General features: G+C 36.8%; 2 protein-coding genes, 1 long non-coding RNA gene, 1 other non-coding gene and 1 pseudogene across 18 annotated transcripts; all 5 read right to left on the reverse strand.

Annotated features, from left to right (window-relative positions):
• Nucleotides 1-113: 113 nt before the first annotated feature.
• Nucleotides 114-8,540, reverse strand: LOC147870730 (fatty acid synthase-like). Of its 5 annotated transcripts, XM_087342076.1 has the most exons (6): nt 8,367-8,530; nt 6,766-7,463; nt 5,632-5,834; nt 2,871-3,050; nt 1,318-1,516; nt 114-512 (listed from the first exon to the last, which is right to left on the reverse strand). In XM_087342076.1, exons 4-5 carry the CDS (start codon nt 3,030-3,032, stop codon nt 1,334-1,336), a joined length of 345 nt encoding a protein of 114 aa, XP_087198202.1. In that variant the 5' UTR covers nt 3,033-3,050; nt 5,632-5,834; nt 6,766-7,463; nt 8,367-8,530; the 3' UTR covers nt 114-512; nt 1,318-1,333. The 5 variants fall into 5 exon arrangements, with proteins under 5 accessions (XP_087198202.1, XP_087198201.1, XP_087198206.1 ...); XM_087342075.1 differs by having other exon boundaries at nt 114-1,516; nt 8,367-8,529; XM_087342080.1 differs by lacking the exon at nt 8,367-8,530 and adding an exon at nt 8,169-8,331 and having other exon boundaries at nt 114-1,516; nt 6,766-7,467.
• A 942-nt stretch (nt 8,541-9,482) lies between these two features.
• LOC147870731 (structural maintenance of chromosomes protein 6-like) lies at nt 9,483-35,287 on the reverse strand. 11 transcript variants are annotated; one of them, XR_015533210.1, is made up of 11 exons: nt 34,894-34,942; nt 31,999-32,104; nt 22,443-22,602; nt 21,816-22,011; nt 21,100-21,258; nt 20,281-20,441; nt 18,115-18,204; nt 17,631-17,813; nt 16,684-16,806; nt 15,946-16,098; nt 9,483-10,421 (listed from the first exon to the last, which is right to left on the reverse strand). XR_015533210.1 is itself a non-coding variant. In XM_087342067.1 (11 exons), the coding sequence occupies exons 1-10, from the start codon at nt 34,925-34,927 to the stop codon at nt 16,090-16,092; spliced, it is 1,221 nt and encodes a 406-aa protein (XP_087198193.1). In that variant the 5' UTR covers nt 34,928-34,942; the 3' UTR covers nt 9,483-10,421; nt 16,079-16,089. The 11 variants fall into 11 exon arrangements, 9 of the variants coding, with proteins under 9 accessions (XP_087198193.1, XP_087198196.1, XP_087198197.1 ...); XR_015533209.1 differs by having other exon boundaries at nt 12,303-16,098; XM_087342067.1 differs by having other exon boundaries at nt 16,079-16,098.
• On the reverse strand, nt 32,295-32,407 carry LOC147870732 (U5 spliceosomal RNA; annotated as a pseudogene).
• Nucleotides 35,288-58,918: 23,631 nt separating the features above from the next.
• On the reverse strand, nt 58,919-59,032 carry LOC147870733 (U5 spliceosomal RNA). The gene has a single exon (XR_015533211.1). It is a non-coding gene; the product is annotated as a U5 spliceosomal RNA (small nuclear RNA).
• Nucleotides 59,033-59,460: 428 nt separating this feature from the next.
• LOC147870734 (uncharacterized) lies at nt 59,461-63,117 on the reverse strand. The gene is made up of 2 exons (XR_015533208.1): nt 60,605-63,117; nt 59,461-59,567 (listed from the first exon to the last, which is right to left on the reverse strand). It is a non-coding gene; the product is annotated as an uncharacterized LOC147870734 (long non-coding RNA).
• Nucleotides 63,118-63,123: the final 6 nt, after the last annotated feature.

Genomic DNA, 63,123 nt, shown 5'->3' on the forward strand with positions numbered 1-63,123 from the left:
AGGGATTGTTGATGATGGTGAGAGGTTGTCGGTGAGCACGAGTTTCCGACTCCCTGGGAATATACGGGAATTAGAAGGTGGAGCAGGTTTCTACACAAATGGACAACAAAGTCTTTCTGTGTTGCACTGATCGACGACACTTTATTTTTCCTTAATACGCGCAGGAACATATATATCTTTTAAGCACTATTCACGGAGGCAGCTGGATGGCTCGGCTGTTCCTTTGTTCTGTCGTACGTTTGTTAAGAAAAACACCCCCGCTCAACCGAAGGACCAAAACTTTAGAGAGCGCCCCGCAACCACGATCGCGCTTAAATACCCCTGCATTACGTAATTTGTCATTGAATTTGGCTTAAAAGCTGCGACCTGATTCGTTCCCCCACAACGGCGGGAACGCGCCTTAAGCTGAGCTCAAAGTCAATTGGTCCATCGCAATGATGCGATGGTCGTAATGCAGTCATCACCCCGCATCTGGAAGGGATGCACACTATTGGTTGGTTGGTGATCATTTCCTGTTAAGAGATTTTGGGCTCTATGAGATAATATTATAGCCATGGATATGTTGTTAAGGGCGTCCTACTATGTGCATGTACACAGTGTAGCACAGTTGTTACAACTTAGATATAAAATCATGTTTAAGACTGTACTACATTAAATCATACTACAATCTTAGTTAAGCAAAGATACATAGTGATTTTTTTGTTAAAAAAACATCAAATTTAAATTTTCATACAGTGATTTGTAAAAGAATAAAGAGAATGTGTTTTTAAGTATGACTTTAAATTTTTTTGCCATTCTTGATGGGAAATTTCCTAGTATTTGTAATCAACTATAATTCATCTTCAGAATTAACAAATTTAAACCTACACGCCCTTTTTTTTTGCTATCCAACTGGATCAGAATACGTGAAAGTGGGTGGTTCTTATGAACACAATAACCAACCTTAAGGTTCCTTATATACAGGGTAAATTCTTGGCCACATTAGCAGTTTTCAAATTCTTAAGATAGCTTATACGCTATGAAGTTAGTTAATTCGACAACCTAACTTTCATTTACTCTCTGATATACTTCTTGTTCATGAAGTTGAACAATCACCAAAGCAAAGATAACAATAGGTGCATACTGCTCCAAACAAAGTACACCAGTGTGTGAAGGGCACGGCACTGTGTAACGAATAGAGAACAACTATTTTAAGCATTTTTATATCAGTAGCTTCAAGTACAGTAAAGAGTAAATCATTATCAATTGTTTTAGAGTACTTAACAAATGCATAAGCTATAATGAATCCATGTGAAATCAGTAAAATTTTTACAATACCAATAGTGTTGTTCTTCTAAAGATTAAATGTTCCAATCTCAAGGAACCGTCCTCGATGGGCAAGACAGCGTACAGAGGCCAGCAGCATTTCCTCAGTGAGGGAGTTGAAAACAAGGTCCACACCTCTACCATTTGTCTCTGACATGATGAGTTGCTCAAAAGAGGTTTCTCGAGAGCTGCCAATATTGCGGTCCGTCAACTGGGAAAGAAGATTATATGCACACATGTTTGACAATTTGTATGCATTAAAAGCAAGAGAACTACCTTCAAATTACAAAACATTCTCAAAACGGAGCATAAGATGACTTTACACATCCATTGTGAAAACACTCTAGGAATCTTACCTTCAAGGCCAAGTCCTTTCAATACCTGTTATGGTTGCATGTCTTAAAAGCATATTATTTTACTTTTCATTTTCTGTCACTGTAGTCTAACCAGTGTTATAAATAGGGAAACCTGGAGGAAGAAAAATTTCCATTTCTGAATTTACATTCTGGACAGTAACGAATATTATGTATTCTATAAGGAACATACATCCATTTATAACTTGCAGGTCTAGAGAAAAAGTTCTGCACTTTCTTTAACAGTGATGTAACAGATTCTCCTTGCTGAACAGTCTCAACATCATACCAATGCAAATCCCTATAACATATGTGGTAAGTTAAAAACATTCCAGAATATTTCAAACAGTGTACTGTGCCTGGGTCAAAGGCATGGATCCTGTACTATCTCAATGCATGAATGAGAATATTAATTATGGTAAAAACAGAATTTATGATTCTAGCCACAGAACCAGTACTCAGTTCCTTGGTCCTAGACATTCTTGATCATCTCTCATATGTACAAAGAAAAACAGTATTTTGCCCAACACAGAGAAAACCAAAATGTCCCACAATCTTCTCATGTTGAGGCCCAAATTTCCCCCCATACTAAACACCAAAAATTCAGATTAGATATTTGGAACTTATGACAGCTGCTGCCACGTCATGCATCACTGAGAACCCCCAGAGTCCATCCAGGCCAAAAACAAAAATTTACAACCAAGAAACCAGACAAAAATTATGAATGTTCCTGGTGGAGGTATGGGAACATAATCTAACAGGACAAGCTGACAGCTGCCCCACAATCAGAAAGAATAAAACAAAGAATATAAATAGGAAAATAGCACACACGTTCAGTCCTCCAGCAGATGGCTGAGACAGTAACGCTGTCATGTGAGAAATTCCATAACAGAGCACATACTTCATTATTTGAAAGGGAACTCATTTGTTGCATTGTGACTAGAAATGTTTTGGCACTGACAGGCTTTCGTAGAAGGTGATTATGTGTATGCCCAACTGTTTGGTCATGATGTTGCCACAAGCAGGCAATGCAGAAAGCTGAGCGGGGATGGGGAGCAGTATTTGAGTTCTGTGACAGTATGTTTCACATCGAAACTTCGATTTTTAATGAAATTCACACATAACACTCAGAATCTGTAAAATAATTCAATTTATCATGGCGGAAAATCTCCCCTATGTGTGCATGAGATAGGAAATAGGCTGTTGAAATACCTGTGGAAACTGTTTCTTCATGAATGCCCGTTTCTCCTGCGTGCCAACAGTAGTGAACACTGTACAACCTGCGTGCAGACAGATGTTGATGGCTGCCTGGCCTACACCCCCGCTCTCTAAGTGGACCAGCACAGACTCACCCTTTCTCATGTGACCGATCATCTCAAGTGCATAGTAAGCCTGTTCACAATAAAGCAAAGCAATAAGTTTTTCTTTTTATGTTAAATTCTCTTTAGGTATAAAGGTGGCTCTGTTCTGGGTTGTTGCACTGTGTAGTTTGGTAGAGGTCTGCTGGTGTTTCGGAGGTGCATGTTTCCTGATGGTGGTGGCACCAGCCACCTCTGAAAGATCACAACTTTTATGAGCCTATACAGTAAAAGAACTCAGAAGATGAAGATTGCTGTCTTTTGGGTTGTTGCTCCCTGTAGTCTGATAGATTTCCACCAACATTTCAGAGGTCATACTGCCTGTCATCAGGGCAATGAATGTTAATCGCCCTTTTGACGGAGACAGTATGACTTCTGAACCGTTGGTGGAAATCTACCAGAGTACATAGCGTAACAACCCAGAAGATAGCCACTGCCATTTATACCTGAAATCTCATTTTCTTTAGGGGACTGGCCCTTGCCCAAGTACCATGTCATAAAGATAAATACAAGGTGTGAATGTTAAGATTCACAGTTTCTTGATCTCAAGATCACTAGTAGACCTGGGGGCATGATGAATCTCTTTTAAACTTACATGGGCTGGAAAACTTTACAAAAAAAAAACATCTGTTTTTTCAAACTTGTTAAATAGTTATACATACATCATACAGCTTTAATATGTTCCATTGATCCATAAGTTAGTGAGATGACAGTAGACATAATAAACCATGGATATTAAAAAAACACAATTCACAATTTATACATTGTTAAATAATTATCAATTATTTGCACTGACTGGAAATTCTTTTTAGATAACAAAATACATAATAATTCTGTTAATAACAATTGGAAAGTGTGTGTTGATTCACACATTAAACTGAATTTTGAGTGGATTCCATCTGACTTCACCATATCCAGTTATACATATTAATATATGAAAGTATTCAATATTATGTATTCGAAACCAAAGAACTTCAATTTATGTCAATAACTTGATCTATTATTTAGTTTAGATTTATTTCGGTGCAAATAAACCCTTCGTATCTTATTTTGTCGTCTGTTACAAGAAAGACATTCAAAAGTAAGCATGTTGCTTTGACAACAAAATAGTAATACAGAAGCTAGTAGAAGCAATTTCCACCAAAAATACAGCAGTTACATATGGCACGGGAGAAACAAATTTCTGCGAATAAAGAAATGAAACAATAACTGTTCTACCTATCATTATTCAAACAACTTTTTTAATTTGTTATAAATGAAACCACAGAAAGATAATGTGGATAGTTTTCTTTTGTCTAGATCTCGAATATATTATTTAAGCTACCTGAACATATTCACGCTGTAAGACACGAGGCCACGTGTTAGGAATAAGGTAACAAAGATGGAATTGACAAAATATGTAGTATATGCAGGAACTAATAAAAAATACATACAGACGTTTAGTTGGAAATAATAGTCACAACAGATATGCAGGCACAGAACTGACTATAACATTACAACAGAAATCAGAGACATAAATTTCAAATGGAGAGCCCAGAGGTGTCCTGTAACTCGTTGCCCATTCTGGTTATGTCCAGAGAACTCTAGCCCTTCAACACAAAAATTCTTTAGTAACAAATTCCAAGTTTTCCTGAAATACAAAAAAATTTGATGTAATATATAAAACAAACTATTACATTATGTGACATGGAGACATATATACGTGTGTGTGTGTGTGTGTCTGTGTGTCCCTCAGAATTTCATGTTGATTGTGCAATTTCTCACGAGGGCACAGGACGTTCTTTAATAGTGAATGGAGAAACCAGCATATAGACACAGAGGACAGCGTAGATTTTGAAAGCTGACAAGAGAATTGATGAGCAGTAGACTATTATTTAACTACATAATAATTACTATTGGTTGGTTGGTGATCATTTCCTGTTAAGAGATTTTGGGCTCTATGAGATAATATTATAGCCATGGATATGTTGTTAAGGTCGTCCTACTATGTGCATGTACACAGTGAGGCACAGTTGTTACAACTTAGATATAAAATCATGTTTAAGACTGTACTACATTAAATCATACTACAATCTTAGTTACGCAAAGATACATAGTGATTTTTTTTTGTTAAAAAACATTAAATTTAAATTTTCATACATTGATTTGTAAAAGAATAAAGAAAATGTGTTTTTAAGTATGACTTTAGATTTTTTCGCCATTCTTGATGGGAAATTTCCTAGTATTTGTAATCAACTATAATTCATCTTCAGAATTAACAAATTTAAACCTACATGCCCTTTTTTTTTTTTTTTTTGCTATCCAACTGGATCAGAATACGTGAAAGTGGGTGGTTCTTATGAACACAATAACCAACCTTAAGGTTCCTTATATACAGGGTAAATTCTTGGCCACATTAGCAGTTTTCAAATTCTTAAGATAGCTTATACGCTATGAAGTTAGTTAATTCGACAACCTAACTTTCATTTACTCTCTGATATACTTCTTGTTCATGAAGTTGAACAATCAAGCAAGCTCACTTGGCATTAAATTTTAAGTACATTTATTCTGGTCCCTCATCACTATAATGGAACTTTAAAGTAATCACATTACTGTGTACAAGAGTTGATCAACACCTGTCAGGGTCCAGATTTCCCTCCAGCCACCTGAAGCTGGAGAAATCTCCTCGGGTCATTATGCTGACATAGGCATGTGGCACAGTAACAGTGGCACAGCTGTCTAGTGGCAGGTGTCGGTATGACCCCCACTTTCCATCACTGTGTACATTCATAACAAGATCTTTAATGGGCGTGCTGATGTATCCAGAATAAAATAACACCTGAAAATATATACAAAATGTTTCAGAGATCTCATACTGAAATATACCTTCTGCTTGTTCACTTATATATTTAAGTTTCCTTGGCTTACGAGTTCACAATACCTCAGATTGGAAGAAACACATCGAGTATATTATTATTCCCAAATTAAGCTCTGCGTGCCTTGCCATGAGAACAGTCATACCACCCATGACAATAGATACTTTAAAGCTAGTTTACTTTGCTTATTTCCACTCTGTGGTGTCTTATGGATTAATCTTTTGGGGGAATTCAACAGACAGTAATAAAGTTTTTTACATGCAAAAGAAAATAATTAGAATAATGGCCGGTGTCAAAAGCAGGATATCCTGTAGAAAATTATTTCGTAAATTTAATATACTTCCACTTGCAAGTGAATTCATACTCTGCTTGCTATAATTTGTGGTGGAAAAATTGGATAATCTTAAAAGAAATACAGATGTACATAATTTAAATACAAGACGTAAACATGACCTATGTGTGCCAAATGCTAACTTTACTAAATATCAGAAAGGGGTGTACTATACAGGTATCAAGTTGTTTAATAATCTTCCACCAACAATTAAAAGTCTAAATTATGATATAAAGGTATTCAAGCCTGCATTGAAAGGTTACCTCTTCACTCACTCTTACTATTCTGTAGACGCTTTCATCTCTGCTGAAAATCCGTAAGCTTTATGTATATCTATAATCTATATGTAAAGTCACTTTTGTATTTCTATTTAAAATTCTCAGTATATGTACATTGATATGTGAAACACGTACTTGTTATTGTGTCGAAAATACAGAAGTTTATGTATATTGAATGAAGTCCTGAGGTTTATGTATATTGCAGAAAATGACTTGTTCTCCATCCTTTGATTGAGTCCTAAGAAGGATCTATGGAATGTAAATAAACTCTACGCTCTAACATACCTGAATACTGCACTTTCCTATCCAAGTCACAAACACTCCAGGTGCCTCATTCTGTCTGGTTCTTCACATCTCCAACTCCAAATAAGCTGCTTCCCCATCACGCACACAACTGATCTTCTGAAACACTGACATTCAGATAACTTTGTCTGCCATCTCTTGGTAATATTACTCCACACACTACAGATACAGTTCACGAGAAAGTTGCCACTAAGCACATCCCCTGATCTCAAACTCCTCTTTCAGACAGACAAGGCACTCACACTGAATCTATAACCGTACACCTCCTCCGAAAGCAAGGAGATCACACGAGGGCCTGAGGTCTTCCTTGTGGCATTGTGAGGCATGCTACTAACTCGTGATACTTGGTCACTAGGAATCTAAAGTGTGCGACCGTGGTGTGGTGGCCACATAACCAACATTACAACCTGTAACCCTAGCTGATTACTTCTACCTTGTCCACTGCGATAGGCTCTTACACAAACTTAAATAAACAGCTACTGAATTTCCACAAGCAAGTCACTAAAACTGAGGCTGCCAACACGTGTCTGTGGATCATCCCAACCGCATCGCCTGATGAATTGTGTCCATCATGCACAATGATCATGTCAGCTCCCGGTGCAAAGTCTTGCTACCTCTGTAGTAATGATGGACTCGTAAATGCGTAACGTCTATAGTATCCCATATGCTTGCAGGCACGCCTACCTGAAACAAAACCATGTACCGAAATAAACATCCGCATTGAGAGACCAGTATTAATTCTTACTACGAAGGCACTCTACACCACATTAATGATCAACTGGCCAACTAAACCGACCTTCCATGCAACCAAAATATTTCTCACTTTACGTCCTTCACACAAAGATGACACACATCAATTCTAATAAAATCAAATTAACTTCCACGCCATGGCAATATATATATATATATATATATATATATATATAAATATATGACAGTGAATCTGCACTAGACTCGTATTGCAGCCCACGATCACGCCGACCTCAGAATTCGCCATTCTCCTCATACGCAGGGACGGCAACGTCGAAAAAAACAGCGAACACATCCCGCCACCGCTGAACTAGCGATATTCGATGATCGTTATATGCCCACCCTGACGAACTCCTCTGCCATCTAACGACAAAAGGGCTGAAGTAGATGTCCTACCTAGCACACTCCACTGCACTGCCGAACGAAATGCTGCCTGAAATACCACTCCACAAATTGTAAAATCATAAGCAGAAACGGGGTTGCTGGAAAGTACTTCCGTAACCGCCATTAGTTACATCTTAGCCCTTAAAAATGACAGGAACTACAAACAAATGAAGGCGAAACACGCCTACCGTCACCTATAAGAAACCAACTACCAAACATAATCATAACCTAAAATCATTTATGAAACCAACCACACGGAACAACACCTAGGATCGTAAAATACAGCTCAATCAACTTAGCACGAAGCACTATGAAACAAATAACACACATTTCGTAACTAGATCGCCTACATTCTGGCACACATTGCCTCTCGGTCACCCGAATTGTTACTGAACCCAGCGACGTTTCACACCCTGCTTAGATCAAAACCAGACACAAATCTTTAATACCTACACGACTATCTATAACACAAGACACCGAGTGAAAGCGTCCACTGCTAACCGTAGTCTCGGACACGAACTTCCACTCGTCAGACTTCATGTTGGCATGTAGACACTCAACACCTCACGCGGATTCAGCAGCGACATCTTCCCTGTTTATTCAATTCTTGGAACTAAATTTGCAGAAACTAATAAGATGAAACGCGGGCTGCGTCAATTAATCAGGCCAACCAACATCACATATAGAAAACCAACTACCAAACATTTCCATAACCTAAAAATCTTCCATCATTTATGAAAACAGGTAGGATTTCGTAAAATACTGCACAATGAACTTAGCGCGAAGCATTCTTAAACGATTATTCCATATGTCGCCACGGGATTGTACTGCACGACTCTCTTTAGCACACCGACTGACTAAGCCCACTGGTAACCGTACTTACGAACACGAACTTCCCTTCGTCAGACTTCATTATGGCACTTGCAGCACTCAACACCTAATACGGACATTCCCTGCTCGATAATTTCTCACAACTAAATTTGCAGGAGGGCGTAGACCTTCTGCTTGTTCACTTATATATTTAAATTATATCCTTTTATTGAGACATGAATAATGCAGTCATTCGAACTGATGAATCTAATATGAATTATTCTAAGGCTCCTTATTATCATCATAATGTTACTAAATAAGTTTAATAAACATTAAAGTTCATTGTCTTCACACAAAAGGAACATGTATTTAATTCAACCTTTTGAAACTCCATGAAACAGAGTCTTTCTTCCAAGCTGATGGTCACTCAGCTAGTAAAGTAAGTCCCGCCTTTCAAGGAACACAAAGGTTTGTTGCCAACTGGTCCTTATTGTGAGCCACAAGAATACAGTTCACAGCTTCCTATCCTATTCCAATAAGATGAACTTTAATATTATCATTTCAACTAAGCCTCCATCTCCCATGTGGTCTGACTGATTAAATTTTTTTATCTGGATAAGTTTAAATGAATAACAATGAAGTGCCTGTTTCCATTTGTGATCCTTACAATTACTGATTCAGGATGCTAATCTACAGGTCATCCTCTCAACCACAATGCTGTAAAAGCTGGACCACATAGTATGTAACCACTAAACTCACTTCCAAACAAACATTTATTTTGACCTATCTAAAGAATTAAACAAAATTAAACTAACCAATTATAACTTTAAATTCATTACATAATTTCAGTGCCAATTCACAAAGTCTCTTGTTTTAATTTCATGCCAGAAAATCAGCTATCACTCCCAGAAAAGCAAGTAAGCTCTTATGCAACTGGGGAATGACAAAAATCAGCACATATTAAAAATTCTCTCTTTTTGATTCAGACAAAACTAAGTTACATTCATCTACAGAAAACTTATGAATGAAAAATCCACACTTTAGGTGCTACAGCAAGAACAGGATATACAATAACAGAGTCATAGCTCTATACCCTTAACATGACAAACAATCAAACATGCAATATTTGAAAATGAATAAGAAAAGAGTGAACCAACTCAAATCAGCTAATCTTCAAGACAAAAATGTACATTATAACATTTTATCTAAACATGAACAATTATGCAAATTTAAGACAGGTTTTATTTCAACAAAAATTCTGATTGTGGACTTTATTGTAATAGTGAAACTGGCATATGTTCCAAGAATTTATAAATAAGAACAATACATTAAATAAATCACCATTTCAGATGGAAATTTTATTTTAAAACATAAAATAATATTTATAAGTCAAAGAGATTAAATATTGCACAAATGTTCAAATCTTAGAAATCAGGTGAAAACTTGTTAACATGTGGTACTTTGTTCACTGGCAGTAAAAAGGTTCAAGTAGGAGTCTCTAACCTTACAAAGTTGGTCTCTGGCTCCTTGCAGATACAGTTCATGAGACCCAAAATGCCATTGAGTGGTGTATCCTGAGCTACAAGGATAATGCGATGCTTAGTGTTGCTTTGGATGACAGTCTGCATTTGTGGCAGCCAATCATAGTTCTGGACTGCAATGTAGATCACAACTGGATTTTCCACCATCAATCCCTGAAACAGATTCCACATACGCTTTCTACCAAAATATATATTCTAACAAAAAATCATTTAGTTTACCCAAAGTTTCTTGATGAGCTGATGATCATACTGCCACCTCTGGCTTAACTGGGATTACTTTTTATTAATCATTTTATGGAACAAATCAATGTATTACTTATACAGCATTAAATAACATAATAATTACACTGGATGAAGTGAAAAGTATAAAGAAGGATGATTCAGTATAACCTGTACATTGATTATGTTGTTGTGGGTTGTGATGCCTTGTAGATTTATAGGTAGAATCCAAGATTTCAGAGAAAACTACTGTTTCTACCTTCAGCCTTACACGGTGTCATAACCCAGATGACTATCATCATATTGTCATCTTTACCATAGTGAAAATGTCAGATCTCACAAAGCTGCACAGTGTTCAATACGTAGAAGGGTAAGCATGCTGCTCAGGCGCATGACTCAAACAAGTTAATTGCAGTTTCAGAGCATAATCATACTCTAAAACGGGTCTCTGATGCTCTTGTCAACCCAAGGTGGTAGATTTCCTCTTATATTATGAAATGGAATTACATAACTTGTAAAATTTACTGTAAAGACATTATCCTTATTTATACAAACTGAAAATCTCAGAATGCCTTTTCAGTAATTTCACTCACATCCATACTTATATCTTTTAATGGAGTTTTACTTTTAATCAGTTAAACACATACATATATAAAAGAGGCTAAAAAGCAGCATTACAGTAGACTTATAGCAAAATCAGACAATAAAATAAAAACAACATGGAACATAATAAAAAGGGAGACAGGGAAAATATATTTATCAGAACAAATGCCACCTCTTCTAATAAACAATGAAAAAGTAAATGATCCTGGAACAGTGGCTAATGCCTTCAATAAGTTTTTTCTAACAATTACTGAAAGCTTAAATTTAAATCAAACAGGGACAGAAGATGCTGTTTCCACTTTAAAAGCTGCATTTCCTGTAAACTTTTCTGGTTCTAATATCATTCCAACCACCGAAACTGAGGTGAAAAGTGTAATAAATTCCCTCAAATCAAAAAACTCATCAGGTTATGATGAAATAAGTAAAATTTTGAAGGCTTGTTCAGCTCTAATTAGTCGTCCATTAACCCACATTTGTAATCACTCATTATACACAGGCATTTTCCAGGACCACCTTAAAATATCAGTAGTACGACCACTGTACAAGAAAGGGGACAAAACCAATATGACAAATTACAGACCAATTTCACTTTTAACTACCTTTTCTAAAGTGCTTGAGAAGATTATGTACAATAGATTAAGTCATCATATGCATGCTAACAACATATTAGTCCAGGAACAACTTGGCTTCAGGAAATGTGTATCCGCTGAAGATGCTGCTTTCAAACTAACAGACAATGTTCTAAAATCTGTTAACCAAAAAATGCATGTTGGAGGAATTTTCTGTGATTTAGCAAAAGCTTTTGACTGTGTAAATCATGAAATTTTGTTGGATAAATTGCATTTTTATGGCATTCAAGGAATAGCAGCGCAATGGTTCAGATCCTATTTAACAGATCAAAGTAAAAGCACCTAAAAACAAACGAAATTTTTTCTCAAACTGGGGAACAATAAAACATGGAGTCCCCCAAGGGTCAATTTTAGGTCCCTTGCTTTTTATAATATACATAAATGACCTTCCTCCAATAATAAAAACAATAAATACTTCAACAGAACCCATAATATTTGCTGATGACACAAGCGTTATAATTTAAAATAAAAATTTTGATGATTTCTGTTCAACATCAAACATAGTTCTGTCTCATATGAGTAAATGGTTTACTGCTAACAAGCTGACCCTAAATCTAGATAAAATTTATAACAAATAACTCACCACAATGTGCTTCAAGTATTGGTTATGATGCGAAGTATATACAAGAGTCGATAAACACAAAATTATTGGGTTTGAAAATTGATAATCACCTAAATTGGACTAATCATATTGATGAACTGATACCTAAGTTAAGTGGCGCATGTTACGCAGTTAGATCTCTGTTCCACGTCAGCAACACTGACACACTCAGATCAGTATATTTTGCATATTTTCACTATTTAATGAAATTTGGAATAATTTTTGGGGGGAAATTCATCAAACATCAAAAAGATATTCACTTTACAAAAGAAAATTGTTAGGTTATTGGCTGGTGTAAAACCTAGGAATTCATGTAGAAGTCTATTTAAGAGATTAGAGATCTTAGCTCTCGTTAATGAACTTTATTGTAAATAACCAAGAACTCTTTCAAACTAATTCTGCTGTACACAGCGTCAACACAAGGAATAAAAATCAGCTTCATAGACCAATTGCCAGTTTTCAGAAGAGTGCATATTATGCAGGGATCAAAATTTTCAACAGTCTACCATCAAATCTCACAAGTCTTGTAAATAAAAAGGCACAATTTAAATCAGCATTGAAGAGATACTTAATTACACACTCCTTTTACTCTGTCGATGAATTCCTAATGTCTACAAGTAAGTCGTAATTTATCCTTTGTATTTTTGTGACATTTATATGACTTGTATTTGTATAACATGTATTGTATTATTATGACTTATTCTACATTCTATTGTCATCTGACTAACTTATGGATCCATGGAATGTAATAAAGATGCATGTATGTATGTATGTCCAATCAGGATAATACTTGGAGGGTGGTTTGGCATTAGATGTGTGTGTGTTTGTGTATGAGTAAGTGGCAGTACAGAACAGATTTATTTATTTTCATATCTTGGACCCCCATTAAATTACTTTAATAACCAAATTACAGTCTACTAGTGAAGGGAAAAGGTTGTGTTGTGTTTTGGAAAAAAAACACTTATATAAGAGCATGTGCGAATTCAATAGAACAATTTGCGCGGTCTTAGATTTATTTGCTGTGCTCCCATCTGAAACATGAATTCCTGCATTTACCCCAGTCAGGCAGAGAGGCCATTGGCAAATATATCTGGGGACAATGCCACAGAACGTCTGCATATATAATAAGATTCTCCGCATCATTTCCTATAATTGTGATCTGAACATGGCACGATATAGCATATACTTGAAGACGGCCGTCTTCCGGGTTGTTGCGCCGTGCAGTCTGGTAGAAGTTTACTGACGTTTCAGAGGTCCTTGCTGCCTCCATTATCAGGGCGATAGGTTACTCATAAAAAACAACCCAGTCTCACTGCCATAAAAACCTCAAATCCTACATAGCATATGGTTAGGTTAGTATGAAATGTGTATTTGTCTATATAATGATGCATTATCAAATCCACTATATTTACTGCATTTACTTAAAAGATATCAATACAATAAAATGAGGTGATACATGATTATCTCTGCACCTTTTATGTTCCCCATCTTCACAAAAAGGTTCACATTTCAGAAGGAAAAAAATTGAACGGGGAGGGGGGGGGGGAATGTACTAAAAAAGATGCTCTCCATATACATATAATTTTATGGAAGCTCTAATTTTATGTTTTCAAGCTAATTTATTCTTTTAAAATATCCATCGAAGCACAATATTATATCTGGATGAATTACTTTGTATTAGCAGATCGTTGAAATGTATGACTAAGTGATAGATCTCTTACATGTATAGAATTATAGTATCCTTTAAAGCAGAACACATTTTGTCACCCGAATATTAGTAATTTTAATTTCTGTTATCGTAACATGCTTGTATTTAATTCTTTGGATAAGTCGACATGACTATAAGAGAATGATAGATAAAAACACTTAACTTAAATCTTGAAGAATTCCGTATCTTTATATATTGTATGAGATTTTGATGATGATATTGGTTAATTATTAAATATCTAAGATTGTAGCACCTTATTGGATTGGGAGAAGATTTGGAAGCAGATTTCTGTACTGAAAAAGACAGTCCGAGAATTGGGCCACATGCAGTTCCAGATATTTACAGAAGTAAGGTTTAATAGAAATAAACAGAAATCAGGATTTAATAAAAAAATATGCCTGTAGTCTGTATATAATTTCATTACATCGTCACACTCATAGCTGTAAATATGTTTGTATATCCTCCGATTTGTGAAGTAGATTCTACTTCACTTGTATTTTAGATTTAATTTGTAGTTTAAACAAGACTACTGTGTTTTTACAAAACCTGATGATACATATATATTTATATATTTTAAATCTTGTCCGTCTAATCACAATAAACTCTTATTAAATATTAAAATATTACAATAATTAACATTTAAAATATATCAAATGATGTTCTTTATCGAAATATTCGATTTACATTAGACCATCATTTTTTCACGACATGTTTCAGTTCCTAAAAGAACTATCTTCAGGTGAATATAATTATATGAAGATTCAAATCAATAATAACTTAAATACAATTTCTATATATTATTTTAGCGCACATTTTTATCAGATATCAAACGATGTTCTTTTCCAGATTTTATTCCATTTTAATAGCATACTCGATGTTGTTCTGTATATGTACATCATGCTCGATATGACTTTGGTGTTAATTATTGTAATATTTTAATATTTAATAAGAATTTATTGTGATTAGACGGACAAGATTTAAAATATATATTTATTATATCACAATATGACGCAACTTTACCATCTCCTGATGATATATGTTTCTAGATTTTCCAAAGTACTCAATAAAATTATTCTTTTTTCCATTTCTGTTTGTTTGTTTGTTTATTTCAAAACCCAGTGTCGTCATTAGTTTTCACATGACAAAACTTCCTCACAATAAGAGTGTTAACCACTTTCTTGTCGAATGTAATGTTCGTCTTCTGGACTGAGGCTTGTAAGTAGATTGTAACATTTTGGATTGACGTACGTCCTCCATCTTCCAGGGTGAAGTGATGATAGATGCAGTATCTTTTACCAGTGTGTTCACGTCCACCTACTTACAAGTTTAATCGACATTCAAACTCAGAAGACAAACACTGACATCTTGTCATGAGAACCTCAGGTCTCATTTGAAATTTGTCATAATTATAATAATTTTTCTGAAAGGCGAAGCTGATTTACACGAGTATAACATACCTTTGAAGCAGAAGAAAAGAAAAGTCAATAATGAAGCAATCATGCAGTTTCAGCTTCTTCTGAAGAATGAAACAAGGGAATCCGTTTATGAAGAAAAGTAGAGAAAGTAGAGAGAGAAAGGTGAGTTTGGTTGTATCGATCAGGGCCCTGAAAACCAACCAGACCACTAACACGGCCCTTTTCAGGGCCCTGATCCATACAATCAAACTCACCTTTCTCTCTCTATTTTCTCTCCCTCTCCCACTCTCGCCCACGTGCTACCATTGGTCCAATCCCATAAATGCTCCCATTGGCTCGGGGCAGGCTACACCTTTCACTTCCCGGCCTATAAACCCAGCACCTCACACCCTATTGGCATATTCATCGCCCTGATGACGGAGGCAGTATGACCTCTGAAGCGTTGGGTTAACATCGACCAGACTACACAGCGCAACAACCCAGAAGACAGAAATCTTCATACTCATCGCCCTGATGACGGAGACAGTATGACCTCTGAAACGTCGGTAAACATCGACCAGACTACACAGCACAATAACCCAGAAGACGGATATCTTCAAGATACAAGCTCCTTCTTCTTCACTGTGTATTATTACCCCTGCATAGATCATCCATCCTGTAAGTAAAAATAATATATTATGATATTAAAAGGAAACACTGTCATATAGTTAAGCAGTGTTATTCTACTGACGAAATAAGCAACAGAAACATGTGAACTATCTATTTGTTAGCTAAACAACCAAATCATGCACACAGCAAGCTAATAAATGCAAGTGCTGGCACACAATATAAAAAAAACAGACTAGAATTGTATTCTCGTGAGCCTACTGACAAGGCAACACTTTTAATGCTGCAGAAGTTAACTATTAATCTGTATTTCATGATAACAGGTACACAAACTTAGTCGGTAAACAACGAACTTTTAAAACTCTTAAAATGGCATTGCAGGGGCTGGAAAAGATTTACCACTCACAGAATAGCAAGTATAATTTATGCAATATAAAGCATTAATGTGCACACATGCAGGCACACGTATGCGCACACACAACATCCTATCCAACTTCAAACTTTTCACCAAATGTAACAGCAAAAAAGATTAAATATTCCAAGAACCCTCCAACCCAACCAGACACTGAAGATGAACGTGGTTGATACAGAGAAGAGGCTTAGTATTCTATCTTGCTCTTAGTTTATTTAGTACCTGTGTATTGTAACATCCCCATGGGACTGAATGGCGGATACGCGTTGTGCGGTGAGGAAGATAAACTGGAAGTCTGTCTTCTGTCGGGGATGGTTCGATGATCCTTTGATGATTCATCATATCCTGAAATATAAAATATTTAACTAAAGAAGCAACAAAAACCTTAAAACAAGGACTTACAAAATCACCTATGAAATGCCAATGTAAGGATAACATTTATACAAAGCCTACTCTGCTTCCTATAAATCATGTGGCCTATTTATTCGTTCTACGTGTCGTCTGGTGACGGCGTAGCTTACAGTTCTCATACAATTTACTCTGAATACCATGCATGGCACAGGTCACATTTGAGGATTATGTCTACGATACCTCAGTCTTTGTGGAAATCACTATATTAAAATTAAAATTAAAATATGGTGTATACAGTCACACGCTAAAGTTAGAAATGTATTCCAACTATGAATTTGTGACTCATGAATTCAGAGTGAAAAGCAAACTAGAAGGGATTTATGTACAATGATTCTGTCAAAATAAATACATTAACATCATCACACAATTCTGTTGACCATACACATTTGAAAATATGCAAAATACTGGGCAAATAAATTGTAAAATATGGTACAAAAATCGATAAGGTGTAACATATACAGAAGAAGAATGCAGACCAGATACAGCGCAGAATTGAAACAAACAAGGCAGAGTTACAAGGGAACCAGGGAGATGCTGGCAAGGTGATGAGGCTGATAAAGGCATTAAGATACTTAATCCATGAAGACGAGAAGGTATAAATGAATGAGAAAATGAAAGCCACAAACAATCATTCAAGGCAGAATTGGCACAATGCCTGTACCAAGTACCACAAACTAATTTCTAGGTAACAGGAAACAAGAACAAAAGGATTTGCGAAGTCCTATTTCTCACTGTATTGTACTCTTTGCTGCTCTTACCGCAGAGAAATAAAATCCATCCAAGATATAGAAAGGTGGCTTAATAGCTTCCCAAAGGGCCATGATTAAACAAACAATGGCGTATGAACAATCTCCTGTAGGCATGATGTCTTCTACATGAGGGTCATTCATAGACGACACTTTCACTTCCGTCTGTTTTTGGTGATCAATCTTAATTTCACCCTGCAATCAACATTTGCCAAAATCAAAGTCTCTGAGGAGACACAAACACATTACAAATTAAAAACATAGTTAACAGAACACATAAGAGGCCACAAACATCAAACATCTGATTCAGCTTTCACTATCAAACCCCAAACACTTTTGCCTACATACGATTTAATTTACTTCTATTAATTTTTCACTTAAAATTAAATATCATCCCACCACACGTCTGACAATACGTTGGATTTGAGAGAGACTACTTGTCCATAAAACAGAAAAGTTGAGAAGTACTGTTTTAGAGAAATGTTCTGATTCTTACTTTGCGTCCGCACCCTTGGAGCAAACTCTCGAAAAGGGACTTCACTTGCAAATCAATCATATCACGTGGTTCGATCATGTTTTCTAGAACCTGAAACATACAAAACAGAAACTAAATAACCACAGAAGAAACAGTTCAAATTCCTATAAAATTAGACAACAGCTACTACAGTCTTCAAAAATGCAACTCAAAATACCTGGTAGGGCAGGAGTACCTGAACAGCTGCATTTTCACCTTATCCAGCGAAAAATTATTAGCCACAGCTACTAGGATTCATACTACCCACGTAACAAATATCAACAATTCAGAGGAACATACTGCCTCGATATTTTCAGCCCTAAAGATGGAAGCAGGACGTTCCTCAGGAATGTTGGTATTTACATACAAATCCACATGGATTTACAACCCACAAGACCAATATTTGCGGATTAACAACAACGGCTTCATGAATTCATATTTAACAACTTAACAAATGTTTAACAAGCTAAGAAATGTATGCACAGCGTAACAGTGATGGTCCAATGTCTGTGATGTCAGTTGTCTGGAATCAGCAACAATTGATCCATAACCACTGTGCCCCTGCCAGCAGCTTCCAAAGTCTGATTTCTCACTCAAATGAAAGTAGCATTTTTTAAAAAATGTGCATTTCTCATTTAATAGTACCACACCAAAGGAGTTGCACAGAAGTGGCACTTAATCATTGATTGCAAATGACACCGAGTTTATTACTTTCACTTACATCAAAACTTGATGTTGCAACTTCCAGTGCAAAATTTACAAGTGTAACTCATACTATTACAAAGATTTAACAAAATGTAAGCAAGCACGATAAATATGAAGTTGATGCAATGTTGCAATGTGTAGTCTGGTTGAAACTCGCCTACATCGCAGAGGCGCTTAATGCCTCCGAAACGTTGGTAAATTTCTACCATAACCTAGAAGACAAGTCACCTGATTTCTTGCTGCTTGCACATTACAATCTGCACAAATAGAAAACATTCAAATACAATCTTATTCTTCTTCAGTTGGTGGACCCTGGCTTCCTTACATACAATACAAAATTTCCCTGCCTTATTTTACTTCCCCTGAGTATTACAATTTTTAATAGTAAATGAGTAGTAATTTCTCTGGAATAAACACAGCATAAAACAAACAACCATTGCAGCAGTGTAGTTACCATGTGCTTTATACACAGGAGGTCCCTGGTTCAAATTTCAGCCTGGAGACCTATTATCCTGAGACTTCCCTCAGTCCTTCCAGGCACATCCTGGGTCAGTACCTTAAATTAGGTGAGGACAAGATAGCACTCCCTCCACACCCTTTCCCATCCATTATATATCATCTAATGCCATAAAGTCTTAACTAGTAGCTAATGACAGTGGCGAAAAATAAACCACAAACAAATAAAAATATAATTTTTAAAGCAAGTGACATCCACAAAATCCGTCACCAACGGCGTATTTCCTGAAAGGATAAACAGAAAGTGGGGATGAAATTCGAGTTTCTCACAGAGAACAGGTGAGTATCAAAGTCATGGAAGAACATATTTCCTCCAGTATGTTCCTCCAAGACAAAAGGTACCCACCTACAAACCCACATGGCAACAGACAGAAAATGGGATCTCAAGCCAAGTTAATTGTAAATTTGTCTGAATAAAATAAAACTGGTACTGCTGTTCAGTCTGATATGCATTCACTACAGCGCAGATGCAAATAAGTGCATTACACAATTTAATCATTTAAAGAGGAAATGACAGCCATCTGAATTGTAAAAAAGTTGTAACAAAACTCATTCTATTGTAAACATTAATCAACATTTGAACAGAATAACAACCTCTTTCTTAGATATTAAGGGACGGTAGACGGTAGACTACTGTCCCTTAATATCGGACACACAACACATCACTTACAACCCAATATAAAACATCCAAGCACAACCTCCAAATTTAAAGGAGAGACAAAACTTAAAACCAAACAAATCAATATACGCAACGCAAGATGTACAACAGTTTTTAAAATTGATAGACCTGATGATGATGTAATACACATTGAAACATGTCGTCAATACAAAAAATGTAACAAGATACTCTTTCTTAGAGTTTAAAATGGTAGTGACCTTTCGTTTATTTGACATCGACTCTGCACATGACCATTTTATTTGTCCTACCTTCCTTGCCTTCATAAAGAATTTGTACTTCTGAGAACTGCTACTGTTTAGGAATTCCAGGACATCTTCCCGATTCAGAATTGTTACAGGATTGTCAATTTGTATGTTGAATGCTGAAACAATTTTGTCCAGTTCTTCTTTTTTCCTGGAAATTACTTCACCTGCAACAGGAAACAAGTGAGAAATGATATACACAGTAATGTAACCCACTGACCCAAATGTGATCAACTGCTACTCCAAACAAACTATTTCATTGAGACGGTCGGGACCTGGTGCCAATTTAACGAAGATGAAAGGATAGGCAATGTGCCACTTACAGAAATCTTCAATATTTAAAAGCTGTAAATTTTGTAATATAGTAGAGTCAATCGAGACTATTAGTTTGAATGGAGTACAGTACATAAATCTTGTAAATCAACCTTCACCCAAGTTATTAATTCAATACATCAAGTAACGCGAGTTGAAATAAACTGAAACTTCCTATATAATGCTGTATATGGAGGAAGACCAACAGGACTCTCAGAAAAGAAGAAGCCTAATATGACACTTTTACGCAATTTCAGTAAAATGGGCCTGAAATCTGCGTATCTTTTTAAACAGCCAAAAATAGAACATATTTGAAACAAATATGACAAAACAGACATTTACACATAATCAGTGTGCATGGTAAAATGCCCTCTTAAAACACATATACAATCAGGAAGGGGACAAGTCATATTTTATTTATAAAAAACTAATTGTTTAAAGATAACAAATTTCTTGTTGAGAGCATCCAATATATGAGATGAAGGAAAAGCAGAGGGAAAGAAAGCCCAGTACCTTCTTCTGACTTTATTTCGTATGTGCCGCGACCAGTTGCATCGAAGCGTCTCCTTACAATTATATGGTCACCATATTGTTCTCTCTCGTAATTAAGGTGACCAGTATTCTTCAATGTCACTTCGATGGTAGCAGTGACTTTACCCTTCTTTATAAATTCTGGAAGAAACAGGAACAATTCTAAAATTCTGATACACACACTTAATCTTCCTTCCAATATCATATGAAATAAAATTAAAGTTTTGGACCAAATCCACTGTTCATTCAGTATTAGGTTAACTGAGGGGATCCTTCGCAATTCTCATGTTCTCTAATTCAGTCATTTGGGCTTGATGATATTAAACATCACGATCTTACAAAATTTACTTAATGGGTTGGCAATAAATACCATGGTATAATTTTTTTTATCAGTGCAGGAATGGTAAGTCATGGTAGGAGAATATCCAGCGCACAATATGCTGGATCTTCTCTGCCCCCTGAGTTACCAAGCTCACACATGTACACACTATGAATTATTTTATATAATCAGATTAAAGAAATTTAAAAACATAAATAATATGTACTGGGAAATTAGTTTTAAGGGAAGATAAGAGATGACAAATTTCAGTTCATTACCTGTGTAGACTGTACACTCAGACTTTTCAGACTGGACTAAATTCAAGCTAGATAAGCAAAGACTAAACCTATGACCTTAGCAACTTGTTACAATATGTTACCTTTCAAAGAGGTTCCTCTCTTAATAGCTCTTGGGTTACCTCCCAAACCAAGTACAAGAGCATAAACTATCGCAGTTTTGCCACTGCCATTCTTCCCAAAAACAAAATTACCTCTTCCGTTCAGACGAACCTCCAAGGATGAGTGGCACATGAAATTTGTTATGTATATTTTTTCAATGATCCCAGATTTTGGTTCCTGTAATGTCAATATTCTTTTAAAATAAAATTGCAGTAAACTCTACAAATGAGGCAAACTTGTCCCTGAGCACTAGAACCATGCTAGTTCAGTTGCAACACATCAATCACATTTATAATAATCAATCTTCAGGGGCTCCTATAATGTATAAAGTTCCACACTTTTCTGTCAATTCATGACACACAGATTGAAACTTCAATCTGCAGTACAACAAAAGTGGAACTCCAAGATCCAAATTCTTAAAATGTTCACACATGAATACACGACTTAGAAGAAACCCAGGCACCAAAACAAATATTTAGTAACATGGCAACCTGGTACATATTATAATTTATGCTCTGCGTGTGTAATCATGTGCCTATAAATAAGGACTCATATACAGTATATATTCACGCATGTACGCGCACACACACCAGTTACATAGAACTCACATTTGAGGGGTGTCCACTAGAACTGGATTCGTCTCCGTCATTATCTCTTCGGAATTTAGAGGTGCTCGGTGCATCGTCTGATTCTCGAACTCGCTCATCTCGACTGCCAGAGTTCTTTTGTTCAAGTGAAGCTCCTTTCACATTCATTTTTAAAGATGACCTACAGAATCAGAAACATGTGAGAACTACAACTTTACTTCTTAGATAATTTCATAAAAATGTAACAAACTTAATTTGACAGACTTCAACACAACTTACATGCGTAATACCTGTCTCATATAAACCGTACTTCTTGAATGAATTATCCTAGAAATAAGATAGAACTTTCTTTCTGCTGTTACGTCCTCCCTTACATCCAAACTAAGTAACCACATCTAAACAATTACTCATAAAACACACAAAATATGTAGCTTAAACTCAAATTTTAAATATTTCACGATACTGTATCACATCACTACTCGCTTACACAGGCCCACCTGACTCAATTCTCATTCAGCTAGACACTAGATGTACGTAATTTTTAATAGGTCTTATTTCATAAGGAATTCAAGAATAAACAAATATGCAATTTCCACATTTACTTCTAGTCAATCAACATAATCTGGACATGTGAAGGCCAGAGTGAGCGAGCAATTTCGCATGAGATACGGGTCAAATGCCATTTTTAGATCAATGAAATCTAAAATCCTACAATGAGCTGGGTTTATGGCTTGAAATAGAAATCTAAGGAATTCACACTGAATTTCTTGGTAAACATCAATTTGGAAGGCACGTACTTGGAGGAGCTGGTAATTATATAATTCCCCGTGTTACATGATGGTGTTCGCTCGACTCGCCACCAAAGTCAATTTCCATTTATGCCTGTGTCCTGCCAGTGGTCTCCTTACTTCAAACATGAGGTACACATTTCATATACCTCCAATGCGCGCTACATGTCTCCTCCATCAAGCCCTCCTAGATTTTATTATCGTAACAATATTTTTGAATACGCTGGATACTACGTGCAGAACGTAAAGCCTTTGTGTTTGCATTTCTGTACAAAAAGTGCTCAAAATCGTTTATATCGAGGGGAAAGTATGGAATTTGACATAAACCGACCAGTCCAAAAAAAGAATATTAATTAACAAGAAACAGAACAAGGGGGAACAAATTACAAAATATTCTATCAACTGGTTTCAAGGCACACATTTCTTTCTACTCGGATCCCAAATACATCCATCCACATTCAATTCGACTCGAATGTAGAGAAGTTTACACAGCCCTGTTTTAGTTGCAAAGAATAACAACATACTAGGTCTCTCTTCACACACGAACATGTTTTGGTCATTTAAAATTACGTAACTTCAGTATCGCAAACCAGACAGCGTCGAATGACAGAATAATTAGTTAATAATTAACCGGAAAGTATTCAGGATGGACGGCCAGTGGCGTAGTTTAAGGTACCATCCAGGCATCTTCCTGGAGATACTGAGGAAAATCATGAAATACCTCCATCAGAAAGCACGGTCTTTGGGCTGAGAACAGAGCCTCACAAATACGAAACCCGAACTGTAATTATGTGACTGCGATGATGTTCTTTGTCACTGAACAAGTAGACCTATTTTCTATACGTGTTTGAGGATTCTTACGTTAGTAAGGGAAAATTGACTGCATAAAAACGTAACAAATGGCTGCTCAGTCAATATGTTCTTGAAGAAAGGTACATTTATCATTAATTATATTACAAAAATAACGTTATATAAATCAATAATGGACTGAATCGTTTCCTTGGCTTTATAAACTCGTCATTAAAGAAAAACTAAGATGATTTTGGTAAGATCTGAGTTCCCCACGGCGACGAGTATGATGATGGGGGCACAAGGATCTGAAACGGCGGTCAATATCTACCAAACTATAAACGGCTTCCGTACAGACTAAACTTTTAGACGACTAATAGTGCCTTCCACTGACGTTAAATTGTTTCGACGGGTAAGATCGAGCGAGTTCACCCGGTGACTGCCACGACTGCACACTGGCCGGCAGAAAAGCAGCTCATTCATTACAATTGCAGTGCCTAATTGGGCACCTCCAAATACAAATTAGAGAAAAATCCGGGCCAGCCTTGTGACATATTCTGGCCTCCTGACGATAACTGACAGATACAATGACCTGAATGTTAACGCCATCCGCAAGTTAAAAATGAACTCGGACACGCTGTCAAAAATGTATCCCCTTTTAAACCGTTGCTCTAACACTTTTAAGTTTTTCATTCGGGCTACTACGGCAACCGCTGCTCGTTGTTGTCCCCATTTTAAAGAAGAACAATTAGGATTCTCTTAGCTCGAATGTGACTCCGATGCAGTTCGAAGAGCCTCACACAACAGTTAAATGGAGTATTCTAATTGTGACTGCGCGTGGTACGTGCAGCGCGTCCTTCGTTCGCGGATGAAAACGGCACCTGATGTGGAGGGCAGCTGCTAATACTTTAAAGGTTGCTGTGTATGCGAGTGGAAATGTATATGGATTCTGAAAGACTAAATATAATTAATTCATCAACACAAATTACAGGACAGAATTTAGCAATTAGTAAAACTCTTACTGGTGAATACCATAACATAAGTGTAAAAGTTTCAACCTGTAGTTTAATATCACCTTAGCTGTACACACAGCCACGTTGTTCACGATCTCGCAGTTTAACAGCTTTCAGTAGAGGGACAAAAATGTTTGGTACTGGTGAACAGTTGTAATTACAACTAATACTTTTGCTGCAATGTCACTGACAATTAAAAAAACTGGCACAAGAACAAATACAAATAAAAGCTTTCTTACTCAGACTAGTGACAGAGTCCTCAAGCAATACGGTACGATCCCTAACTCACAAAGCAAGATGCAATCAAGCCATGGCCAGTGCATGCCTTTCAAATTCCAATGCAATGCCAAATGTAGAATGACTTTCAATAAAAGATAATCATCACAAGGCACAGAAAGTATGATCCCAAAATCCTAACAAGCTGTCTTTTTATACTAAAACACATAAGCTCCATTAGGCCCTCATGCTATTGTCATTAAAGAAAAAAGTAACCATATTTATTCCTCTGTTACTTTAATAATGCTTTGTCATTTCCGAGGAACACTTATCATAAACTGGCAGGAACATTGTAAATTATAAATTGTACAGAATACAGCAATACCCAGAGGAACTGAGGAAAATAATGAAAACTGAAAAGTTAGGGTATCAGATTTGAATCCTGAGACTATGGTGAACTGGAAAGAGAGTAAAACAAAGCAGCTGTGGCATATTTTGTTATATAGTTCACTGGAATGATGAGAAAACATCAGTCTTGACACCTGTAACCAATTTCAGGATGTAAGCCACATACAGCGGTATAAATTTTTCCTATTAATTATAGTTAATACATTCATTCCTCAATTTTTAAAGGCAGATATTCCCTTTTTTATTGCTACATATATAAAAATTAATTTCATACTCATTTAGAGAAAAATTATTATCGATATGGTAACGTGATACATTCACATACTAAATAAAACCTACAAGTAAATATGTAGTACACACACATTTAATATAATGAACACTGCTAATTTGATACTAATTAAAACAAATTATATAAACAACAAAATTATTATTCTTTAACCCACTGCTCCTCAGACTGTACAAGAAGAAAAACACAGTGAAATGTCACCTGTAATTTTAAACTGGGTTTAAGGCACTACAATCTACTGTTTAAAATGTTTTAAAAATAAATTTAAATGGTGGCATTTGACATCAATATATGACGATTCACTTGTGGGTACAAGTCGATTGCTGAGGTACCAACTGAGAAGCTACAGAATTAAATATGCTATCTTGTTATTTGTTTCATAGAGATCCTTGAAACAGCAAAGAGCATTCTCAGATTTTTTTGTTCAATATTTGGACCAAATACGTATGCTGCAGGACCCTTGTAAGGGGGGGAGACATTTAGACAGGGGTAGGGGTGATTTGACTGAAGAGTATCAATGGGATTAGCAGAGCAAGGTATTGTATCACCTGCCTGGAAAGAGTAGTAAACTATAGCACATCCCACAGTACTGCAGTATGATACAGCTTGCTTTTATGATATATAAAGAGTTCAATTTCTTCCCAATAAAAAATGACAATCTCATAAACTCGTGGGTATTTTAAGTAGAGCTGAAGTCTGAACTTCATTCCCTCAAATATATACACAGTCATAATGATATAAACAGGGGCATTTTAAACTGCCTTTAGACTGTTTAGTCCGATTTTGACATTCTGCAGGAAAACAAAATTCCTTTTAATTATTCCAAATTGTTTGAAAATTTCAAGTGAATGTTAGTTAGAGAATCCTTTCCTTAAAGTGGATGATTAGGTTAAAAATTAATCTTTGACGTACTGTCAAGCCTTAGAAGCATTTTGGACATACACAGTGCTATTTGTCTGAATATACAAACATTATAACAATATCATGACACAACAGGACCATATAGTCCTATTCAACCAACCACACACACACAAATTAATGGGACACTTAACCCTTAAAGCTTAGGAACATTTGTTCACACAGATCAACGCTTATATCGTCCAGTAACCGAGACCTTCAACAAAATGATGGACACCAAGAGAATTCAATGGATGTCATGGTATTGGCCAAATTTTATTTTAGATTTTAATTGAATTATTCTTATTACCAGATGCCATACTGCCACAACAAGCTGGTTCAATTTCACTGTCAAATGAGATTACTTCATCAGAGACACTCTTCAAAATTAGATGTTCTCTATTTCGTTCCTCAAGTTTCAACTAAACGTAACTTCAATACATATGTCAGTTTCTGTAAACATACGACGTAGGTCATTTACAGTATTCAAACTTCCAAAACAACAAAAATCACGCAACTACAAACAATGAATGAAGTATTATTTGTTGTGGCAACATTGCGTGTTTCATCTAGCTTACATTCAGATGTCACTGACAAGACATCATCCCCATGTGATCTTTTGGTAAAAATAACTTTCATAGGGTTGGTAATCTTAATTTCAATTTCGGAGTTGTGTGTGTGTTTGCTTACAGTTCAAAAAAATATATTCTAATTCATATGAAATTTGAAGTGCTTCTTCCTGGAAACCAAGAAGATATTTTAGAAAAGTCAAAAACTCAGTCCTGAATTTGAGTGCTGGTGATGGTGCTTCCTGTTGCTTGGAAACTAGACATGAAAGGACAGTGCCATGACCGAAATTGCTTTTTTCAATAAGCAGACCACAGTAAAAATGGCTGCAACTCCAAAAACAGAGATACGGGTGAGAAATGGCCAATGAATTTTGCTTACAAAACATCTTGTTCCTGCTCATAAGGTTCTTTTACATGCCCTAAAACTATGACATGAGACCGCCGGCTTTACTTCCCCTCTGAAGAAAGTTTTATCATCCTTAAAAGTCCACCGACCTTGGCTGGGTTTGAACCCGTGAACCCTGGGTCCAGTGGCGAAAACGCTAACCACAAGTCCACTGAGGGCAACTTAAAAGTACAATAGTCAAAACAAACAGGTAAGCAGATTAATACGGAGCAATCACATTATTACACATTATCAGACTTTCATCTCATCATGCTGACTTAAGAAGCAAGTAATGAATTCCCTATTTCTACCTGCTGACTCAGACGACTCCACCTTGATGTAGTAGCCTCCACATCTGATTTCACTGTCTGTGACATGATGCCATCATCCACAAAATGACGTCCAATATCCTGGATCTTGGCCAGGCGAGCTTCTAGATGATTTCGAATGTAGTTTTCAAGGTCCTTCAAAAGAATTGCTAAATCATTTACTTTCACAAAACATAAAAGTAGCTATAGTGACTTCGAAAGCGATCCAGGAATGACACTTTTTAGGATATAAGCCAAAAGACCGATCATTTGCAGGAATTCCATAATCTTCAAACACAACTCCATATAAATTGTTTGTTCTTTAATGTGTTTACTCATCAAGGAGATGTGCAGAAGACTGAAATAAGAATTATAACCTTGCAAGCTACCCTGAAAGACCATTTCCTCAGAACTCACTCTGATCCATAAATTTCAACAAGAGATGTGAAAATGAATATAAGCCAGTTCAGAATGTAACTGCTACATAGCCTGCAGATATGGAGTCTTCTCAAAGGTTTCAAACTCAGTTATTCTGACCGAGGATTTTTGTGGGGTCTCCTTAGTATTTTCACATAAATGCAAGAAAACTGCCCTAAAGTAGACTCTCCCCTCAAAACTACCCTACTCCTATTCATTCAGTTACGAGGGAAAAAAATGTGTTAATGCCTGCACTCATCACCTTCACAGTAAATAGTCTACATGCATTATCCTCAGAAGGTAAATTTCAGATTCACTGAATATGTAACATTTGAGGTTTCCACAGTGACAAATCCAAAGACAATGATCACTGGTAAACTTATACCAGACCACAGAAGACAGCCATCTTATGTCTGGTCATCTGACTAAGTGATTTCCCTAATCGCTTCTCTAGTTTGTCCAACCAATCCATTTCTTGGGCAACCAAAGCTGATTAAGGAAAATTCTCATATTTTATTCAATTACAGAAATTTCAAAAAAACAAAAACAGATGATAGCTGAAAATAAACTATAAACTCTTGCCTGACTTACAACATGACGTAAAGTCACCTGGTAATTAAACAATATCTTACTATTAAATAACACACGTAACATTTATGCACACTGAGTGGAAACATAGTGAGTATGCATATACTGAAAAACGTGAAATGATTCAGCATCTGTGCGTCAGTCACCAAGATCCAGTTATCATCTGACTTACTCATCACCCAAATGACTGAGGCTGCAAAGCATCTCAGCAATATTATGGTAAAATTAGGATGAGCGAAGAAACATAACCAGACTTTTCAGTAAGTTTGTTGAAGGAATCTGAGCAGTTGTAAGAAATGTGTGTCTTCCAAAACAATTCATCGAAGATCTCAATGGAAGCCCAGCGACACCAGAAACAAAAAGATCACAACATCAAAATGCTGATACGTTTTTCTAATTTCAACAGAAACAACCATTATAAAACTGTTAATATAAAAGTACATAAATCTAAACAGTTCTGTCAGTACAAAGTTCCTCTGTTACGGATGATGGCACAGTACAATCTGTTAAATCATTCTCCATAAATTCAAAATCACAGGATGTATCATTTAGAGGTTATGAATCTCGATGTAAGGTCATGTGTCGTACTTGCAATTTACATTTCTTAAAAACTAGCAGAACATATGAAATAAGCAATATTGCTATAGACATCTGCAACATTTCAGAAATATCTTTGACAGAAGAAACAATTAGCAGACCTCAAATAGGTAAGCTGTTTCAAAATTTAAAAAAAAATAAAATGACTTTCATCGAAGATACTGAAATTTTACAGTCCAACAGTAAAGCAGATAAAACGTTATACAAATTAGGGGACTTGTTTACAAATAAATCAGACATCTCACCAAATGTAAGTTAATAAGGATGGATTCTCATTCTGATACAAAATCTTAAGAACCAACATACTGCTGCAAAATTTGTCTCATCTGCTGACTTACAAGCGGAAGTAGAGTCAAGTCAATGTGTCAAAACTCCTGGAAAACTTCAGAAAGAACCTTATTTCCTTTCCAAGAAAATCAGAAGTGATAAAACAATGGTTCATGGGTAACCCCAAAACAAATCTTCAAAATTAACAGGTCTAGTATGATGAATCATAAAAGAGGCCAGACGAGTTCACTCAAATGCAAGGAGCACATAGAATGTCCTCCTCTTTTGATGTAAACAGAAATCTGTATTGGGAGTTTATTTCATATATAAGTTTTTCTAAATAAAATGTTGTGATTGCTTTCTTCACTCTGTTGTTTGTGCAGAAATTTCTGACAACCATTCCGGCTGTTGCGCATTTCTTAACATATTCCTCCGCATTTAGTATTGCGCGACTTTTCGTTCTTCCAAAAACTCAATTTAGAATTCAAAGCGAAAAGGTTTCGATGACATCAATGAAATAAAGGGGACAATCAAAGACTAGGTTTTCAAAATTCCACAGCAACTTATAAAATTACAGAAGCTCGGTATTTGCTGTAACAGGTTTGAAAGGGTACTTCCAAACAGAACAGCATCAAATAAGTACTGAGATAAAATTTCAGTATGGAAATTTAACTTGTCACATCTCGTGACACTGGCTATTAATGAAACAATAGGAATGTGATTCCTCACAGAAACTGCAGGATACAGAATGCCGGATCTTAAATGTAACAAAGATAATACAGAAGAACCAATAATAAATATGAGGACAACATGAAAACTATGAAAAGATGCATGAGAACAGAATTCCAAAGCCACTTTATCAACATAAACCGAAGAGTAGAACAATCCAGGAATGCCTGAAAAAAAAAACAGAATAACTTTAATCCCTGTATATGGGGCAGGCCAAAACTTAATCCATAATGTTGATGTTGATCACGATGAGACGAAACACCTTCAAAAACCAAAGATGATAAATTCAAGTTTTAGATCCTTTACAGCAACACATTCATAAAAACAGGCCAAATCTTTGGCAAGATGAGAGGACAGTATTACTTTTGACAACTTATTCCTGTCCGAAAAAACAAATAACAGTGTTCAAACATTTACCACAAGAAAAAATCTTAAAGAAATTTAATTTTCAATCATACATACACAAACAATAACAGTAGAGATTCTTGGGCAATGACATTCCAGGCTTTTTACAAAAATAAAGTATGTTACAAACATATTTCCAACTCAGTCCTCAGTTATGAAGATGGCGATATGCGTTCAAACCACGAACAAAGGACAAGTAGCGGCTTTGTCATTACGCGTGAATCGAGTGAAGTTATTTACTTCTCAGAATGGCACGTGTAAAATACCCACAATATTAATGCATAAACGTACTCAATTTCCCTTGCCCAAGTCACATACATTCGAATATGCAGTCAATTTCTAGCGTTCTTCTTCCAATCACCGCCCGCACAACATTCGCAAACAACTCAACACAACACAACCTCAAATTGCAAAAAACGAATATGAACGTACGTTGCAGCGTCTTAAAGGATAACCGAATGACAACAGGAAAACCATAACGATCCACACTGCAATGAATATTCTGATTTAATACCTGGGTCCAAGAGTTACGAAGGGAACTGACCCTCAAAACACAAAGAAACTAAAACAAGGCGGGGTCCTGCGCAAGCGCAAGACATCGTCACTTGCCAGCAGTCACAAGTTTCGTGCAAGCAAGCCGCTCTCTCTCTCTCTCTCTCTAACCGAATTGCTCATGACTGAGCATCCTGACCCCACATGCGTTGCTTCAATAGGCCGTGTTCAATACACTCTCAATAAAGTATCACCACGGTACATAACACAGGAAAGCCGATTTCACTGCACTACACATCACTAGAAAATTATCAGGTCAAGACTTCCGATACACCTGGTGGTTTACTTTCATACTTTTACAGGTTCCCTGTGCTGAAAGAAATATTCTCTGTACATCGGAGAGAAGTAATGATGAACACTTACCCTTTAGACGGGCCGCTGGCACACGCAGCTGGATCTTCCTGCAAGCCAGACAGCTGATCCTGAACAACATGCTTTACTCTCTTTCTTGATGGACCAGGTTCCATTGCTGTGAACATACAACATGTATAAAGAAAATACAAGCAGTTTTCATCTAGGATTTGACATGGGCAATGGAATTTGTAATAGTGAATTGATAAGGACACGGTAGTGTTTGAGAATAATATTACGTTAGATCCCAAAACTGCACAGAAGTCTTCTTTTTTCTGACATTCTCAATACAACAAAGTTAAAAAAATAAATCAGTAATCTAAATGTAGGAATGAAACTGTATGAACCATATGTTCCCCTCAACAGAAATCTTCAGTAAAAGGCAAAAGATTTATGCGAATATCAAGGGAAACCTGAGTTTTTAAATAAGCTAAATAATGTAGAATAAAAAATTAGATAAAACCCCAAGCATTTGGGAAATGTGTGATTATTGACGTTGAAAGAAATACGAGTATAATGAAATAACAGTATGTAACGACGCCATGCTGCAGAATTCCGCCCCAAAACATGTAATGACACACACCCTACCACTTACAATCTGGTACCTTGAAACAGTGGGGTGCTTCCTCAAGTATAAACTTTAACCTTTTGCAGCTGAAACTCGTGCAAATAATATTTAAAAATCAACTTTCTTTTTCTAACAAAAAACAGCCTAATCAACTGGTGAATGCTCTTTAGCAAAATTATCAATGCTGATCAGCCTGCAAACTAGTATACCAATTCATCAATGAAGATGAACATGACAAAAATTTAAACCAATGGCAATGGTATATCACCTACGATAGATGTGACAGACATTAAGAGTGTCCCAAGTTACATCTGTCATTTCCATACGGTTATCTCTGCACGAATATCATAAAATGTAAATGTTGTGCATTGAGGGAATTTCTATAAAAGCCCATATTATATTGGACCAAATTGTATCCTTGTATTTAAATACGTGCTCAAAAGCTGTCATTACAATAAAAAAGTCATTCAAATTCTGAATGAAAGTTCTGTAACAAGTGAATAATATGGGCATGTGAATTCTTGCAAAGCAGAAGCAATCTCCTGACCAGCACATCAACATCCAGTCACAATCCCTGCAAGATTTCAACACTGGTATAGTGAAGATAGTTTCAACAAATGTTCTCAAACAAAATGAACAACAGCAAGACCAGCAACGAACATTCACATAAAAGACACACTGCACCTTAAATTCATGGGCAAGGTCTGTGTTGGAAAAGCTGGCAAACAAATCAAAAGAAAACACAAGATACACACACAGATTTCAAACTCGACGTAACATTTGGGTTGTGGGGCTTCCATAAAAATAAATCTGTAACAGGCACAGTATCTTCACTCTCAGTCTGAAGCCATTTTTCAGTTCACTGTCAATCTTTTCAAAACTTCTCATAGCACGCACCATGACATGAACTTTTGATTTCCTCATTTCTTACTAACTCTGGAGAAAGTTTCCCCATAATCAAACCAGTGTTACTGGACTCCCAGAAAACTATGCCCAAAATACGCCATCAGTAGGTCAGCCTGGTATATGGTGTTCTTTCAAGGATGGAATCACTCAATCCCTATCACATACTTTTATTATAAATTCTGTTGCCCATTTTCTGTTCTCAAATTTCCTAAGTACACGAAGCCTTTGTTTTACTGTCAGTAGAATTTTATTATGATTTTCATCCACCTTCTTTAGAACCCCCACCCCCACCCCACAAGTAAGTTGAAGGCCTATTTCACCTGTGCTTATTTAAAAAATTAGTAATGCATGAATATTCCAAACACTCATAATCAGGAGCTTACTGAACAAGTAAGAACCCATAAATTTCTCTTTCATGACATTATGCAATCATAATGTACAAAGTCAACAGATTTCTAGTACTTTCCTTTTGCAACCATGACAGGCCCAATATAGACAAGTTGGTGGGGAGTGGAAATATTCTACTTGAGTGTGCGCTTTGGAATACAGACAAATCACATATTGGATTAACTGACAATTCATCCTTAAATAGGAATGATCATACCAGACACGGATTACAACTTAATTCAGAAGGCAAGTAGAAGCTTGTGCAACTCACTGCTAATTAGATTAGGTGCAAACTGGATACCTGTAATCACTGATGTAAGATCTAACCCTTCTTTTAGGCTTAAGCCCAAATCTGTCACCAAATACCTGAAAGATGTCTACATCAATGCTAATAAACCAGTTCTAAATTCAGAATACAATCAAGATAACAATTCTGTGGTGCACCATCATAACATAAGAGGACTTTCAAACAAAACTGATCAACTATCAGTGTCCATTAATAATAAACACACACCCTAATCTGTGTTTAACCCAACACCAGAGGTAAAACTTGAAAATGTTACTTTTGGAAGTACTTACTCTAGATGAAACATGGTAAAAGAAGGTGCAAGTATTATTGCCAAAAAGAACCTAAAATTTAATTAGATAAATGTATTGTGTCACTAAAATAACAAGAAATAGATGCTGCATTGTGCAATTGGAATCTAAACATTCCAACATATATGTCCTAGCTATATATAGAGCCCCCACTGGCAATGCTGACTTTCCTAAACAAGTTACAAAGCATTATAAATTATCTTTATAAACCTACAGCACAACATCGTCAACTGTGGTCCCATTATCATCAATACAAATTATCTTATTGAAATTTACAATAAAAATGTGTAAAATGCTCGAGTAGCATCTTCCAATGTCATGGCAACAGTTAATTTCCCCATAAGAATCCAAAATTACTCCATCTGATCACGATGTATGACTTCTAGTAATATTAATAATAAAAAATCGATCTCCAGTTATCATAAGTACAGAATACCAATCAGACTCACAAATGAAGACACTATTAAAGAATGTATCTCTCATCGAATGAAAATTGGGAATGAGTATTAAACAGCCTTGATGTAGATTCAAAATTTAACACATTAATAAATAATCTCTTAAAAATGTATAAGCAAGTTTCACCACCAAAACAGTGATAAAATATCTGAAAAGAATGATTGGATCACAAAGATAAAAAAAGATTAACTAATTTGTCAATAGTGGAACAACCAAATAATGAAAATTCACTGCACGAAATATTTTAAAATACTTACTTCCTCGAGGTCTAAATCAGATTAAATGTGAGAATCAGACTAAACAACCTAGAGCAACCCAACAAAATAAAAGCAGTCTGGAAAACATGAAAAAATTAAATCATGGAAATATTCTACAGAAATATTGACCTCATTAATAAAGATAAATGATAATGTAATAAAAAATATTAAGCTCTTAGCAAATTATTTCAATATTTCTTAACAAATACAGAATAGATTAATAATCACGTTGCAAAAAAGAAGCAGAAGACGAACAAAATATGTTAGTTAAACAATCCCAAACACACGAAGTAGAATGATGGCGCCTTCGTCGTCGCGACCAGAGATGACATTATCAGAAACGCAGAGAGAACCACTATTCTCGTCAGCACTTCAAACACATGTGCAATATTTTTTGTTCTTCCTTTGTGTTCAAGTTGATTTTATTTTTCAAATTGTCTCCCTTTCTCTGTTGTTAAACATCAACTTTTCTCATGTTATACTGTTTAGGCTATCTCCATTCATCCTGTCTTGATTTTGCTACAACTGAAAACTATCCCCCTGCTATTAATGTTAATTTTCAGAATTCTTCATCAAAACATAGTTTATGCTGATTCAATTTGTAACTACATACATTCTCTTTGGTAGAGAATGTTAGGTTCACTATAACACTTTTTCAAATATTTCTGAAGTTGTAAAGTTGTTTCCTGGTCTTTAATATTCACACTGTGTACTTTCTTCGCATTAAATCTCTCCCTATTAAGCTTTTATGCTACTCACTGGTTTTGTAACAGTCACTCCCCAACTGTTGTAACCACTGGATATTGATCGTTATCTCAGTAAATTTCTAAGAAAGCTTTTATATCAAGTATAATTGAATGCTGTCTTTTGTCCAACAAGATGTGATGGATATGACTGTCTCTCTTCCTATCGGGAAACACCAAAATGTATTTATACATGTCTCAAAGTGGAACATCATATGCCTCACAGTCAGACTTTCCAATTTGGAAAATGTGTTATCTAATCACCCTAAACCTCTAAATTAGCACACTAAAATGAAGTGAAATTTTATTTATTTTCCTAATTCTTCTGTTTAGGGTAAAACTAAAGGATTTAATATAATTTAATTTATTTTTCACAATATGAAGCAATTAATTACATTTTATATTTTACGTAATTTTAAACACTGTTTTCAAGGCCACTTTCTCTGCTTTGCCATACCAAGGGTTCAAAAAACACTGCAGAATATCCACCATCCCAACAGGAGCCAAACCTTCTGCTGCATTAAAGATTTGTACCTATTCTATCTTCCTACTTATAAACAGGAACATAGTAAATTAGGACTCTACACTCAAATTCCAAAAATAGTGACCATCTTCATTTTCCACCACTTAAACTTCCTCTTTGGCCTTTCCTACCTCTCCTTCTTGTATCTGCCTAGTCTCTGTTCACCAGTCTACGTTTCTCATCCCCCTATCACGCTCAATCAAATTCAATGTTCACACAAATTCATACCCTGGACATATCAGGACAACCGTGAATGTTAGTATCATGTTCCCACTACCATTTGAGTCCCCAAAGTAACCACTTTCTAGATCGTTGCTAAAACACACACACAATTCCATTCAAATACTTATTATCACCATACAAGGTATCCATACAGCCTACAAACCACCTAATTCAGAAGCTGGCAAAGGAACTGCAACCAACGCTAAACATATAAATGACATACAGTTTATATGCTAAATAACCTATGAATATATCAGCACCAGAAAAACAAAAATCGTTTTCCCTTAACACACAACAGGCTATAAACTCTACATATTCAGCTCTCACAAAGCTACCTGCAAGAAGTGGGGTTCCTTCAATGTTATTGAAGAGATATATTACTGACCGCTGTCTAACAACTGACAATCTTGAAATATAGATAAGACATGAACTGCTCCGAAATCCGTAACACTTGATAACTATAAACAGAAGCAAAAGGGATACAACACTGTACCTCAGACACTTCAATATTCCTGTGACAATCTGACTTCAATGGTCTTATGCCTCGGCCCAGAATTGGAGTCCAGCTAGCAGCCTCAAGTATTCGCATTTAAATCCCTAGTTCTCATACATTAGAGGTTAACAAACTACTACCTCTGCATCTGCACCTCCACATTTCAAACGCACTAAGTCAAGTATGGCTCACATTCCCACAGAACATTCAACCCACTGCACCTCAAACTGAGGTCTCCCCATCTTGGGTTTGTGTGTGATATGTCACTACAGCTACACCAGGCATTGCCAAACATTTCAGCTCACGGGGTCCTCTTCAATGTTTTATGAGATTCCACACAGCAGCTCTCAAATCTCACAGTTTTAATATAAAATTATGTTTCAAATAACATGTCCGACAGCTACTTGTGTACTGCTGTTTAAATGAAATTCACATTTCATTAACATGTGGGAATATACAAGAATAACAAACAAACACCAAGTTTAAGCTTCGGAATTAGTAAAAATAGATGGTTATAATCTTTCATGCTCTTGTGATTGCCCCTAAAACTATTTTACCTCTTTCTAATGTGACCTATCGCAGACACTGACCCTGACACACTTGAGCTAAGCCATGACCAGAAGCCATGTTCCCTTGTGCTATATGCTCTGACCCGACCAATGAGACTTGTTAGCCAGGACAAACAGTAGCCACGTAGATGACACTAAACTGGGTCAAAAATAACAAAATTTAACATCTTCCCTCTTTTTATAAGTCTGCTTCCTCCTCCGAAACCCCAACAATTCCTGATGCATTTCTTGTCGCTTACACCCAAGCTAAAAGATCATCCAGCCTTCATTCGCATTAGAACCACTGAGTTTCAAACTGTTACTTCCTCATATTCATAATCACTCTCACATAAAATATTCAATTACACGACTTAATGGATTCAGGATTGTTAAATGCTCTTTCCTAGATCCTGCTGAAACTCTTATGCTCATTTAAGGTACAATATTATGCTTTCAAAGTTTTCCTATGCATGCTCTTTATGAACATTGAACTGTCTGCAATGAGTCCACACGTCAGGTTAAGGGAAACAAGCAGGAAACAAAATTAATTCAAAATAGACAACGACAATCTCAATCTGACTACTCTCTCCTTTTTATAACATTCAAGACAAAAATCTGACACCAACACGACAAGTGGGCATTAAACAACTGTTTCTGTGTGTGTGTTTACATTCATAGTTACTCAACCTGGTTCACACTCTCACAACCATTTCAGTAACATCCCCTCTTCTTCAAACTACTTGTTAATATGATCTTTGCCATCAGCTTTACATAACCTGTCTGTCCATTAAACAGTACAACTGCTTTATATTGCTAAATTATGAACATTATTGCTAACAAAAATTGTAAAACTGCACACGCATAGCTGCAAAGACATATAACTTTAAACAGAGTAATTCTTTGACAGATCCATAAGAAAATTCTACACTTGCCCTAAAAAAAGGGGAAACCTGGGATTCCACATGGACAACAAAGTATTCCTTACAACAAACAGTACAAACATCATCAATACTGGAAATTACATTTTAACTTTAAACGAAACAGTTTCTGACATGCCTTTAACCACTTTTACAATTTATATATATATATATTCAGAGATTATCAACAGTTTCTCAACACAAAGAAATAGCAAGCTTTGTTCTACAAAGACTTCTGACAGAACAGTGTATGTAATTTCTAATGCTGTGTGAAACCAAGAGATGAATTGTGTAACTATCACTGCACAAGGTATGTGATGTAGATTGGTTTATTTGTAAAGACAATCCCCAATAACTATTTGTCCCAGTGTGAGTACTTTCACCTTTCTTCAAGCATGTCTACCTTGAGGGTTTGTGACTTACAAAAGAAATGGCAATTTCACAAAGAGGCAAGCTTGGCCAATGTAAAATATTGCAATGTCATGCATTTCATGCAGGAGAATTGAAAAACAATTACCAGTAAAGGCGTGTAGAGGCACGCAGTGTTTCAAGTGACACAAGATAAGCAATGATACTTGTATTTTACCAGTCCTCAGACATCCTCCATCCATACTTCTGAAATTCAAGCAGAGTAATATGATCTTCTCAAAAACATTTAGCTGCTATACAGAGTAAAAACAGTATGCAATATTTTATCACAGCCAGTTATTTTAAATCCACGATCACATTCTTTCAAGGCCACTTGCCAAAACTGGGAAAAACTTCCCCAAATCCCTGTAAGACACCTCGATAATGAACTGTGGTTCAATAATGTGCTTGTGCCATTCATCATAGTCAGATGCCATAACAGAGAAGTTACTGGATATTTTATCCACACTAAACTTGATTATTCTTTAATGCATCCTTCTTTGAACACAAGGTATAGCAAATGAGGTTTACAGTAATACACCTTTACTCTAAGTATCTTAAAGCCAGTAATCACTAGGGGTTATAAGGACTAAATTAAAATTACAAATAGGTTGTAAATGCACAATAAGGGTGAAAGATACAGGCACTGTCAATTGAACATTCATGAATCCTTTCAAATCTGAACAACTTTTCAGTTACGCACAAGTCACATGTTGATATTTTAATGCCCAATTGTCTCTAAAAGCAAATATATCCTTATTTGCTCATTCATATCATATAGTGAATTATCACTAGTCTTTAACTATGCTTTTTCATTTTATTATACAATAAGTGTATAGTGAAAAGACACAATCACAACTCGTTTAATCAATACCTACTCATGAACATATAACGAACAATTCATGTCAATAAGGCAAACAGAACAGCAAAGCAATAACTCTGATCTGCCATTAAAAAAACTAACATAAATATAGGTATCCAAGAGCATGGCCCTATGGAAACTATGAAAACTATTCAGTATTGTTTTTGACATACAGGACTGCATATAAATACAAGAATAGCAAATTCCTATATAAATCTTGTGTATTATCATCAGGCATTCAACATCACGACAGTGACTGCAGATGCCTGCACTGTCCTCTTCTTCTGTGTCAAGCAAACGAGATCAAACTTTTAATTACTAAGAAAACTTTGTCTCTGGCACGCAACCTGATATATACTTAAAAGAACTCGACTCTATGATATTCAAACTGCAACATTCACTTCTACTCAACAGACGTCCATCCACATGGTTTCACCCATACATAAGAGATTCTTCACATACAAAAATCAATTCTCCATGAAATTTGTAAATACGGGTTCCAAAACTTTTAATGGTCACATTTCATGTACACTGTATAAGCATGTATGCACTTATTAGGTGTACATATATAAAGACATATATGCATGTATACATAAATGCAAAATGCTGCTCCATCAGTTTTCATTCATGGAAGACACATATACATATCAATTGCATGTAATACATGAAAATAGTAATATTACTAAATATCTCATATAATTTTGTAATTATATATATTTGCTTTAAACACATTAACTGGCTAGTTACTGTTGAAAACAATGTACATATGAAATAAGTTCCCTCTTTCAGTAATGCTTTGCTTTCTTAGCAAACATAATTTTATAATAATAATATATATATATATACATATAAACTATTTGAAAATGTGACTTCCTATATCACCATTCTTGAAAATCAAACATAATCACATAACTTGTAACATAACATAGTCAAAAGTATGATAATGATAAACTTTTCAAAACTGAACATCAGTCAGAAATGACTTGAAGCTTTCACAGTGACTAAATGTGATAAAATCTTCTCAGGCAACCAGCAGCATCAATCTGGAGCAAAGTCCAGCATTTCAGAAACCTACAGGGAATGATGCGACATGTCGCTGCTGTTTCTTGTTAAATACATAATCAATGCAGCCAGACCAATGAATGCATCTGGATCTTTGTGTCAGAAAGACCTGATCAGTATCGTCTAAAATCCACAAATCAGTCAAAAGTACCGCATCGTCTATTTTGTAGGATTATTTCACAGATCATGCAATTTCCAAACTTCTGCACGTAAAATATACAACGCCTCATCAAAATCAGCGTGAATACGAGCGCTTGAAGCATTTCAGTCAGTAATCACTTGTTTCACAGAAACGAGGCTACTAAACAAATGCTGACTCCATACTGTGCTATGGGCTCAAGAAGCCCTCCCTATTGTCATCAGCTAATTTGCAGATGCCTCAACAGCTGTCAAACACGTAAGATCATGCCATATCCATATCCACAAGACAGTCACTGTCAAGTTCATTACTTTTAGCTGGAACTTCTCTAGTTTTTTGTTAAACATTCCAAACATCCTGTTCATTTCACCTTATCAATTTGCTATTATTGCAATGTACGAGGTGCGATCAGAAAGTTTACAGACTGCGCCTATAAAAACCTGTACACTTATCTCAGGTATTAAATTCATCCATCACCCTCGGAGTAGTTCCCAGCGCCGCTGCCAAGCCTGGAAGCATCCCTGGAAATCTTTCTTTGTCAGCCTGTCAAGCACCATCTGCGATTCTGCCTGAATCTCTTCTATCGTCTCAAATCTCCTTCCCTTTAGCTGAATTTTCATCTTTGGCAAGAGGAAGAAGTCACACGGCGAATAAGGAGGGTGCGGGATGACAGCCATGGTGTTTGAGGCCAAAAACTGCCGAACTTTGAGGGCGGTGTGTGCTGGCGCGTTGTCATGATGCGTCGCATGTGGAGTTCTTCCTTTAGAATCAGCTGACAGGTCCCATAGCCTATCCCAACAATGTCGCACAAGTCGTTGATGGTACGACGTCGATCTTCGTAACATTTTCGGGCGTTGTGCTCGAAGATGGTCGTCCAGAATGCTCGTCATCATCGACAGAGGTTCGGCCATTTTTAAAACGTGAATGCCACACAAAAGTTTGCGGACTCCCCAAATGCTTGCTTTAGAATTTCATAGGTTTCCGTAGCCGTTTTGGCGAGTCTTTGGCAAAATGTGATGCACACGCCATTCCGAAATTGCAGGAGGGTCGGTGTAATGCACTACCAAAACGCCCGTAACTAAGAAACAAATGCTAATTCGATGATGCCGGCTGGCACACTGATTCACTATGATTGTAGGCCGCACCCCCTAGCGGCAGAAGCTCGTACTACATCCGGTTCGCCCTCTATTGACACAGTCTGGAAACTTTCTGATCGCACCTCGTAATCTGCAAACCGGATACTGTGCACCTGTTTTCCATTAATTTTTCTTGGAATAAACAGTGATAATTTCCCTCAAATGCACAGCTAACTGATATTCGTAACAGACACACGTTAAATTGCCTTTGAGGTATAAACTGCATTTTAAGTATTATTTACTGCTTACTTAAACCTCACAACAATAATGAATGACAATCTTATTATTAAGAAACAGATAAAACATAAACTGCAAGATTTGAGATTCTCAAATTGGCGAGTATGAAGATGGCTGTCATCCAGGTTGTAGTGCCGTGCTGGTAAACTTTCACCAGAATACACGACGCTACAATGCTGAAGACAGCCATTTTTAATGCTAAAATCCATTCAGAGACACTGGTAAACATCGCACACATTTTAGTGAACAAGGCTTGCAGGCATAACCTTGAAAACATAAAGAAGAAATGTTAAGCTTATTTCAGCAAGCTGATGACAGGATTATAGGAAGAGATGATTCACAGATTTCTTAGTGGCACTCACCTAAAGTAAGCAAACTAAAGTTATTATTGGTGTTTTCCCAGAACTGATAATTGTACCATTTGTGTGTTCATTTTTGTGCCTGTGCGTAACAGACATTTTCAAGCATATACAGTGAAACCTCGATGCATCGTTTCGGCGGGGGTGGGAAATAAAAACGATGAATACGGGAAAGCATTAAAAATTTAAAAAAAGCAATGTTTCTCTTTCAAAGTTACTTCTTTTTACCAAAAAAGTCTTTAATGGACAAATGGTTTGTCGAAACTTTACGTTTTAAGCCAAACAGAGACCTTTCCACATTCAAAATGTTTTCCTCGTCACGTTCAATAATATTATGCGCATAAAAGAAAGACTAAATCAAGCGTATGTAAACGCTCGTGCAATTTGCTGGATACTGCACGACTTTCACATTTCGTAGAAATGTCGTGTCCTTCGGATGAGCGGCACAATTATCTACAAACAGCAAAATCTTTCTGCCTTGTGTGCCCATGGAGGCATCCAGAGAACTTAAGAACGCCGTAAAGATGTCTGTGGTCATCCAAGCCTTTTTGTTGGCGTGATATTTCACCGGACGTTTTTTCATGTTTTTGAAACAACGCGGTTTTAGTGATTTTCCAACTACAATCGGAACCCGTTTGTCACTACCGTCACTGTTAACACACAGAAGAACAGTAATTCGGTGTTTTGCACGTTTTCCCCCGTGGCAAGATTCACCTTTCAATGCCAGCGTCCTATCCGGGAGGGCGTTGTAGAAAAGTCCTGTCTCATCCGCATTATAAATGTCCCTCCAGCAGACTCTCGAGCCACAGCTCCGTTCTTTCCACATCCACAGCAGCACTTTCGCCGGCTAACTTCTTGTAGACCATACCATGTCGTTCTTTAAATCTACTAATCCAGCCATTCGACGCTGCAAAATTTTCAATATTCAGTCTTGCGGCTATCGTCTTGGCTTTTTCCCGCAAGATGTTGCCATCAACAGGAATTCCTGAGGCCCGCGATTGCTGGTACCAAGTGAAGAGGACACTTTCTAGCTCACTGAAAGTTGATTTCCTTCCGGTTTTCCTTTTTTTGCATGAATTACCGCACTTGTCAGTTTGTTTTCGGATTTATTTCTTCTTTGCAATCATTGAATTTAAAGTAGATGGTGCTAATCCAAGGCGTTTAGCAAAGTCGATTCTTTTTTCAAATGCATTTTTCTCCACTTCTTCTATGATTTTTAATCTTTCTAGAAGAATTCTGACTTGTTTTACTGGGCGAGAGATGGTACAGGAATAATAACAAAATAATTAACAGTAGTAACAGGAATAACAAAATATTTACGGGAACAACTACAAAAGTATAGACTGGAACTATAACAGGAAGAATGGAAGTACTGTTACTGCCGAACACGACGAAACGTAGCCGTAGAAGACACTGAACCACTGGAAACGAGATGAACCAGAAGAATGAAAAGTGTCGCCGGCCTTTCCTTTGTACTTATAATAAAAGCATTTGTGAAGAAATTCACACTGCACATGCCATCTGGCATCGCTGGAACGAAATATGAGTGCACCCTGATTAAACTCATAAAATTTCTGACAATGAGCACCGACATTCACTCCAACTATCACCCCTGCACCGCTGACCACTCATTCCAAAAGAATCTGTGCTGGTTGGGCAACATAACATGTTACCGCTACTGCGTATTCCAAAAACATTGTGCGTCTTTCGGTATTAATTTATCTCAAAACCCAGCATTTTAAATTCTCAGAAACGATCATTGCGGGAAAATTGTGGGCCGGGACTAAGATTTTTAGACGATCGATGCCATAAAACGATAGAAGCGGGAAAATATAACATTATTTTATATGGGATGTATCCGGGACCGAACAAAACAGACGATGCATCCGGGAACAATGGATAGACGTTTCACTGTATGTAGACAAAATGTACCAGAAATTAAATTAAATTTACAGCACATGCAATAAGTGCGCTGCAACGATTATAAACAAAAATGATGAACACAACTTCGGACATCTTGTAGGTACAATTATCTGAATCTTATTATGAACCAATAAACAACTTGTCAATAATAACTTTTGCTGCTTCACTTTTGGCTCCATCTTCAGTAGATCCATACCCCACACCTGAGAACATACAGCATCACCTATTGGCATTTCTAACCTCATCATAGCATACACATTCACAAACATACCACTCTTCGTATACCCAGTGCTATGACTCAACTAACCAGTTTCCTGAAGCTTCAAATATTCTTCTTCTTGTCGCTTGATCACAATACACGTGTAGGTGTATAGGCCTCCCACAGCAACACCTCCTACATAGGAAGGAGCCGGCCAATTCCTGGAGAGACACATTGTCTCCAATGACGTAATGGGGTCGAGTGTGATGTCAGAGTTCCTAGCAAACAAAAGGACAGACGGTTATCAGGTCAAGACTTCAGATACACCTGGTGGTTTACTTTCATACTTTTACAGGTTCCCTGTGCTGAAAGAAATATTCTCTGTACATCAGAGAGAAGTAATGATGAACACTTACTCTTCGGAAGCAACTAAGATCCTGTCCAAAACTGATCTAGCAGCTGCTTCTGTTGCTTCCTCCGATGACCCTCCATACCCCACACCTGTGAACATACAGCATGTAGAAAGAAAATACAAGCAGTTTTCATCTAGGATTTAAGATGAGCAATGGAATTTGTAACAGTGAATTGATAAGGACGCGGTAGCGTTTGAGATTAATATTACGTTAGATCCCAAAACTGCAGAGTAGTCATTTTTGTCTGACATTCTCAATACAACAAAGTTAAAAATCAATCAGTAATCCAAATGTAAGAATGAAACAGTATGGTTCATATAAATATTAAAAATAATTTCAAAATTTTCTAGGGAAATTATAGATTACTATGACGACACAATATCATCACCTATTGGTATTCCTAACCACATCATAGCATACACATTCACAAACATAGCACTCATTGAATACCCAGTGCTATGACTCAACTAACCAGTTTCCTCAAGCTTCAAATATTCTTCTTCTTCTTCTTGCTTGGTAACAATACACGAACAGGTGTATGAGCCTTGCTCAGCGAGTCCTCCTTCATAAGAAGGACACGGCCAATTTCGAGAGAGACACAAAGTATCTAGTGATATAATTGGGGTCAAGCGGGATGTCAGAATTCCTAGCAAACAAAAGGACAGACGGTTATCAGGTCAAGACTTCAGATACACCTGGTGGTTTACTTTCATACTTTTACAGGTTCCCTGTGCTGAAAGAAATATTCTCTGTACATCAGAGTGAAGTAATGATGAACACTTACTCTTCGGAAGCAACTAAGATCCTGTCCGAAACTGATCTAGCAGCTGCTTCTGTTGCTTCCTCCGATGACCCTCCATACCCCACACCTGTGAACATACAGCATGTAGAAAGAAAATACAAGCAGTTTTCATCTAGGATTTAAGATGAGCAATGGAATTTGTAACAGTGAATTGATAAGTATATGGTAGTGTTTGAGATTAATATTACGTTAGATCTCATAACTGCAGAGTAGACATTTTTGTCTGACATTCTCAGTACAACAAAGTTAAAAATCAATCAGTAATCCAAATGTAAGAATGAAACAGTATGGTTCATATAAATATTAAAAATAATTTCAAAATTTTCTAGGGAAATTATAGATTACTATGAAGACACAATATCATCACCTATTGGTATTCCTAACCACATTATAGCATACACATTCACAAACATACCACTCTTCTTCCAACTACAATCGGAACCCGTTTGTCACTACCGTCACTGTTAACACACAGAAGAACAGTAATTCGGTGTTTTGCACGTTTTCCCCCGTGGCAAGATTCACCTTTCAATGCCAGCGTCCTATCCGGGAGGGCGTTGTAGAAAAGTCCTGTCTCATCCGCATTATAAATGTCCCTCCAGCAGACTCTCGAGCCACAGCTCCGTTCTTTCCACATCCACAGCAGCACTTTCGCCGGCTAACTTCTTGTAGACCATACCATGTCGTTCTTTAAACCTACTAATCCAGCCATTCGACGCTGCAAAATTTTCAATATTCAGTCTTGCGGCTATCGTCTTGGCTTTTTCCCGCAAGATGTTGCCATCAACAGGAATTCCTGAGGCCCGCGATTGCTGGTACCAAGTGAAGAGGACACTTTCTAGCTCACTGAAAGTTGATTTCCTTCCGGTTTTCCTTTTTTTGCATGAATTACCGCACTTGTCAGTTTGTTTTCGGATTTATTTCTTCTTTGCAATCATTGAATTTAAAGTAGATGGTGCTAATCCAAGGCGTTTAGCAAAGTCGATTCTTTTTTCAAATGCATTTTTCTCCACTTCTTCTATGATTTTTAATCTTTCTAGAAGAATTCTGACTTGTTTTACTGGGCGAGAGATGGTACAGGAATAATAACAAAATAATTAACAGTAGTAACAGGAATAACAAAATATTTACGGGAACAACTACAAAAGTATAGACTGGAACTATAACAGGAAGAATGGAAGTACTGTTACTGCCGAACACGACGAAACGTAGCCGTAGAAGACACTGAACCACTGGAAACGAGATGAACCAGAAGAATGAAAAGTGTCGCCGGCCTTTCCTTTGTACTTATAATAAAAGCATTTGTGAAGAAATTCACACTGCACATGCCATCTGGCATCGCTGGAACGAAATATGAGTGCACCCTGATTAAACTCATAAAATTTCTGACAATGAGCACCGACATTCACTCCAACTATCACCCCTGCACCGCTGACCACTCATTCCAAAAGAATCTGTGCTGGTTGGGCAACATAACATGTTACCGCTACTGCGTATTCCAAAAACATTGTGCGTCTTTCGGTATTAATTTATCTCAAAACCCAGCATTTTAAATTCTCAGAAACGATCATTGCGGGAAAATTGTGGGCCGGGACTAAGATTTTTAGACGATCGATGCCATAAAACGATAGAAGCGGGAAAATATAACATTATTTTATATGGGATGTATCCGGGACCGAACAAAACAGACGATGCATCCGGGAACAATGGATAGACGTTTCACTGTATGTAGACAAAATGTACCAGAAATTAAATTAAATTTACAGCACATGCAATAAGTGCGCTGCAACGATTATAAACAAAAATGATGAACACAACTTCGGACATCTTGTAGGTACAATTATCTGAATCTTATTATGAACCAATAAACAACTTGTCAATAATAACTTTTGCTGCTTCACTTTTGGCTCCATCTTCAGTAGATCCATACCCCACACCTGAGAACATACAGCATCACCTATTGGCATTTCTAACCTCATCATAGCATACACATTCACAAACATACCACTCTTCGTATACCCAGTGCTATGACTCAACTAACCAGTTTCCTGAAGCTTCAAATATTCTTCTTCTTGTCGCTTGATCACAATACACGTGTAGGTGTATAGGCCTCCCACAGCAACACCTCCTACATAGGAAGGAGCCGGCCAATTCCTGGAGAGACACATTGTCTCCAATGACGTAATGGGGTCGAGTGTGATGTCAGAGTTCCTAGCAAACAAAAGGACAGACGGTTATCAGGTCAAGACTTCAGATACACCTGGTGGTTTACTTTCATACTTTTACAGGTTCCCTGTGCTGAAAGAAATATTCTCTGTACATCAGAGAGAAGTAATGATGAACACTTACTCTTCGGAAGCAACTAAGATCCTGTCCAAAACTGATCTAGCAGCTGCTTCTGTTGCTTCCTCCGATGACCCTCCATACCCCACACCTGTGAACATACAGCATCTATAAAGAAAAATCAAGCAGTTTTCATCTAGGATTTAAGATGAGCAATGGAATTTGTAACAGTGAATTGATAAGGACGCGGTAACGTTTGAGATTAATATTACGTTAGATCCCATAACTGCAGAGTAGTCATTTTTGTCTGACATTCTCAATACAACAAAGTTAAGAAATCAATCAGTAATCCAAATGTAAGAATGAAACAGTATGGTTCATATAAATATTAAAAATAATTTCAAAATTTTCTAGGGAAATTATAGATTACTATGACGACACAATATCATCACCTATTGGTATTCCTAACCACATCATAGCATACACATTCACAAACATAGCACTCATTGAATACCCAGTGCTATGACTCAACTAACCAGTTTCCTCAAGCTTCAAATATTCTTCTTCTTCTTCTTCTTGCTTGGTAACAATACACGAACAGGTGTATGAGCCTTGCTCAGCGAGTCCTCCTTCATAAGAAGGACACGGCCAATTTCGAGAGAGACACAAAGTATCTAGTGATATAATTGGGGTCAAGCGGGATGTCAGAATTCCTAGCAAACAAAAGGACAGACGGTTATCAGGTCAAGACTTCAGATACACCTGGTGGTTTACTTTCATACTTTTACAGGTTCCCTGTGCTGAAAGAAATATTCTCTGTACATCAGAGTGAAGTAATGATGAACACTTACTCTTCGGAAGCAACTAAGATCCTGTCCGAAACTGATCTAGCAGCTGCTTCTGTTGCTTCCTCCGATGACCCTCCATACCCCACACCTGTGAACATACAGCATGTAGAAAGAAAATACAAGCAGTTTTCATCTAGGATTTAAGATGAGCAATGGAATTTGTAACAGTGAATTGATAAGTATATGGTAGTGTTTGAGATTAATATTACGTTAGATCTCATAACTGCAGAGTAGACATTTTTGTCTGACATTCTCAGTACAACAAAGTTAAAAATCAATCAGTAATCCAAATGTAAGAATGAAACAGTATGGTTCATATAAATATTAAAAATAATTTCAAAATTTTCTAGGGAAATTATAGATTACTATGACGACACAAAATCATCACCTATTGGTATTCCTAACCACATCATAGCATACACATTCACAAACATACCACTCTTCGTATACCCAGTGCTATGACTCAACTAACCAGTTTCCTCAAGCTTCAAATATTCTTCTTCTTGTCGCTTGATCACAATACACGTGTAGGTGTATAGGCCTCCCACAGCAACACCTCCTACATAGGAAGGAGCCGGCCAATTCCTGGAGAGACACATTGTCTCCAATGACGTAATGGGGTCGAGTGTGATGTCAGAGTTCCTAGCAAACAAAAGGACAGACGGTTATCAGGTCAAGACTTCAGATACACCTGGTGGTTTACTTTCATACTTTTACAGGTTCCCTGTGCTGAAAGAAATATTCTCTGTACATCAGAGAGAAGTAATGATGAACACTTACTCTTCGGAAGCAACTAAGATCCTGTCCAAAACTGATCTAGCAGCTGCTTCTGTTGCTTCCTCCGATGACCCTCCATACCCCACACCTGTGAACATACAGCATCTATAAAGAAAAATCAAGCAGTTTTCATTTAGGATTTAAGATGAGCAATGGAATTTGTAACAGTGAATTGATAAGGACGCGGTAACGTTTGAGATTAATATTACGTTAGATCCCATAACTGCAGAGTAGTCATTTTTGTCTGACATTCTCAATACAACAAAGTTAAGAAATCAATCAGTAATCCAAATGTAAGAATGAAACAGTAAGGTTCATATAAATATTAAAAATAATTTCAAAATTTTCTAGGGAAATTATAGATTACTATGACGACACAAAATCATCACCTATTGGTATTCCTAACCACATCATAGCATACACATTCACAAACATACCACTCTTCGTATACCCAGTGCTATGACTCAACTAACCAGTTTCCTGAAGCTTCAAATATTCTTCTTCTTGTCGCTTGATCACAATACACGTGTAGGTGTATAGGCCTCCCACAGCAACACCTCCTACATAGGAAGGAGCCGGCCAATTCCTGGAGAGACACATTGTCTCCAATGACGTAATGGGGTCGAGTGTGATGTCAGAGTTCCTAGCAAACAAAAGGACAGACGGTTATCAGGTCAAGACTTCAGATACACCTGGTGGTTTACTTTCATACTTTTACAGGTTCCCTGTGCTGAAAGAAATATTCTCTGTACATCAGAGAGAAGTAATGATGAACACTTACTCTTCGGAAGCAACTAAGATCCTGTCCAAAACTGATCTAGCAGCTGCTTCTGTTGCTTCCTCCGATGACCCTCCATACCCCACACCTGTGAACATACAGCATCTATAAAGAAAAATCAAGCAGTTTTCATCTAGGATTTAAGATGAGCAATGGAATTTGTAACAGTGAATTGATAAGGACGCGGTAACGTTTGAGATTAATATTACGTTAGATCCCATAACTGCAGAGTAGTCATTTTTGTCTGACATTCTCAATACAACAAAGTTAAGAAATCAATCAGTAATCCAAATGTAAGAATGAAACAGTATGGTTCATATAAATATTAAAAATAATTTCAAAATTTTCTAGGGAAATTATAGATTACTATGACGACACAATATCATCACCTATTGGTATTCCTAACCACATCATAGCATACACATTCACAAACATAGCACTCATTGAATACCCAGTGCTATGACTCAACTAACCAGTTTCCTCAAGCTTCAAATATTCTTCTTCTTCTTCTTCTTGCTTGGTAACAATACACGAACAGGTGTATGAGCCTTGCTCAGCGAGTCCTCCTTCATAAGAAGGACACGGCCAATTTCGAGAGAGACACAAAGTATCTAGTGATATAATTGGGGTCAAGCGGGATGTCAGAATTCCTAGCAAACAAAAGGACAGACGGTTATCAGGTCAAGACTTCAGATACACCTGGTGGTTTACTTTCATACTTTTACAGGTTCCCTGTGCTGAAAGAAATATTCTCTGTACATCAGAGTGAAGTAATGATGAACACTTACTCTTCGGAAGCAACTAAGATCCTGTCCGAAACTGATCTAGCAGCTGCTTCTGTTGCTTCCTCCGATGACCCTCCATACCCCACACCTGTGAACATACAGCATGTAGAAAGAAAATACAAGCAGTTTTCATCTAGGATTTAAGATGAGCAATGGAATTTGTAACAGTGAATTGATAAGTATATGGTAGTGTTTGAGATTAATATTACGTTAGATCTCATAACTGCAGAGTAGACATTTTTGTCTGACATTCTCAGTACAACAAAGTTAAAAATCAATCAGTAATCCAAATGTAAGAATGAAACAGTATGGTTCATATAAATATTAAAAATAATTTCAAAATTTTCTAGGGAAATTATAGATTACTATGACGACACAAAATCATCACCTATTGGTATTCCTAACCACATCATAGCATACACATTCACAAACATACCACTCTTCGTATACCCAGTGCAATGACTCAACCAAACAGTTTCCTGAAGCTTCAAATATTCTTCTTCTTCTTCTTCTTCTTGCTTGGTAACAATACACGAACAGGTGTATGAGCCTTGCTCAGCGAGTCCTCCTTCATAAGAAGGAGACGGCCAATTTCGAGAGAGACACAAAGTATCTAGTGATATAATTGGGGTCGAGCGGGATGTCAAAATTCCTAGCAAACAAAAGGACAGACGGTTATCAGATCAAGACTTCAGATACACCTGGTGGTTTACTTTCTTACTTTTACAGGTTCCCTGTGCTGAAAGAAATATTCTCTGTACATCAGAGAGAAGTAATGATGAGCACTTACTCTTCGGAAGCAACTAAGATCCTGTCCAAAACTGATCTAGCAGCTGCTTCTGTTGCTTCCTCCGATGACCCTCCATACCCCACACCTGTGAACATACAGCATCTATAAAGAAAAATCAAGCAGTTTTCATTTAGGATTTAAGATGAGCAATGGAATTTGTAACAGTGAATTGATAAGGACGCGGTAACGTTTGAGATTAATATTACGTTAGATCCCATAACTGCAGAGTAGTCATTTTTGTCTGACATTCTCAATACAACAAAGTTAAGAAATCAATCAGTAATCCAAATGTAAGAATGAAACAGTAAGGTTCATATAAATATTAAAAATAATTTCAAAATTTTCTAGGGAAATTATAGATTACTATGACGACACAAAATCATCACCTATTGGTATTCCTAACCACATCATAGCATACACATTCACAAACATACCACTCTTCGTATACCCAGTGCTATGACTCAACTAACCAGTTTCCTGAAGCTTCAAATATTCTTCTTCTTGTCGCTTGATCACAATACACGTGTAGGTGTATAGGCCTCCCACAGCAACACCTCCTACATAGGAAGGAGCCGGCCAATTCCTGGAGAGACACATTGTCTCCAATGACGTAATGGGGTCGAGTGTGATGTCAGAGTTCCTAGCAAACAAAAGGACAGACGGTTATCAGGTCAAGACTTCAGATACACCTGGTGGTTTACTTTCATACTTTTACAGGTTCCCTGTGCTGAAAGAAATATTCTCTGTACATCAGAGAGAAGTAATGATGAACACTTACTCTTCGGAAGCAACTAAGATCCTGTCCAAAACTGATCTAGCAGCTGCTTCTGTTGCTTCCTCCGATGACCCTCCATACCCCACACCTGTGAACATACAGCATGTAGAAAGAAAATACAAGCAGTTTTCATCTAGGATTTAAGATGAGCAATGGAATTTGTAACAGTGAATTGATAAGGACGCGGTAGCGTTTGAGATTAATATTACGTTAGATCCCAAAACTGCAGAGTAGTCATTTTTGTCTGACATTCTCAATACAACAAAGTTAAAAATCAATCAGTAATCCAAATGTAAGAATGAAACAGTATGGTTCATATAAATATTAAAAATAATTTCAAAATTTTCTAGGGAAATTATAGATTACTATGACGACACAATATCATCACCTATTGGTATTCCTAACCACATCATAGCATACACATTCACAAACATAGCACTCATTGAATACCCAGTGCTATGACTCAACTAACCAGTTTCCTCAAGCTTCAAATATTCTTCTTCTTCTTCTTGCTTGGTAACAATACACGAACAGGTGTATGAGCCTTGCTCAGCGAGTCCTCCTTCATAAGAAGGACACGGCCAATTTCGAGAGAGACACAAAGTATCTAGTGATATAATTGGGGTCAAGCGGGATGTCAGAATTCCTAGCAAACAAAAGGACAGACGGTTATCAGGTCAAGACTTCAGATACACCTGGTGGTTTACTTTCATACTTTTACAGGTTCCCTGTGCTGAAAGAAATATTCTCTGTACATCAGAGTGAAGTAATGATGAGCACTTACTCTTCGGAAGCAACTAAGATCCTGTCCGAAACTGATCTAGCAGCTGCTTCTGTTGCTTCCTCCGATGACCCTCCATACCCCACACCTGTGAACATACAGCATGTAGAAAGAAAATACAAGCAGTTTTCATCTAGGATTTAAGATGAGCAATGGAATTTGTAACAGTGAATTGATAAGTATATGGTAGTGTTTGAGATTAATATTACGTTAGATCTCATAACTGCAGAGTAGACATTTTTGTCTGACATTCTCAGTACAACAAAGTTAAAAATCAATCAGTAATCCAAATGTAAGAATGAAACAGTATGGTTCATATAAATATTAAAAATAATTTCAAAATTTTCTAGGGAAATTATAGATTACTATGACGACACAAAATCATCACCTATTGGTATTCCTAACCACATCATAGCATACACATTCACAAACATACCACTCTTCGTATACCCAGTGCTATGACTCAACTAACCAGTTTCCTGAAGCTTCAAATATTCTTCTTCTTGTCGCTTGATCACAATACACGTGTAGGTGTATAGGCCTCCCACAGCAACACCTCCTACATAGGAAGGAGCCGGCCAATTCCTGGAGAGACACATTGTCTCCAATGACGTAATGGGGTCGAGTGTGATGTCAGAGTTCCTAGCAAACAAAAGGACAGACGGTTATCAGGTCAAGACTTCAGATACACCTGGTGGTTTACTTTCATACTTTTACAGGTTCCCTGTGCTGAAAGAAATATTCTCTGTACATCAGAGAGAAGTAATGATGAACACTTACTCTTCGGAAGCAACTAAGATCCTGTCCAAAACTGATCTAGCAGCTGCTTCTGTTGCTTCCTCCGATGACCCTCCATACCCCACACCTGTGAACATACAGCATGTAGAAAGAAAATACAAGCAGTTTTCATCTAGGATTTAAGATGAGCAATGGAATTTGTAACAGTGAATTGATAAGGACGCGGTAGCGTTTGAGATTAATATTACGTTAGATCCCAAAACTGCAGAGTAGTCATTTTTGTCTGACATTCTCAATACAACAAAGTTAAAAATCAATCAGTAATCCAAATGTAAGAATGAAACAGTATGGTTCATATAAATATTAAAAATAATTTCAAAATTTTCTAGGGAAATTATAGATTACTATGACGACACAATATCATCACCTATTGGTATTCCTAACCACATCATAGCATACACATTCACAAACATAGCACTCATTGAATACCCAGTGCTATGACTCAACTAACCAGTTTCCTCAAGCTTCAAATATTCTTCTTCTTCTTCTTGCTTGGTAACAATACACGAACAGGTGTATGAGCCTTGCTCAGCGAGTCCTCCTTCATAAGAAGGACACGGCCAATTTCGAGAGAGACACAAAGTATCTAGTGATATAATTGGGGTCAAGCGGGATGTCAGAATTCCTAGCAAACAAAAGGACAGACGGTTATCAGGTCAAGACTTCAGATACACCTGGTGGTTTACTTTCATACTTTTACAGGTTCCCTGTGCTGAAAGAAATATTCTCTGTACATCAGAGTGAAGTAATGATGAGCACTTACTCTTCGGAAGCAACTAAGATCCTGTCCGAAACTGATCTAGCAGCTGCTTCTGTTGCTTCCTCCGATGACCCTCCATACCCCACACCTGTGAACATACAGCATGTAGAAAGAAAATACAAGCAGTTTTCATCTAGGATTTAAGATGAGCAATGGAATTTGTAACAGTGAATTGATAAGTATATGGTAGTGTTTGAGATTAATATTACGTTAGATCTCATAACTGCAGAGTAGACATTTATGTCTGACATTCTCAGTACAACAAAGTTAAAAATCAATCAGTAATCCAAATGTAAGAATGAAACAGTATGGTTCATATAAATATTAAAAATAATTTCAAAATTTTCTAGGGAAATTATAGATTACTATGACGACACAAAATCATCACCTATTGGTATTCCTAACCACATCATAGCATACACATTCACAAACATACCACTCTTCGTATACCCAGTGCTATGACTCAACTAACCAGTTTCCTGAAGCTTCAAATATTCTTCTTCTTGTCGCTTGATCACAATACACGTGTAGGTGTATAGGCCTCCCACAGCAACACCTCCTACATAGGAAGGAGCCGGCCAATTCCTGGAGAGACACATTGTCTCCAATGACGTAATGGGGTCGAGTGTGATGTCAGAGTTCCTAGCAAACAAAAGGACAGACGGTTATCAGGTCAAGACTTCAGATACACCTGGTGGTTTACTTTCATACTTTTACAGGTTCCCTGTGCTGAAAGAAATATTCTCTGTACATCAGAGAGAAGTAATGATGAACACTTACTCTTCGGAAGCAACTAAGATCCTGTCCAAAACTGATCTAGCAGCTGCTTCTGTTGCTTCCTCCGATGACCCTCCATACCCCACACCTGTGAACATACAGCATGTAGAAAGAAAATACAAGCAGTTTTCATCTAGGATTTAAGATGAGCAATGGAATTTGTAACAGTGAATTGATAAGGACGCGGTAGCGTTTGAGATTAATATTACGTTAGATCCCAAAACTGCAGAGTAGTCATTTTTGTCTGACATTCTCAATACAACAAAGTTAAAAATCAATCAGTAATCCAAATGTAAGAATGAAACAGTATGGTTCATATAAATATTAAAAATAATTTCAAAATTTTCTAGGGAAATTATAGATTACTATGACGACACAATATCATCACCTATTGGTATTCCTAACCACATCATAGCATACACATTCACAAACATAGCACTCATTGAATACCCAGTGCTATGACTCAACTAACCAGTTTCCTCAAGCTTCAAATATTCTTCTTCTTCTTCTTGCTTGGTAACAATACACGAACAGGTGTATGAGCCTTGCTCAGCGAGTCCTCCTTCATAAGAAGGACACGGCCAATTTCGAGAGAGACACAAAGTATCTAGTGATATAATTGGGGTCAAGCGGGATGTCAGAATTCCTAGCAAACAAAAGGACAGACGGTTATCAGGTCAAGACTTCAGATACACCTGGTGGTTTACTTTCATACTTTTACAGGTTCCCTGTGCTGAAAGAAATATTCTCTGTACATCAGAGTGAAGTAATGATGAACACTTACTCTTCGGAAGCAACTAAGATCCTGTCCGAAACTGATCTAGCAGCTGCTTCTGTTGCTTCCTCCGATGACCCTCCATACCCCACACCTGTGAACATACAGCATGTAGAAAGAAAATACAAGCAGTTTTCATCTAGGATTTAAGATGAGCAATGGAATTTGTAACAGTGAATTGATAAGTATATGGTAGTGTTTGAGATTAATATTACGTTAGATCTCATAACTGCAGAGTAGACATTTTTGTCTGACATTCTCAGTACAACAAAGTTAAAAATCAATCAGTAATCCAAATGTAAGAATGAAACAGTATGGTTCATATAAATATTAAAAATAATTTCAAAATTTTCTAGGGAAATTATAGATTACTATGAAGACACAATATCATCACCTATTGGTATTCCTAACCACATTATAGCATACACATTCACAAACATACCACTCTTCGTATACCCAGTGCAATGACTCAACCAAACAGTTTCCTGAAGCTTCAAATATTCTTCTTCTTCTTCTTCTTGCTTGGTAACAATACACGAACAGGTGTATGAGCCTTGCTCAGCGAGTCCTCCTTCATAAGAAGGAGACGGCCAATTTCGAGAGAGACACAAAGTATCTAGTGATATAATTGGGGTCGAGCGGGATGTCAAAATTCCTAGCAAACAAAAGGACAGACGGTTATCAGATCAAGACTTCAGATACACCTGGTGGTTTACTTTCTTACTTTTACAGGTTCCCTGTGCTGAAAGAAATATTCTCTGTACATCAGAGAGAAGTAATGATGAGCACTTACTCTTCGGAAGCAACTAAGATCCTGTCCAAAACTGATCTAGCAGCTGCTTCTGTTGCTTCCTCCGATGACCCTCCATACCCCGCACCTGTGAACATACAGCATCTATAAAGAAAAATCAAGCAGTTTTCATTTAGGATTTAAGATGAGCAATGGAATTTGTAACAGTGAATTGATAAGGACGCGGTAACGTTTGAGATTAATATTACGTTAGATCCCATAACTGCAGAGTAGTCATTTTTGTCTGACATTCTCAATACAACAAAGTTAAGAAATCAATCAGTAATCCAAATGTAAGAATGAAACAGTAAGGTTCATATAAATATTAAAAATAATTTCAAAATTTTCTACGGAAATTATAGATTACTATGACGACACAAAATCATCACCTATTGGTATTCCTAACCACATCATAGCATACACATTCACAAACATACCACTCTTCGTATACCCAGTGCTATGACTCAACTAACCAGTTTCCTCAAGCTTCAAATATTCTTCTTCTTCTTCTTGCTTGGTAACAATACACGAACAGGTGTATGAGCCTTGCTCAGCGAGTCCTCCTTTATAAGAAGGAGACGGCCAATTTCGAGAGAGACACAAAGTATCTAGTGATATAATTGGGGTCGAGCGGGATGTCAGAATTCCTAGCAAACAAAAGGACAGACGGTTATCAGGTCAAGACTTCAGATACACCTGGTGGTTTACTTTCATACTTTTACAGGTTCCCTGTGCTGAAAGAAATATTCTCTGTACATCAGAGTGAAGTAATGATGAACACTTACTCTTCGGAAGCAACTAAGATCCTGTCCGAAACTGATCTAGCAGCTGCTTCTTTTGCTTCCTCCGATGACACTCCATACCCCACACCTGTGAACATACAGCATGTAGAAAGAACATACAAGAAGTTTTCATCTAGGATTTAAGATGAGCAATGGAATTTGTAACAGTGAATTGATAAGTACACGGTAGTGTTTGAGATTAATATTACGTTAGATCTCATAACTGCAGAGTAGACATTTTTGTTCTGACATTCTCAATACAACAAAGTTAAAAAAATCAACCAGTAATTCAAATGTAAGAATGAAACAGTATGAATCATATGTTCCCCTCAACAGAAAACTTTAGTAAAAGGCAAAAGATTTATGCCTATTGTAGGGAAACCAGAGTTTTTAAATAAGCTAAATAATGTAGAAAAAAAATTAGATAAAACCCCACGCGCTGGGGAAACGTGTAATTATTTACGTTGAAACAAATACGAATTACATGAGTATGAATTACAGAATAATAGCCAAACTGATTTCAAGAAAATGTCTTTCATATTTTATACAATAATAACGAAGACATCACAGTTAAACAACTTTTCTTTTACAACCATAACCAAAAAAGTTAAGAGATTTCAAGAATTTCCCTTTCCCACCTGTTGTATTGATTATCAGGGCTAATGAAGGGTAGAAGATGCATAGATAATAAAAAAAGAGAGTTAATCCAAACTATTTTGTTTGGTGCATTCACAGAACTTCACAAACTGCTTAACGTTTCTTACACAACAGACCTTTTTTACGAAACAGTTTGTAATGCTCACTTGTTCTGAAATCTCTTTAGACTCTCCCTCATGACAGCATGAACTTCACTGTCATTTGTCTCACGGCAGCTCTTACAATGTCCGTCTGTCATGTGCCGGAAGTCCACTTCACACGCACCACTCTGAAGCCATTTTTCAGTTCACTGTCAATCTTTTCAAAACTTCTCATAGCACACACCATGACATGAACTTCTGATTTCCTGATTTCTTACTAGCTCTGGAGAAAGTTTACCCCATAATCAAACCAGTGTTACTGGACTCCCAGAAAACTATGCCCAAAATACGCCATCAGTAGGTCAGCAAGGTATATGGTGTTCTTTCAAGGATGGAATCACTCAATCCCTATCACATACTTTTATTATAAATTCTGTTGCCCATTCTTTGTTCTCAAATTTCCTAAGTACACGAAGCCTTTGTTTTACTGTCACTTGAATTTTATTATGATTTTCATCCATCTTCTTTAGAACCCCCAGCCCCACCCCACAGGCAAGTAAGATGTTGAAGGCCTATTTCACCTGTGCTTATTTAAAAAAGAAGTAATGCATGAATATTCCAAACACTCATAATCAGGAGCTTATTGAACAAGTAAAAACCCATAAATTTCTCTTTCATGACATTACGCAATCATAACCTACAAAGTCACCAGATTTCTAGTACTTTCCTTTTGCAACCATGACAAGCCCAATATAGACAAGTTGGTGGGGAGTGGAAATATTCTACTTGAGTGTGCCCTTTGCAATGCAGACAAATCACATATTGGATTAACTGACAATTCATCCTGAAATAGGAATGATCATACCAGACACGGATTACAACTTAATTCAGAAGGCAAGTAGAAGCTTGTGAACTCACTGCTAATTAGATTAGGTGCAAACTGGATACCTGTAATCACTGATGTAAGATCTAACCCTTCTTTTAGGCTTAAGCCCAAATCTGTCACCAAATACCTGAAAGATGTCTACATCAATGCTAATAAACCAGTTCTAAATTCAGAATACAATCAAGATAACAATTCTGTGGTGCACCATCATAACATAAGAGGACTTTCAAACAAAACTGATCAACTATCAGTGTCCATTAATAATAAGTACACACCCTAATCTGTGTTTAACACAACACCAGAGGTAAACTTGAAAATGTTACTTTTGGAGGTACTTACTCTAGATGAAATATGGTAAAAGAAGGTGCAAGTATTATTGCCAAAAAGAACCTAAAATTTAATTAGATAAATGCATTGTGTCACTAAAATAACAAGAAATAGATGCTGCATTGTGCAATTGGAATCTAAACATTCCAACATATATGTCCTAGCTATACATAGAGCCCCCACTGGCAATGCTGACTTTCCTAAACAAGTTACAAAGCATTATAAATTATCTTTTTAAACCTACAGCACAACATCGTCAACTGTGGTCCCATTATCATCAATACAAATTATCTTATTGAAAGTCACCATAAAAATGTGTAAAATGATCGACTAGCATCTTCCAATGTCATGGCAATAGTTAATTTCCCCATAAGAATCCAAAATTACTCCATCTGATCACGATGTATGACTCCTAGTAATATTAATAATAAAAAAGTCGATCTCCAGTTATCATAAGTACAGAATATCAATCAGACTCAGAAATGAAGACACTATTAAAGAATGTATAACACATCGAATGAAAATTGGCACTCAGTATTAAACAGCCTTGATGTAGATTCAAAATTCAACACATTCCTAAATAATCTCTTAAAAATGTATAAGCAAGTTTCACCACCAAAACAGTGATAAAATATCTGAAAAGAATGACTGGATCACAAAGATAAAAAAAGATTACCTAATTTGTCAATAGTGGAACAACCAAGTAATGAAAATTCACTGCACGAAATATTATAAGATACTTACTTTCTCGAGGTCTAAATCAGATTAAATGTGACAACCAGACTAAACAGCCTCGAGCAAAAAAACAAAATAAAAGCAGTCTGGAAAACATGAAAGAAATAAATCAGGGAAACATTCTACAGAAATATTGACCTCATTAATAAAGATAAATGATAATGTAATAAAAAATATTAAGCTCTTAGCAAATTATTTCAATATTTCTTAACAAATACAGAAAAGATTAATAATCACGCTACAAAACAGAAGCAGAAGTCACAACAAAATATCTTAGTCAAACAATCCCAAACACACGAAGTAGAATGATGGCGCCATCGTCGTCGCGACCAGAGATGACATTATCAGAAACGCAGAGAGAAAACCTACTCTTGTCAGCACTCCATTTCCACATCTACGAGCACACTTACAACGTATACCATTATTCGCGAGACTGTATTCAAACGTTCAACAGTCGACATACAAAGTACATCTCCACGATGCATTACCTTGATTTTCGCTTCTACGTTCTTTGGTCACCATACTCGAATACGTCACAAGATTTCGTAAAAGCATTCATAGCACGGACACATCATCAACAACACGAAGCTAAGAGTGCACGTGGTTTACGATAGCAATGAAAGCGACGTCGTGCGTTTAATCGGCCAGAATAAATTGTCAGTGACCTTGAAAGTGGTCGAAAATCAGGTTAAAGTTCTGATACTGTTACTATATAGTACGCGGGTTTACGGAACAATGAAACAACAATAACAAATCAAAATTTATTCACGACGGAATTAGGGGGAGGCTAAATTCCGAAAATGCCTGCTACTGCTCAGTTCAAAATATTTTGTCTTCACGACTGATTTCTAAGAACCTGAAGATTATAATATACGAAACAATAATTCTGCCAGTTGTCTTGCATCGGTTCAAAACGTGGTCTCTCACTCTAAGGGAGGATATTTGGGCCTAGGAGAGCAGACGATGGGGTCTGGAGAAAACTGCATAATGAACTTCAAAATTTATATTCCTCCCCCAATATTGTCAGGGTGATTAAGTCGAGAAGAATGAGATGGGCGGGGCATGTAGCGCACATGGATGAGACAAGAGGTGTGCACCGGGTACTGGTTGGGATACCCGAAGGGAAGAGACCGCTGGGTAGACCTAGACGTAGATGGGAGGATAATGTCAGGCGGGATCTATGGGAGACAGAAGTTGAAGGAGCCTGGATTTTGTTGGCCCAGGACAGGGCTTTGGTTAATTCGGTGATGAACCTTCGGGTTCGGTAAGCCATATAGTCAATTAGTTGGCGTCATAAGATATCATTTGCAAATAATATGTCGTGTAATTTGAAAGATGCAGTGTTGACAACCTTCTCTGACCCTTCAAAGTCCGGGCGTGCTGACCTCAGCGGGCCATTTGCAGCTGTGCATGTAATTGAAGACGAAACAATAAACTTGTCTTCAGTGGACAAGATAAAGACTTCCTGTCGCCCATATCAAAACAGTTGGTGATGGAAATCTTGAAAATGTATAAAAAGGTTTGCAATAACTACAAAATGCTTACCAAACCCCTTTCATCTTCTTATAGCTAATTACGTCTGTGTTACATTTGGTTAGTATCAGCCCTATAATTAGATGCGCGTACATAGGTATTCAACAATTAGTGAGATGCCAAGGTAACCCGCTCTAAAAAATGTCGAGCAAATGTGTGGAAACAAGCGCCGAAGTTGAGGCTTGAGTCATTAAATTGGTAATATTTGTCTCCTTGGCAACCTTAGATTTGTGCTGATGAGGAAATATCTTGATCACGTCCTG

The sequence above is a fragment of the Zootermopsis nevadensis genome, unplaced genomic scaffold (genome assembly GCF_977971745.1).
Source record: "Zootermopsis nevadensis isolate Lab colony 2312 unplaced genomic scaffold, Znev_1.0 Znev_ptg000206l, whole genome shotgun sequence".
Classification (NCBI taxonomy): domain Eukaryota; kingdom Metazoa; phylum Arthropoda; class Insecta; order Blattodea; family Termopsidae; genus Zootermopsis; species Zootermopsis nevadensis.

Bases quoted from the DNA above. Each gene is read 5' to 3' on its own strand.
- LOC147870730 (XM_087342077.1), bottom strand. From the start codon at position 3,032: ATGATCGGTCACATGAGAAAGGGTGAGTCTGTGCTGGTCCACTTAGAG. The intron at 1,517-2,870 runs GTATTTCAACAG...CTTCTTTCCCAG, and splicing joins TGAAGAAACAGTTTCCACAG to TTGACGGACCGCAATATTGG.
- LOC147870731 (XM_087342067.1), bottom strand. From the start codon at position 34,927: ATGAGAGATACATTCTTTAATAGTGTCTTCATTT. The intron at 32,105-34,893 runs GTGAGTCTGATT...GTATGTTCACAG, and splicing joins CTTTAATAGTGTCTTCATTT to CAATGGAACCTGGTCCATCA. The intron at 22,603-31,998 runs GTAAGTGTTCAT...CTGATTCTGTAG, and splicing joins GCCAGCGGCCCGTCTAAAGG to GTCATCTTTAAAAATGAATG.